At 39.9% G+C, this 72,089-nt stretch overlaps 3 protein-coding genes across 4 annotated transcripts; 1 reads left to right on the forward strand and 2 right to left on the reverse strand.

The window, feature by feature from the left end:
- Positions 1-7,437: 7,437 nt before the first annotated feature.
- Positions 7,438-28,468, forward strand: LOC118809001 (voltage-dependent anion-selective channel protein 2-like). The gene is made up of 9 exons (XM_036571911.1): positions 7,438-7,542; positions 17,591-17,662; positions 18,524-18,573; positions 18,793-18,945; positions 19,865-19,917; positions 19,997-20,224; positions 21,637-21,787; positions 25,926-25,983; positions 26,691-28,468. The coding sequence occupies exons 2-9, from the start codon at positions 17,596-17,598 to the stop codon at positions 26,780-26,782; spliced, it is 852 nt and encodes a 283-aa protein (XP_036427804.1). The 5' UTR covers positions 7,438-7,542; positions 17,591-17,595; the 3' UTR covers positions 26,783-28,468.
- A 1,631-nt stretch (positions 28,469-30,099) lies between these two features.
- On the reverse strand, positions 30,100-44,952 carry LOC118809002 (catechol O-methyltransferase domain-containing protein 1-like). 2 transcript variants are annotated; one of them, XM_036571913.1, is made up of 7 exons: positions 44,843-44,952; positions 41,042-41,172; positions 38,945-39,050; positions 36,732-36,850; positions 32,869-32,923; positions 31,920-32,053; positions 30,100-30,895 (listed from the first exon to the last, which is right to left on the reverse strand). In XM_036571913.1, the coding sequence occupies exons 2-7, from the start codon at positions 41,144-41,146 to the stop codon at positions 30,743-30,745; spliced, it is 672 nt and encodes a 223-aa protein (XP_036427806.1). In that variant the 5' UTR covers positions 41,147-41,172; positions 44,843-44,952; the 3' UTR covers positions 30,100-30,742. The 2 variants fall into 2 exon arrangements, with proteins under 2 accessions (XP_036427806.1, XP_036427805.1); XM_036571912.1 differs by lacking the exon at positions 44,843-44,952 and adding an exon at positions 42,551-42,775.
- Positions 44,953-55,024: 10,072 nt separating this feature from the next.
- On the reverse strand, positions 55,025-59,027 carry LOC118808794 (zinc finger protein 503-like). The gene is made up of 2 exons (XM_036571671.1): positions 58,573-59,027; positions 55,025-56,919 (listed from the first exon to the last, which is right to left on the reverse strand). Exons 1-2 carry the CDS (start codon positions 58,813-58,815, stop codon positions 55,609-55,611), a joined length of 1,554 nt encoding a protein of 517 aa, XP_036427564.1. The 5' UTR covers positions 58,816-59,027; the 3' UTR covers positions 55,025-55,608.
- Between the last annotated feature and the right edge of the window lie 13,062 nt (positions 59,028-72,089).

Genomic DNA, 72,089 nt, shown 5'->3' on the forward strand with positions numbered 1-72,089 from the left:
AGAGGCAGAAAAACAGCTTCTAAGACTGAACTTTGGAGGTGTGTCTGCAGATTCTTTGAGGAGCTGAAAGTGAGGCTCCTGAAAAGAATGGAAGCTGGAATAAAGGGAAAGAGTGACTTACTGAACACTCAAACAGCAGAGAGTAGATTTGGCTGCTGAGTTTAATTTTCTATTAAACATTTTCTTTTTATTTATGCTGTAGAATGAATAGTTTGCACTTACTGGCTGTTTTAACTGGCAGTGAAATGAATTAAAGGTGCTCTCTGACTTTTACACAGTACTCTAAACTCTTCTTAGACGGCTAAAGCAGTTAGACGAGTGTCTGTTTCCAAATTAGAAAACAAATTGGAGCCTCCTGCTTGACTTCTTGCACAGACTTCTTCTCCGAGGCTCAGTATACAAAGACTTTATTTATGTTTTGTTATGTTTCTTTTGTTTTTTTTTTGCCAGAAAACACACTAAAACACACAGATAACAAATGTAGATGCTCAGTAGGGCAACGTTTAAGTCTCTGCTGCATGACGACGTCTGCAGTTTTGGGGTTTTCTAGATTCTGAAGATCATGTTGTCCAGATTAAAGGTACAATAAGCAGAATTTTCAATTTGTGCTTGGCAAAATATTATAATATCTGCATTTCATAGATTTGTAGGTAAGGGAAGCTGTATTAGCAGGGTTTTAGTCCAGTTTTGTTACTACAAACTAGGCTGGAACTTTGCTTTAACGTACTAACAGAGTCTTTGCCGACTGTTAAATCAGATTTAAGTGCAGAAATTCTGCATAGTGTGCAACATTATGGGCAGCAGAGTTCACATAAATAAAAGCTCAGGTGAAAAAATTTTGGGGGAAAAACTTATAAATTCAAATAAAACAAAAATTTATTTAAATTATATTGTCATATTTGAACTGAAATAGTATTAAATTGGTGGGATATGTTGTTGTTTTTCAAGCATTAGGTGTAAAATTTTTTATTTTTTTTTTTTCAATAAGATTTCAAGAGAGCACAGTCGTATGCAAAAGTGTGTGCACCTTTGGTCAAATATTGTTGTGTTTGTCTCTACAGAGAACACACTTCTGCACATTTTTAACGCATAATTAATGTTTATTTACTGAAAGTTTACTGACCTTTTTTACGTTATATTTAGTTTTTTTTCCCCCCAGTATGTTGAACTCAGCAGTTAAACAAAGATTGTGCACTAACATTTTCATGGAGATGCCATATTTAAGTGTGTTCTCTGCAGAGGATGTGTTACACTGTAAAAAGTTGCTCATCAGATCTACTTAAAAAAATTACCTCATGTGGTAACAAATAAATTAACTAGTTTTGTTCAACCTAAATAAATACTTTGAATGAATGATTCTTTCAATCAGAGTAATTTTTGAGTTGAATAAAATCTGTTCAATTTCTTGTTACTACATGAAGTATTTTTTTCAGGTTGATCTGATGAGCCACTTTTTACAGTGTAATTTCCAATTAGAAAATCAACAAAACATGGAATTTAATTTTTTGCGTATGAATGTAATCTTCAGTAATATAAAAAAGAAAAAATGCTAATGCTAGTTAAAAATGCTCTAAAATAAAAAAAGTAATAAAATAACTGGAAAAAAACTAAAAAAAAACAAAAACTTGAATTTCACTGGAAAATTAGTTAAAAATTTGTATAACATACACTACAAAAAAATGCCTCCTCAGTTCAACTTAAAAAAATTACTTAATGTAGTAAAAAGCAATTGGACTAGTTTTATTCAACTCAAAAAAAAATTTGAATTAACGATTCTCAATTAAAAAAAAAGTATTTTTGTAGGTTGAATAAAACTACTTGTTACCACATGATGTATTTATTTTAGGTTGAACTAATGAGCCGTTTTTTTTAGTGTATTTTTTCACTTAGAAAATTTAACATGAAATTTAATTTAATTTTTTGCATATGACCGTAATCTCCAGTGAATAAATGCTAAAAAACGTTCTACAGTTAAAAAATGCTCTACAATTAAAAAAAAAGTAATAAAAGAACTGTGAAGGAAAACCTAAAAGAAAAAATAATTTCACTGGTAAATTAGTTATAACATGTATAACATACACTGTAAAACTCAGTTCAGCCTAAAAAATTACTTCATGTAGTAACAAGCAATTGAACTGGTTTTATTCAACTCAAAAAAATTAGAATTTTTAAATTTGGGAATCGTTCATTTGAAGTATTTATGTAGGTTGAATAAAACTACTTGTTACCACATGATCTAATTTTTTTATGTTGAACATTTTTGAGACATTTTTTACAGGAAAACTACATTAAAAATTCAAGACTCTGTCATTACTGACAGCATAACTGACATTGAGCCGGCAGTAAATCTGAACATTTTACTTATTGTACCTTAAAAAAAAGAGAGATCGATCGATTGTTCCTCCCAAAGTGGTTCCGACCTCAGTGTTGTAAAATATTGTAAACCAACCTGTAGAAGCAATACGAGATAAACTCCTGTAGTTTCCACCCTCCTTGTCTGAGCTGAGTGGCGCGAGCCCTGATTCTTATTGCCATGTTTCTCATTAGCGCAGAACCGTTTTGCCATTTCTCTCTGCAGTATTAGACGACCGAACATAACATTTACATGGATATACGTTATATTTCAGATTCAGATGAGTTCTTTTATTTTTCCTGCTGTGTTTTGATCATCTGCCTTGCCGTTATTGTACTTGTCGCCAAAACGTGGGATGAAAATGGTCGAACAGTCGTCTTAACTTTCATTCCAGATGCCAATAACCTTTAGTAGCATGTTTCATCTCCTGTCCACAAGTTATTTTGTCAGATATGTTAATGATAACTCTTTTTGATGTGTATTTATGATGTTTAGGCGGATTCTTATACTGTACACTTTACGAACGTTTACAAATTTACAACTTAACAAAACTGTATTCTCCCCTAGAACAACCACTTCGGTGAAAATGTCATTTACACAACTTTCCTCCTCTGTCAAATGTATGTTTTGTCCATTTTTACTGTAAACTCGAGACGTACACCACCGTTCAGAAGTTTCGAATCATGTTTTTCAGTACTATAAAAGCACTGCAGTGGCAGATCATTACATAAATGGTTCTAATGTGATGTTCAGCACAAATTTGCACGACCATATAATTACATATCATTATCAGGAAGCTGTAAAACGTAAATAAATAATTAAAAAAGTAAATATAGAATGTGTCCAGAACGATGGAGGATATTCTAAAATGGGTGCATTGATAAAATTAAATTATAATAAAATTATATCCATAATAAAATCAATATTCATATGCATAATCCATGTCAAAAGTGATCACAATTCATCAAAGATAATTTATGACTATAATTAATAACTATAAATGGGTACCTACAGTATTTTTTAGCATGTAATAAGTTCTTGCTGTTGCCAAAAGTTCTTAAAATATTCATTAGACCATCTAAAACTACCCTTTGTTGTCTAAATTTGTCGAGACTATTTAAAAATGCATTGTATAAGTTGTTGTTCTGCGTAAAAATAACAAATTATTAATATGAAAAGTGGTTCTAAACTTTAGAACGGTGGTGTAAATGGTTGAAATGTTGTCTTAACTCTCATTTTTGATGCTAATGACCTTTTCAGTGCATAATTTGATGTTTAAATGTTAATAGCATCTTATGCTGTTATCTACACTCTTAAAAAGATGCTTTGAAGTTTCTTTAGTATAGAAAATGTTTCTATATGGAGCCATGAGCACTCAAAGAACCCTCTACATGACGTTCTTCAGATTGTTGGAAATAGTGCATGAATGAGCTATAGATGGTTCTATATAGCACCCAAAAGGGTTCTTCTGTTGTTTACAGTGTCAAGCTTGTATCAATAGATCTCTTTTGGATGCTGTATCGTTCCCGTTTCAAAAAGGTTCTATATAGAACCATTTTCTGTATTAAACTTATGAAGCACCATCATTTTTAAGAGTGTGTAAAAGTAGACGATGTGACCCACTTTAGTCCATGTTTATAGGTAACAGTGAGTCATACAGGGTCAGAAACCACATCACTAAGTCTATTAGAGACACTGAACAGCTCCACCTTGTGGCGAGTGTGTGAGACACGTGCTCCAGTGCTAAAACTAAAGAAGCAAACATCAGACACCAAACATGACCTGGCTGATTGACTATGTTTGATGTAAGAGGAAAACTGTGTTTATTTGATTTTTCATTGAATTGTTACTTTCAAAGGGGAAGTCCACCAAACTTTTCTGCAATTCAGTGTAAATTCAGAGTGATTCAGAGTGGGTTTGGTGTGAAATGGTTCTTTACAGTGGTGGTGATAGGAACCAGGGGTCGCCATGACTACAACACAAATATAGACATTTTATTTACTATCCAGAACCACCAGTGAACCTACACGAGTCTTCTGAGTCTATATGGAATGTTGATGATGGAAAATAGTGGAAAATCTGAAATAATAAGTTTTCTTTGGGGACTATTTTGCCTCACAGTGCCCTGCATGTATCCCTCCACCATGAATGGAGTTAAAAATGGCCAAAATCTTCTCAAAACTGTCATAAAACTGTCTCAGACATCAGGCAGTGAATTCATAACCATGTCATGTAGTAACTTTCTGTGAGGGAGCTTTTAGAGGCATTAGAGGACCCACGTCATGGAAACCTGAATTCTCCTTCCTTGTATGTGTGTAATATGTAAACAGTGTTAAAATGTCCACACGTACTGTTCCCTCCTCAGTCCGTACAGTCCATATATGGAAAACCAACACATTTACATATATCCACCTATTCAGCCTGTAGCAGTTTAGCTCACTCACTTATAAGGTTTCAGCCTGGCAGCCAATCAGAATAGAGCTCATTAACATGTACCAGTCTTAAAGTCACAGTAACAAGAGCATTTAGCATTCTAGGGGATAAAGAGAGGCTGAAAAATGGTTGTGTACAAATTGTTTATGCCTGTTTAAAAGTTTAAAAATGTAGTTTATGGGCCCTTTAAACACTTTAGACGTCTGGTTCCTATCACCACCACTGTAAACAATTCTGATAAGTTTCTCCAGAACATCGTTTCACACCAAACCACTCTGAACGACTCTGTTTACATCTTTTCCATTTAATTAAGCAGAAATTTTGTAAACTGGGTGGAATTCCCCTTTCAGACTGAACTAAGCTGGCTGCAGCGGTAGTTTCTCCTCCCTCTGTTCAGCCTGCGTCTTAACGCGTCCTGTTTTTTCTGTATCTCGGCGCTTCTCGGAGCCGAGCTGAGCCGCTGTATCAGTGGGAACGAGTGTGTGTTTGTGTTTGTTTCTGATTGACGTGTTGAGGAGGTTCTCCTGCAGCTCCACGCGGGGGTTCGGTGGAGGTCGGGTCTGGTTTTGCACAGATGTACAGAAATATGAGAGATGTAATTTATTTGTTTTGGGTTTGTAAATGTACAGGAATTTTATATGAAGTCTGTTTTTCATCCTCCTGACGCAGCTGCACTAGTTTTACTCATCCAGTCGACGTCATACAGGAGGAGGACGTGGAGAACAGACGGCTGGTTTGAACCAGTTTAGAGTTTCAGCTTCTTTTCCAAACACTCAGCGTCTCAGAGACCAGACTGAATCCATCACAGACCTCAGCAGTTTGAATCAAGAAGAGTTGATATTGAATTTGGACCCAGTAGAATTTAGGTTGAATTTGAATTCTGCAAATAATTTGAATTAAACAGAATTGAATTTGAATTTAACCAAAATTCAATTGAATTGGAATTCAGCACAAGTTTAGTTTGTTTCAAATCAACAGTAATTGATTTTAAATCCAGTAGAGTTTAACTTAAATTTGAATTCAGCAGGATTCAAGTTGAATTTGAATTTAGCAGAATGGAAGTTGAATTTGAATTTAAAGTTGAAATTGAATTCAGAGAATTAAAGTTGAATTTGAATTCAGCAGATTTAAAGTTGAATTTGAATCCAGCAGAAATAAAGTTAAATTTGAATTCAGCAGAATTGAAGTTGAAATTGAATTCGGCAGAATTGAAGTTGAAATTGAATTCGGCAGAATTGAAGTTGAAATTGAATTCAGCAGAATTGAAGTTGAAATTGAATTCAGCCAAAATGAAACTGAATTTTAATTCAGCTGCTGAATTTAAGGCCAGTTTGAGTTTAAGGTAAATTTGAATGCGTCAGATCAAAGTAAACTGGATTGAGCTGAATCTGTGTCCCCTCTGCTCTGAGCTCGTTCAGGTCTTTAATTCAGTTGAGCTCTAACAGGCCTGACGAGTGTCTCCTCTGGTCTAGACTGTGTGCGGAGTTTGGGATCTCGTGTGCGGCCGGTTCTGTGAAGGTTCGGTCTGTGATCAGGACGTCACTGAGAGCCGATCTGCTGGTTCCTCTCGTCTGTCTGTACATCAGCTTTATGTTTCCTCAGTGTGATTCATGTTTCTGACGTCACTAATAAAAATATCAGAAAATGAGTTTTTGTGAAAATTGATCAGCTCTGAACAAACTACATTATAACTGTGTGTGTGTGTTACACTCTGTTTTACTGTCACCACCCTGTTCACAGAGTTACAGTGAAGACATATATATATATATATATATATATATATATATATATATATATATATATATAAACAGACAGACAGATAGATAGAAAGACAGACAGACGGACAGATAGATATAGATGTTTTGAGCTGTAATATTAGACTCTTCCTCTGATCTAATAAATCATTTCTAACATAAATGATGATGGTCATGATAATTTTAATATTTCTGACTATGATTCATTGATTCTTGATCAATCAATTAATTCATTTTATTTTATTTACTATGGCAACTACTATGTTATACTGTTTCTAATAATATTAATAATAAATAATACATTTCTGTTTTGATTATTTTTTAAAAGAAATATACCTATAAAAGTTAAGTTATGACCATTTTTATTTATTTGTAATAATTTCATATATTTTAATATACACTTTTTAAACTACTACTACTACTAATTATGGCAAGTATAATAACATAATAATAATAATAATAATAATAATAATAATAACCATATTAATTTTTAAATCATTTTTAAATATTTTTATTTTAAAATAAACATAAGGGAGATGATAACAGCTTGTATTTATTTTTATTGCAGTAACACTCATGTTTTAATACTCAGTTAAAAAACTTATAAGATTATTAAGTTTTAAATATTGATGTTATATTTTGAAATATTTTGTATGGAAACAATAACAACAATATTTTCATGTGTATTATTATTAGTTGTAGCAGTAGAAGCAGTTTAATTATTCATATTTTTCCTATATTTGTTTAAATAATAATAATAATAATAAAAAAAAATAATAATAATAATAATAGTCTATTTCAGTGATTTTATCCTGATTTATTGATCTAATTTGACTGATGATCGTTTTCTATCAGGCATCTCTGCTCAGCCCTCAGCGTCACGTGCTGCCCTACAGTCATCATCAAGGCGCGCGCCCGGCTCCCTGCTCCGCGCGCATGCGTCTGTGTGTACGTGCGCGTGTGTGTCTCCTTCATATCACCCCGCGACCCTCGTGAGCCCAGGTAAGACCGCCGCATACAGAGAACAGAGCCGGTTACCTTTTAACGCAGATCACACACACTACACACACGCGCGCGCGCGCACTACAGATACACTCACACACACTCAACGCGTCGCTTCTCTTTAAGGCGTTTAAGGCGGAACGAAAATTCGAACAAGAAGCAGCTTCAGCCGCGCAGGAGCTCCGCGATCATCAGCCGAGCTCCACCTTAACCTTTAACACTGTTGATGCCTTTTAACGCCTCTGACCTCTGATCAGACCTGTAGACGCACTGTTGGAATCAGGGATGAACCGATATGGAGACGCCAGAACTCAGTGTTTGGTGTGTTCATATCTGCAGACGCCGATACACAAACATTAATACAGCATAAAGTATCATTACGGATCAATATAACATTCACACCGATCAGGCGTAACATTATGACCACCTCCCTGACGTGGTGGTGGTGTGTTAGTGTGCGTTGTGCTGGTACGAGTGGATCAGACACTGTGACCGCTCACTGTCCACTCTATTAGACACTCCTACCTTGTCGGTCCACCTTGTAGATGTAAAGTCAGAGACGATAGCTCATCTGCTGCTGCACAGTTTGTGTTGGTCATCCTCTAGTCCTTCATCAGTGGTCACAGGACGCTGCCCACAGGACACTGTTGGCTGGATATTTTTGGTTGGTGGACTATTCTCAGTCCAGCAGTGACACTGAGGTGTTTAAAAACTCCAGCAGCACTGCTGTGTCTGATCCACTCAGACCAGCACAACACACACTAACACACCACCACCACGTCAGTGTTACTGCAGTGCTGAGAATGACCCACCACCCAAATAGTACCTGCTCTGTGAGGGTCCATGAGGGTCCTGACCACTGAAGAACAGGGTAAAAGGGGGCTAACAAAGTATCAGAGAAACAGATGGACTACAGTCTGTAACTGTAGAACTACAAAGTGCACCTATATAGTAAGTGGAGCTGATAAAATGGACAATGAGCGTAGAAACAAGGAGGTGGTCAGAATGTTATGCCTGATTGGTGTATTTATATAGGGATACAGGTGCATCAGCTCAGTCTGTGTAGCTGAAACAGAAATTAGGTAATAATTAATCAGTTTATTAATACTATCACTGATACAGATGAAAGCAAGGGTCATCAATATCGACTGATCATACTGGCTGACCCACATATTGGTCGAGTCCTAATGCCAGCAGACCTCTGAAGCAGTCGGCCTCGTGCCCATATAGGGCTGAATGATTTGGGGAAAATATCTAGTTGTGACTTTTCTGAGTTGCCTTTGTGATTTAAATGCAGGTATTTTCTATAAATTAATTTCCAGGCCCGTTTTTTGGCTACCAGATACCAGAACATCCACTTTGTCTTGCTTTAGGCTCGAACACTGAGTGAGTCAGACTAGCAGTATGAGTCGTGGTTGTGATGTCACATTTACAGAACATGGTTTCAACAACAGCAGTTCAAGCTCTGTAATAATAGGTTAAATTTCCTCAATTAAAACTTAGGACATTGTTATATATACTGTACATCTGTAGTGTGTGTGTGTATGTGAGTGTATGTGGGTCAGTGACGTATAAGAATTAAGAATATCTACAAAAATAAGTCAATAGATTTAGAGTAATTTCAAAGTTTTTAAAACAGCAGTCATGACCAGACGGTCATACTGCATGATATTTTGACCCTTGAAGTAACAGAAAAATTACAATTAACTAAAGTTTATTGAATATTAGAGTGAGTAGGTCTGTGGGAGAGGCACTACATATATGATGTATATGTTTTTATTCATTTAAGTCTTATAAACTGAAAAAATGCAGTTGGACAAAAAAACTTAGGCATCACGTCATTGACCCACATTATATACACACACACACACACTTTCTAAGCTGCTTATCCTTCTGGGTCGCGGGGGGAGCTGTGGGCTATCCCAGCAGTCATTGGGTGGAAGGCAGGATACACCCTGGACAGGTCACCAAGAACACTCAAAGAACGCTTTGCATGACTAAAGAGTTCTTTGCATTGTAAAAGGGTAATCAGAATAATGGGGAATGTGCTGTAGATGGTTCTATAGAGAACCTTTTTGAAAAGGGTTTTGCACTAGCACCAAAAAAGGTCCTTCTACTGTTACAGGCTTGACATCATAACAGTAGCAGAACCCATTTTGGTCCTGTACAGAACCCTTTTCAAAAAGTTTATATATAGAACCATCTACAGCACATTCCCCATTATTCTGATTAACCTTTTACAATGCAAAGAACTCTTTAGTCATGCAAAGCGTTCTTTGAGTGTTCTTGGTTCTATATAAACCCCTGAACCCTTGAAGAACCATCATTTTAAAGAGTGTAGATGTTCTCTTGTGACAGGTGTTGAACACATTTTGGTCTCTTTCCACCACTTCAGTACGTTTTCCACTCTTTTGTTTTTGATAAATTCAAGCCAGTATTTATTTTCTAAACATGACACGTCACATTTGGATTAGTGTCCCAATATGTTTTGAAGTAAAATAGAGTTTAGGTGAAAGTTTTCTACTTTACTGTCGTCTGATTGGACCCAAATATCGAATAATAGCCATGATGTAGCTGAAATTATGTACTTTTGAATACGGCCAAACACTCTTTCCATAAAACATGACCAGATTAATAACAATTCTGAAAACACGCAGGATGATGGGATGTCACAAGGCTACTTTTGAGCACTGAATGATTTTGGTGCTTAGGCTGTGTTCAGACTGCAGGCAAATCAGATTTGTTTCTCACATCAGATCTTTTGAGGCGACTGTCCTCACTGAGTGCGTTTACATGTGCTTAATAATCCAATAACTGCAGAAAATCAGATTTTGTCAGTAATCCGATCAACACGTTTTGAGTAATCAGATAATGGGGAAACTCTGGGTCTATATGAGTCAGACAGGAATCGGATTTCTGCTTTATAACCAGCCAATAAACTCACAGAAGACATGACATAAAAATTGACGTAAAACGTAATGTAAAACTCAAACTTCCTGGCTTTTTATTTTTAACGTCGCTCCACTTTACCTGAAAATATGAACATCATCATCTAGAAGATGAAGAATATTCAAATCCTTCATTTCGTCAAGCATGTATTTGGTTTCAGTGTCGCTCGAAAAGTGTTTTGCTGCGTCTCACGGCGACGCTGCTCGCTTATTTCCAGTACCACCGTCTGTTTTCGCACATGCTCAGACTGAGAAATCCGAAAGAAATCAGAGTAAGAGTTTACAGCACTGAGAAATCTGATTACTGAGCTAAAATCCAGCCTCTTTATCAGATTTCTTAATCAGATTTCTAGACCTTACTCCAATCTAAGAAATCAAAATATGCTGTTTACAGGACCATTTGAATAATCAGATAACCGCAGAAATCAGATTATGATCGGATTATTGAGTGCATGTAAACACACTCACTGTTATTTGCACATGATCAGGTCAGATTTGTGTGTCCAGACATCACCAGTCTATCTGCATGGGTTGCCATGGTAACGACGTAGGCATCAGTAACTATGTAGCTACGCTGGTGATGCGGATTTCGAATGCGGATGCAGGAGAGATGGAGGAGCATCATCTCGCCCTCCAAACTCCTCAGAACTCTCTTCATCATCATGAATCTCTGGAGCTCCTCTTCAGTCCCAGCACTTCATCACTCTGGATTTGACATCGTGGTTGCTTGTCGTGTTGCGAGCGACAAAAAAGACACTTTGAAATCTGATTTGAGCGGCCAGAGCGTCCAGACTGAGACGCATCTGTAAAAATCCGGTTTCAAACCACTCAAATGTGGTTTGGATCTAAGCAAAAATCTGATTTCATGTGTTTTTGGCTGTTCAGACTCTCAAAAATCAATCAGATATAGGCTGGCGGTCTGAACAAGTCCTTAGTTCACATAAAGTGGATCTTGGACTCAAAAAGAAAATGGAGAACTGCTGCTTTGGGGAACCAAAAGTTCTCCTATGACCACTCCATAGAACCACGTTTGACCCTTTTGTTTGGAAGAGTGTGATACAGTGTGTTGCACAATGTAAAACACAGCTCAGTGTCAGTGTAGTGCTAGATTATCATAGTAAAGAACTGAAAGTGCTGAAAGTTGAAGTTTTTGCCATCTAACTGTGCTGAAAATGTACTGAACTTTCAGCACGTTGATCAGCTCTGGTCTCTAAAGCACACGAGTAAATGACATGGTTACTGCCCACCTCTGCTAAGCTGCTATCTATAGTTAGGGCGGTTTATTGTGTTTAATTAGTCTGGACGCCTATCCCGCCCTCCTGGGGGGAAGTAATCCGCCTCTCCAAGCTGTATGCAGGAGCTGAGGCAGATGGCACCAGTTGTGAAATACACTGCAGGCTACAAAAATATGGAAGCAAACAGCTAAAAATACGGTACATATTTAAGAACATCCCGCTGGTGTTGCAGTGCAGGGCCTTCCTCAAACTTCAGTCGAGCTGATGAACCTGCAGGAGCTTCTCAAAGGAGGAATAAAAAATCCTTTTAATTTGCTAGTCACAGTACTGTATTGTACTTTTTACTTTCGTTGCTGTTTTAACCCTTGAGTGGTGTTGGTGTGTTTGTGACTCAGTGGTCTGGTGACCCACTGCATTGTTGTTTGTTTAAATCAATACAGCTGGAACAATTTATGTAAAAATACCAGATGTTTTAAAATATCACAAGTGTCCAGCGTAGGATTCTACTGTAGCAGCTGTAGCCAGTCAGCAGCCAGTCCATGTTGTCCACTCCCCGTGGGTTCAGCCCAACACCACATATAAATATAATATAAATTCACAGAAAATGAGCAAAGACCAAGAATCTGAGGGTGAAATAATAATAAATTAATTTATTTTTATATTATTAGTTAATTTTTTTCCCAATGAGTTGCTTTTTTTGTATACAACGTTCATCATTATTAATATTATTATTAGATCTGAACCTAAATCCATTTACTTTCAAAGTAGGTTAATCTTGTTCTTGCGGGCACAAAATATACATGTACAAATTTTGTGCCATGAATACCTTTCAAGTGTCCACTAATTCCTGACCCTCTCTGCAGGATAACCGGGCCAGATTTGAGGGCTGATTTTCTCCTCCCAGACATTCGCAAAAGATCTTTCAATATCAGGGGATCTTAAACGATGATCTTCCCAGATTATCCAGTGCTGTGGGGCGTCTATAATCCTCTGATCTACTCCCAGTCTAGTCAGGGTCCAGATGCTGAATTGTAAATATTAAACGTTTTCAGTATTTACAGCTCAGTGTCCTGGAGAGTGGGGTGGATTCTCTGGTGTGAAACATGAAGCTGACATCATGCCTGAAAGACCGTCAACAAAAGAGAGCTGAGCCGAACAAGCTGAGCACGTTTGCTGTATACAAAGCAGCACCACCGACATACCAGCCTCACTGTCACCCGCCACGTCTGTTTAGAGGAGAAGTCACATTAGTTTGTGAGGGACTCCCGCGAGGTTCTGTGAATCGGAGCCCCTGGTCACGACTCTAGTTCATGTGTATAATCTGAAAGTGTGTGGTGTTCCGTTCAGGGCAGGTGGTGTTGTGTTGGGGACTTGGTGAAATGGTAAAAATGTCATAATGTGTTTGGTCTCTTACGTTTTCAACATCGGTTAGGATTTTGAAATCCTGTAGTTTCAGCCAGGCGTAAATGACCGAGGAATCTCGCCAACATTCTCCTCTCTAAATATAAAATGACCGGTGCTAATCTTGGGTGCAGCTAGGGCTGGGCGATAAAACGATAACGATAAGTATCGCGATATAACTTTTCCTCGATAGAGCGATAAGACAGGTTCGATAAATGTTCGATATAATACACCATTCTCACACTTCCACGTTTTAGCGAAAGCCCTGGTGGCGTTTTCTACTGCAAGGAAAGCGACACTACTCTGCTGTCGCCAGGAGAGGGCGCACTTCCGAGTTTTTCGACTTGATTAGAGAGGGAGGGGGCGACGAGTAAAAAAAGGGTCGCCAAATATACTTTAGCAACGGCTGAAACGCGGAGTTATACAGTCCCTGTCTGAGTGGAGCGACCGGCGATCTGCTCTCCTGTGACCGAGTGTGAGTGACGAGGTCAGTGGTGTAACTGTACTGTCCTACGGTGAACTCACCTCTTTACTAACATCCTAACAGCTTTAGCGGTGTTAAATCACGTCTGCAGCGCCGTGTTACAGCGCCAAACCGTCATATTTTAGCATTAGTGCATTCTCGAGCAACGGAAGTGAAAGAAAGAAGTGGGTTAATGTTCGAAAGTAAACTGAGGAAGCTGTGAGGCGTTGGAGAGCGCTGTCTTTCCAGGCTAGCTGTTTTTAGCTGCTGGCTAACTTGAAGCAGCGCTCCGGCAAAACACGGTGAATTGATGATACTGTAGATCAAACAAGACACAAAATCACCGCTTTCAGTTTAAACATGCCTAAAAGGAGGACTCTGTGACTGGTGTGAGAGATTCACACTGCAGATAATGCTTTTACACAGCGAGCGTCAGATATACTGCGGTTCACCCCTTAAACTACTACGATAGCATAGAGAAACCCAGTCGTCTAGCTGGTGTCTGAATACTGTGATATGCTCTGACATGGATGTGGTAGGAGTGACCGCAGTGACCTCCCGAACCGAGCTGACGTTGTTGAGAAAGAGTTAACACTGTTGTTGGCCACTTGTTTAGCGTTTGTAGCGGGGTAGCCGAGCGCTCGTCACCAGACAGCTAAAATAATCTGTTTTCTTTCTTAGATTATGACTATTACAAAAATTGCAGCTGTGCTTTTCCAGCTGATAAAAACAGCTCAGAAACTTTCTCCCACTGTCCCGAGACAGATTAGTGAAATGTTCCACTGTTTGCCGAGTGTTTGTCATGATCGGACCATAAGTGATAGTTTAAAACCACAGTTAACCACCCAGGAGCAAAATCAGCCTTCAAACGTGAAAGAAATCATGATTTGACATTTATCGCGATATGTATCGATATCGAACGATATGAATTTTGTTTATCGTGATAACGTTTTTGGCCATATCGCCCAGCTCTAGGTGCAGCATATGTGAGCAATATCTTCTCCAGTCGTAGGCTGAAGTGGTTTGTCCCGCCTACATAGCTTTAACAAACTGTGTTCCCCTGCGGCCTCTCTGTGTTGGAGTTGGAGAAACTTACTGCGAGAAAGCTAACCACCAAGCGAAAGTTAACTACCAAGGTAAAGGCTACACCAAGTCAAAGCTAACCACCAAGCGAAAGCTAAACACCAAGTGAAAAGCTAAGCGAAAGCTAACCACCAAGTGGTTTGCTTTGCTTTGGTGGTTAGCTTTGCTTTGGTGGTTAGCTTTGCTTTGGTGGTTAGCTTTAGTTTGGTGGTTAGCTTTAGCTTTGGTGGTTAGGTGGTTAGCTTTAGTTTGGTGGTTAGCTTTTGCTTGGTGGGTAGGTTTGGCTTGGTGGTTAGCTTTGGCTTGGTGGGTAGCTTTGGCTTGGTGGTTGGCTTTCGCTTGGTGGGTAGGTTTGGCTTGGTGGTTAGCTTTCGCTTGGTGGGTAGGTTTGGCTTGGTGGTTAGCTTTGGCTTGGTGGGTAGGTTTGGCTTGGTGGTTAGCTTTCGCTTGGTGGGTAGGTTTCCCTTGGTGGTTAGGTTTGGCTTGGTGGTTAGCTTTCGCTTGGTGGGTAGGTTTGGCTTGGTGGTTAGCTTTGGCTTGGTGGGTAGCTTTTCGCTTGACTTACTGCCACTCAGACAGGTCAGATGAGCATTTTTAAAACATGTTTTATTATATTTGTGTCTTTTTTTTATTCTAACTTTGCCAGATTTTTAATACAACCTGCAGTTTTAGTCTAATACAAACATTCTAATGATTCAGGCTGTGTTTCCTGGGGCTTTGAACTGAATGAACCAAGTTCAGTAACGTGTAGCTGTGGGTGTTGCGGGTTCTGCGTGGGGAGAGTGTGTGTGCTCAGTGTGTCTGCTGATCTCTGGATGACTGTTATTACTGGAGGTGTGTGTCAGGGAGGGGTTAGCCGGCTCGGCGGGTTTGACTGCTAAAATGGCTGCAGTCTTCTGCAGGTCGTCTCTGGAGCTGAAGTTCTGTTTTTCTGTCTCTGAGCTGAAAGAGAGGAATTCACTGTTTCCTCTTCTGCAGTCACTGAGTCAGTCACTCCTCCTCTGCTCTGCTGTAAGGAGGGAAAGGTTCTCCACATCATGGTTTCGCAATTATTACATACTTATTTTCCAGTCATTAGATTTCATGTTGTTTATACAGTGAAACTGCAAATGGCTCATAATGTGAGCTGAATGCATTTTGCAAATGAACGTAAATAAAAGAAACCTCTTATTTCCTCTGATTTTCCTGGTTCTAACGTTCTAGCTTTTGACTGTGTGCTATAGCACATTTACGGGCAATGTTTGTTTATTTCATAGCTAGTATACACTCTTAAAAAGATGGTTCTTCAAGGGTTCTTTAGTAAAGAAAATGATTCTATATATAACTATGGACACTCAAAGAACCCTTTTGCATGATTACCCGGTTCTTTACATCATCAGAGCGTTCTTTAGATTGATGGAAAACATGCATAAATGTGCTATAGATGGTTCTGTATAGGTCCTTTTTGAAAAGGGTTCTATATAGCACCCAAAAAGGTTCTTCTATTGTTACAAGCTAGACACCATAACAGTAGAACAACTCTTTTGGGCACTATATAGAACCATTTTCACAAAGGTTCTATATGGAACCATCTGAAGCACATCCTTCATCAGTCTAAAGAACCCTATCCTGATGCATAGAGCACTTTAATCATTCAAAGTTCTGTATAGAACCATTTTCTTTACTAAAGAACCCTTGAAGAACCGTCCTTTTTAAGAGTGCAGATAACATATACAATCAATGAGTGTATATATCATATATATCATATGTACAGTCAATGAGTGTATATATCATACGTATATACAGTCAATGAATATCTCATGTATACATTCAATGAGTATATCATACATATCATGTACAGTCAGTGAGTGTATATATCATACGTCATATATACAATTAATGACTATGTATCATATATAAGGTCAATTAATTTATATATCATATATCATATATACAGTCAGAGTGTATGTATAATATGTATATATACAGTCGAGTGTATATATAATACATTTCATATATAGTCTGAGTGTATATATCATACATGTCATATATAGTCAATGACTGTGTATCATATATAAGGTCAATGAATTTATATATCATCTATATATATAATCTATACAGTCAATGAGTGTATGATTCATATATATATATATATATATATATATATATATATATATATATATATATATATATACAGTCGATGAGTGTATATATCATACATATTTACACTCACTGACTGTATATATCATATATGTCATATAAACAGTCAGTGGTTCAGCTCCTCTGTGATTGTAGCCTCTCGTTCTCATTCATACATCTCGTGGGTTCTTGTTACAGTGGAGGTTCTCGAGGGGAACTGGAGTTCCACCAAACTGCTGCTTTTGTTAGTTTGCTGCTTGTTGATTTATCCATAGTTCTCCCTGAGCGTCTGTCGAGTGTGATTTGAAGGTTCTACAATGTGCTAGAAAAATTAGAGGCATTAATAATACGTCACATTAGTGCATTTCTAACAGGTCAGAGTTTTGTATGTATTTTTATGTATGCATTATACATATTTTTATATTTCTTATGCATTTATTTTTGCCTAAAGTATTTTAAATGACCTCTGAGTATGAAATGTGCTGCATGAATAATCCTGTCTTTAGTGATGGGAAACCGTGGGTCATTGTCTGTGGTCAGAATCACAGAGTAATAAAGAACGGGATGAGTTTATTCAGTCATTTCAGGAAATTGTGCAAAATTACAAACACGTCCTCCCAGAATGATCATATAGAGTCGCAGAACGAAGGAACAGGAAGTGCAGCTTCAGCTCGAGGTGCTGTTTTTCCTTTCTGTGCACAGTATTACTGGCTGTTAGTTTGGTTGCAGTAGTATTTGTAGTGTTTTGCAGGGAAACTCTGACTGTGTTTCTCTTTTTTTTTTTTCCGCCTCCTCTCCAGCTGAAATGGCTGTTCCTCCAGCGTACGCTGACCTCGGCAAATCTGCGAAGGATATTTTCAATAAGGGATACGGTACGGCTCTACACCTCAACACACACCCTCTACCTCACATTTACAAGCTGCTGTTGTCACTTTAATTCACTTTAAAGGGCCCATAATCCTCGTTTTCCATTTGTTATGATTCCACTTAGCACATCTGTGTGGTTTTATGTCCTAGAATCAGCCACAATTCATTTATACATGATTGTTTTCCAGCCTCGCTTTATCCCTTAGAGTTAACAGACATTTATGTGCCTTTTGATATATGTAAATGAGCTCTGCTTTGATTGGCTGCCCTGTATTGTTCTTCAGTCAAAAAGCAGTCCAGGCTGAAACCCTCTGAATGGGCAGAGCTAAAATGCCGCAGACTGAATGCATGGATATAAAAACGTGTAGACATTTGTTTTTGCATGACATCACGAAAACAACAAATACACAGGCTGCTTTTCAATTTAGTGTCCATATATGGACTTTATGTGCTGCAGAGTCAAGACTGTTGTCTGTGTTTTTATGGGGACCCAGCAGTCTGTGCTGATCTTCATACTCAGATTTGTGACATAATTAACCGCGATGGTGATGCAAAGGTTTGAACACCCCAGTCAAATGACGTTTTGTTGATTATCTAATTGAAATTAACACATCATCCCCAAATTTTAATGGTCCATAATTTTTGCACAGGCCACATTTTATTTCCAATATGTTAAAGTCTGCAAATAAACATTGATTGTGCATTAAAATGTGCAGAAGTGTGTCTCTGTAGAGGATGTGTAACTTATGTATACTCAGAAAATCAACATGGAATTGGAGCAAGGGTGCCAAAACTTTTGCATATGAGCCTCAGTGTGTCCGATAATGTTTCAAATTCTGTTTTAAAATGTGCTCTGTTTATGGAAGGCTTTGGGGTGGTGAAGCTCGATGTGAAGACCAAGTCAGCGAATGGAGTGGTGGGTATTGACAGCGTGTTTCTATAGATGGTCTTGTTTTATTATAATTACAGTGGTTTGTTGGAGAAAACAGTTCAGTCCAATGCTTTCATTAATTTTATGAACATTAATGTAAACATTGTGTGAAGTACTTTGAGCTGGATTTTTATGCATGAAGGGGGGCATGTAAATAAAGTTGAGATGTCTCTGATTTAAACCTGAACGTCTGCTTTAAATCAGGAGTTCAAGACGTCCGGCTCGTCTAACATAGACACCACCAAAGTGAATGCTAACCTGGAGACCAAGTACAAATGGGACGAGTACGGCCTCACCTTCACCGAGAAATGGAACACGGACAACACACTCGGCACTGAGATCACCGTGGAGGACCAGGTACATACACACACACACACACACACACACTTTACATATATATATACACCAATCAGGCATAACATTCTGACCACCTCCTTGTTTCTACACTCATTGTCCATTTTATCAGCTCCACTTACTATATAGGTGCACTTTGTAGTTCTACAGTTACAGACTGTAGTCCATCTGTTTCTCTGATACTTTGTTAGCCCCTTTTTACCCTGTTCTTCAGTGGTCAGGACCCCCATGGACCCTCACAGAGCAGGTACTATTTGGGTGGTGGGTCATTCTCAGCACTGCAGTAACACTGACGTGGTGGAGGTGGTGTGTTAGTGTGTGTTGTGCTGGTCTGAGTGGATCAGACACAGCAGTGCTGCTGGAGTTTTTAAACACTGTGTCCACTCACTGTCCACTCTATTAGACACTCCTACCTTGTCAGTCCACCTTGTAGATGTAAAGTCAGAGACAATAGCTCATCTGCTGCTGCACAGTTTGTGTTGGTCATCCTCTAGTCCTTCATCAGTGGTCACAGGACGCTGCCCACAGGACGCTGCCCACAGGACGCTGCCCACAGGACGCTGTTGGCTGGATGTTTTTGGTTGGTGGACTATTCTCAGTCCAGCAGTGACACTGAGGTGTTTAAAAACTCCAGCAGCACTGCTGTGTCTGATCCACTCGTACCAGCACAACACTCACTAACACACCACCACCACGTCAGTGTTAAAATGGACAATGAGCATAGAAACAAGAAGGTGGTAATAATGTTATGCCTGATCGGTGTATTTATATATTTCGTGTATGTATATATTTTTTTATTATTTTTGTTCTGCAAATCTCTAATTTGCTCGGCTGCATTGTAAATGAGGGTCACCCTCAGTGTACTTCCAAGTCATCGATTGATTGATTGATTGATTGATTGATTGATTGATTGCCCTTACAGATCACTAAAGGACTGAAGTTGACCTTTGACACGACGTTCTCTCCAAACACAGGGTAAGGCCGGTTCTTAACTGCAGTCCTGACAGCAGTTGAAGGTCAGCTGTGATGGTGTAACCCTGTTTCTCTCCGACAGAAAGAAGAGTGGGAAGGTGAAGACGGCCTATAAGCGGGAGTTCCTCAACGTGGGCTGCGATGTTGACTTTGACTTCGCCGGTCCCACCATCCATGCGGCCGCTGTTCTGGGCTACGAGGGCTGGCTCGCCGGTTACCAGATGACCTTTGAAAGCGCCAAGTCCAAAATGAGCCGCAACAACTTCTCCATCGGCTACAAGACCGGCGACTTTCAGCTGCACACCAACGTGTGAGTTTCTGCAGGCAGGCTGTAAAAACAAATACTAGTATTTATGGCTGGGTGATGAAATCAACCATTTGATGCCAATTTGAGTTACAGTCGTATTTAAAAGTTCGGCCGCTGCTGGTCAAATGAACGGTTTTGTTGATTTTCTAAGTGAAAATAAGTTAAAACAATCTTCTTTTGTCAATTTCTTCAGTTCATTGCTGATATTTCACAAAACAAAAGAGATTGCTGTGTTTTTTAATATGTAGACACACAAAAACAAGAAAAAAACCCAAAACATCCTCGGTAGACAAAACACAGACAAGGGAAAGAGGGGAAAAAGCACAAAAAACCAAAACACTCTGCTGTCAACTGGTGACACATGTCAAGATTGCCTTATACCACTGCATGACTCCAGATACGTGGCGCTCTTGTCAGAAGGAAAACCTCGTATCTCCAAAATGGTAACTTTACAGGAGAAGGAAAAAACCTACTTTACTTTTAGTGTAAGTCAATGGAACCAGACATTTTTCCAAGTCATTCTGGGCCGTTTCTTTTGGTCCATCACTCATGAAATTTACACAGAATGTAAAGAACAACAGGCTTTTTCAAAGTATGTCAAAAACTGAAAAGCGACAAAAATGGAGATACAAGGTTTTCCTCCGACTGCAGTGATACATAAAAGAAGGACCCCTTACAGTAGTTTAGTACTACAGAGCAGTAAAGTAGTAAAGAAAGGACGGTTCACTCTGGAAGGTCTAGATCAGGGGTCAGCAGCCCAAATGTAAAGAAGAGCCATTTTGTCCAACAACATTTTATGTTTATGTATCTATATAGTAAGTGGAGCTGATAAAATGGACAATGAGTGTAGAAACAAGGAGGTGGTCATAATGTTATGCCTGATTGGTGTGAAAGTACAGCTTTCACGTCAGTTCAATTACTTTGTTTATCCCACAGGGGGCGCTAGCAGAAAGTAGAAACTGAGGATTGCTGGTTTAGGAGAGCAGCTCCTCAGATCAGCCCAAATGACCTGTTTGCTAAAACTAGGCAGGTTGAATTACTGAATGGACTATTTCTTTATTTTAAATAATGACTGCAGTAATAATGGACAGGAGGAAAAGGAAGAGAGGATAACAGGGAGAAGAAAAAACTAAATCTTGGGTAATATGGTAATGTTTATGATTGGGTTGGTTTGTACAGGCATCAAATTATTTAATTTAATTAAATAAATAAAAAAAATAATTTTGCTTTACATTTTACCTTTTACCCTGTTTATTTAATAGGGACAGTTCACACTAATCAGAGTTATTATCTCATGATGGAAACATTCTGGATTGCATTCTGCATTTTCATCTACTGCCCAAATATAATAATAATAATAATAATAATAATAATAATGAGGGTCTGTTTCTCTGTCTGTGTATCTGTGTGTGCAGTAATGATGGCTCTGAGTTCGGAGGCTCTGTCTATCAGAAGGTGAACGATAATTTGGAGACGGCGGTTAATCTGGCCTGGACTGCCGGCAACAACAGCACACGCTTCGGCATCGCAGCCAAATACCAGCTGGACCCCAGCGCCTCCATCAGCGTGAGTAATATACACACTTCAGCATTTTAATGTTGGCTTTTAATCTGGTTAACATTAAAGGAAAGTTCAAATGCCTTTTTTTTCTCAATAAACATTTACAGTATACAGTACGAAGTCACCTCCTGTAGGTTTTCACAGGGCATTTTCACAAACACTAACATAGCGCTAATGTAGAGTCACACTGTTCTCTATCAGCAGTTATTTTCATCGTATGGTAAAACCCGATGAAGAGCAGTAGTATAATCTCATAACTCTCCTAGGACTGTTTTACCGCTCTACACTCGTTTAATTGTTGTGGGTAGTGATGCGCTTTCCTTCAGGTGGACGAACACATGTAACTTGAATTAATCCAGCCGGTATTAGGGGTGGGAATCTCTAGGCACCTCACGATTCGATTCGATTATGACTCAGAGGCTGCGATGCGATTATAAAACGATTATCGATGCATCTTTTTTTCTACACGGGATTTCTGTTTCCTCACTGTTAAAGGACTTGGAACTTTTAAAGCAAAGTCAGAGAGCTTGTAGAGAGGAGAATTACCACTCTGCAACGTCTTCCAGTTTTCTCAAACACCAGAGGGCGCTCTCGAGTGAGTCCAAAATGGATGGGTTGATATGGAGCATTTGAGCAAAATCATAGTTTATAAATGATTAAACATCTTTAATGTAAAAGAATTCATTCATTTCCTGAACACAGAACAGCATAAAACATTTTAGCACTGCTGTTTTATATTTAAGAGCTTTTAAACTCGAGTTATAGGAGTTTAAAACAGAGCCTCATGTATGTCCATGACGTCAGTGACCGCGAACAGCCAATGAGCTGCTCTGCTCGCCAACCAGTCATCACGCTCTAGTAGTAAAGCCCGCCTCCTGCTGCCCAAAACCTGTTTGCTGTAGAATAAAGGAAACACAAAGGTGAGTTTTCTTTGCTTTTTAGTGAAATCCATCCTTCTACTGTCTAAAATTAAAGGAAAGTTCTGGTTCAGTGATTAGAAACTATTTTAACTTTTCGTTTTTAGCCGTTGAGCTCCATTCACTCCCATTCATTGAGGACTCACTCGTGGGCGCCCTCTGCTGTTTAGCAGTCCTGTTTTTGATGTAACAGGGGAAATAGGAAGCGGCCAGACTCCTTATAAACCAGTTCTGGCAAAGTATTTGTAATGATCCATTATGAATTTACTTCTAATTATTAATAAATCAAATGGAAGTGATGTAGAAAGTGAACTGGAAGGCTCTCATTCGCTGCTCTTGTCTGGAGCACATGAGACGCTGCTGCCACTCATCTGTGATAAAATGCGCAGTTACGGTGAAATAAGATCCAGTGGTGATGGATGTCCACGCAGCACATGTTACAGCCGTCGTACCCGTTTTCTTCAGTGATTCTACAGCTTCGGTTTTGGTCTCGTGGTAGAGAGTTGGGGGAGGGGAGGGTGTCGCTGTGTCAGTAAAATATCTTTGAGACTGGACGCTGTATCTCGGCTCCAAAGTGGGCAACATAGCGCGAAAGCCCTGGTTCTCAAAGACTGAGTACAGACGCAAATCCTTGGCAATAAAAGTTGCGATAGAGTTTGTAATTCGCTTCGTTCTTTCAGAGCTGGGTGGAAGCTCTGACATTGCTTGACCGATGGTCCGCTGGTTGGCAGCAACTACAACCGGGCAGAAAATGGAGTTCAGTTAGTAGCTAACAAAAAAGCAAAGAGAAAGATTTAATACAAACATTGATAATTTGGAGACGAATTTATAATCACTCCAGCTGGTTTCCTGATACGTTTAATCTGCAACGAGAAACACTAAACACATGAAACTGAAGTCAGCTATTCACCAGCTTCTTGTTTGTATTCTCCCGTTCCACCTTAAATGGTGCAGCAGTTACATTCTCATTTAAGGTGGAACGGGAAATTCAAACTAGAAGCTGGCGAATGAGAAGCGACTTCAGCCTCGTAAAAAGTAGAACATTTGAGAAACATTTTACAGGAAACTGTTCCACGGAAAAACTGTTTTGCGGAAAAGTTTCCTGCTGGAGATGTGAGAAAAGAGGCTATAGCTGAGCTAAAGATTAAAGCAGAGCAAAGTAAGTCTTTGTTTTTGTTTGTTATAATTTTTATCCTAAACTAGGACATTAGCATGTACTGAGACATGTTTACAGCCAAGATGGTAAATTGGACTTAAAATGTTGTGGCTCCCAAGGTGTTTTGATTTTTCTTGAAAAGACAAAATGACTCTTATTAACATTTGGGTTGCGACCCCTGGACTAGCTTTTAATGTAGTTTGCTGCCACAGACTTTGTAAAGTTCTGCCTTTTGCATTCCGTCAACGTTACGTTATCAATTAAAATTTAGAAACTCAATTTGACATTTGTCAATTGATTCAGAATCGTCCACATCTGCATCGCGATGCATCTAAGAATCGATTTTGTTCCCACCCCTAGCCGGGATATATTAGCTATCAAGCTAAGTCAAATAATGATTTTATGCCGAATTATGAGTATAAACGAATTGTGCTTGTTTTTCATAATTCACACAACAACCCAGGAATGTCATCTAACTACATACTCTTAGACCTTTGGGTGTACAAAACCAATTTAAACCTGGAACTGGAAGCTGGGCAGTATATCAATTTCTCTTGGTAAATTATGCCACAATATGTCACAAGAAGCTTTTCTGAGCGTATTGTGTGAATCAAAAGTACTTAAACACTTTGCAACTTAATGTTTGACTAAAGGGAGCATCATTAGTCCTGTTTAACTGAATCTGCAGCGCAGTGTGTGAAATGAATACAAATCATTATACAAGAGTTTTTACTGAGCTGGGAGAATCTGCCTTGGGTTCCAGAGCAGCAGTGAGCAGGAACTCACTACAGGAAACACCACAGCTCAGCTCGCTGGGCCACTCAGCCACTTTAAACTTCTACTCTCTCACCACCTCCACTACTGATTTTCACCATTATTGTCTTATTTTCATTATTTTATTCTTTTTTTCCCCATTTATTTATTTGTTTATTTAATATTATTCATATTCTTATTCTTGTTTTAATTATTTTATTATTATTTCAGTTATTTTAATTATAGTTCCCTTTTTATTCTTTCTTTTTGATTTTATTAACTTTTACATTTTAGTTACGCTTTAATATTTTAATTAAAATTAATGTTTAATATTTTCTTACCTTTTTTATGTATTCCTATTATAAATCTTTTACTTTTTTTTTATACTTGGCTGATTTGAGTCATTTTTATTATTTACTTTTATTAATCGATTTGTTCTTACACATTATTAATTCGGTAACATTGTAAATGAGGGTCACCCTCAATGTTCTCCAAGGTTAAATAAAGGCTGATTGATATGCTTTGTATTTAATCCTGTTTTTAAAATGTGGCACTACTTTATCTTTTCAAATTGATCAGGTATCAGAAAAAAACATATATTGTGGCATATCATGTATCGTGAAACCTTGGAAGTATCATGATGTTACTTTATTTGCCATATCGCCCACCTCTACTATGCCCTTAAAAAGCCTATGGGACGTAGGTTTTGCTACATATCATTAATTTAGAAGCATTAATTAATTAAATTTTCCCAGCACTTTTAAAAAAGATGGTTCTTCAAGGGTTCTTTAGTAAAGAAAATGGTCCTATATAGAACCTTGAACACTCAAAGAACCCTTTGCATGAGTAAATGGTTCTCTGCACCGTGAAATGGTTCTTCGGATTGGCGAATGTGCTGTATATGGTTTATATAGAACCTTTTTGAAAAGGGTTCTGTGTAGCACCAAAAGGGTTCTTCTGTTATGACAAACTTGACATCGTGCTATATAATGAATGATGAGCCAGCACGTTTTGTCGAGGTAACATTGAAAACAGAGAATATCTTGGTTCTAGCTAACATCAGCTAGAATAGTTAGCCTAGTTACAGCAGTACTTCCTCTGCCTCACATTTAAAGCTTGTTTGTATGAAAGTATAATATAATATTCTTACTTAGTCTTAAAAAGGTTACCTGAATACTCGACTGCTGGAGCACATTCATAGTAGTAACATGATATAGTATGAAGCCCCCCAGTAAGAAGGGGGCTGGATAAAGTTCACTGTACGCAGCAGATTCTCCTCCCTGTATCGTCACTAACAGAGCTGTGTTTGCTCTTTTAGGCTAAAGTGAACAACTCCAGTCTGGTGGGAGTGGGCTACACGCAGACCCTCAGGCCAGGTATGTGTTTCCATCTACTGCCTTTCGTTCTTTATTCAGCAGCTTAAAAATAATTCAGAATCACTTCTGTTTCATTACAGTTTGTCTTGTATGTATAAACTGTATAAACATATAATCGCTGTTGTTGGAAGAAAACCCTGTATCTCCAAAATAGTAACTTTTACAGGAGAAGGAAAAAACCTGCTTTACTTTTAATGTAAGTCAGTGGAACCAGAGTCATTTCCCCAAGTCCTTTTGTTTTTATTTAATTATTTATTATCACCCACCCCTAATTCTTCAGTGATACGAAGCTGAAGTCAGATATTCACCAGATTCTTGTTCGAATTTAGCGAGCTACCGAGATGTCAGCACTACTAGAGATTTTTGCTTGTAATGAAGAAAAGGACCTTAATACACCTTAATAAACGACAATAAACTAAAGATAATACGATGGTTATTATAATTTATAACAGAGAAATTTCTCACATTTGTGTGTTTCTTTGGTCTCTTGTTCTCCATCTTGTTTTTTCTCATAACTCTCTGTTTGGAGGGTCATGTAGCCCCAACACTTCACCCCACCCCTCTATCTCAACAAGAATCAGGACACCCTACCCCTAGATGTGAACACGCAAAACGGAGGGGTAGGGCTGAGTGGTAGAAATGGGTGAAATGGGCCTTAATCACTTTCTCAGTTTCTCACTTTTGTTTCATTGTGTTTGCGTTTGTAGGGGTGAAGCTGACTCTCTCTGCTCTGGTGGACGGAAAAAGCATCAACTCTGGAGGACACAAACTGGGCCTGGGGCTGGAGCTGGAAGCATAAACCAGCCTCCCTCCACACTCCTCCCTCCCTCCCTCTCTCTCGCTCTCTCCCCCTCTCCTCCTTCTTATCTCTCTCTCTCACTCTGAGGAGAGGATGGGTTTAATATGGATAAATCCGGGTCCTCTGTGTGTGTTTAGTTTGTGCAGCCGATGTGAAAAGGCCGTCAGTGATCCACCGCACGCTCAGTTACACTCTCAAATCAGACGTGTTGAGAACACCACACTGTCCCGTTCAGCTGAGTACTGTTGTGTTATCTCACTTAAAGAGCCCATATCATAGAAAACTGAATTTTCCTCGTAAAAAGAAGTTTGATTCAGTCTGTAAACACAGTTTCAAAACATTGTTCACTCCAAAGTCCATATAGCTAAGCTGCAAAAAAATACTGTTTACATGCAACGAATAATCCGATAACTGCAGAAAATCAGATTTTGCCAGTAATACGATCAACGCCTTTACATGCGCTTGAGTAATCACATAACAGGGAAACTCCAGGTCTACATAAGTCAGACAGTAATCAGATTTTTGCTCTACAACCAGCCAATAAACTCTCAGAAGAACACGTTACGTAAACGTAACATAAAACTCAAACTTCACCCTGCAGTTTTTTATCACATCGCACCACTTTACGTGAAAATATGAACATACATCATCTAGAACATGAAGAATATTTTAGTCTTTCATTTCGTTTTCTGTTTTCACACATGCTCAGACTGAGAAATCCGAAAGAAATCAGAGTTTACAGCACTGAGAAATCTGATTACTGAGCTAAAATCCAGCTCTCAGATTTCTTATTTGGATTTCTAGACCTTATTATGATCTAAGAAAACAGGGTATGCTCTTTACATGACCATTTGAATAATCAGACAACTGCAGAATCTGATTATGATCAGATTATTGAGTGCATGTAAACACAGTTACAGACGTCTCCTAATTCAGCCTACAGCAGTTTAGCCCCGCCCACTCACACTGAAGTTATAAGGAGTGTTTCAGCCCTGGACTGCTCTTTAAATGAGGCACAGTACATGGCAGCCTATCAGAATCAACCTCATTTACATATATCAGTCTAAAGCCGGCTGTATACTTAATGTATCAAATGAAAACAGCTTTTTGAAGCAAAACGCTGTTGGAAAAAGAGATTATGACTGATTTTAAGAAAAATACCAAAACGAACGTTATAAAAGGACCTGGCGGAGGTGATGTGGTGGGGGCGGGGTTTAAAATATGAGGAAAATGTAGGATATGGGCCCTTTAATGTAGATTTGTAACACAAACCCTGTCTATTGATTCAGTCTGCCTTTAATTTGCTGTTCTTCTAACCTGAAATAAACCGTGTTGTAACAGCGATTCCAGTGTTATTGACGCATCAGCTTTGAGAGTGAGCACACCTTGTTGCCCCTGACGACGCGATGCCCCATCAGTCTGTGCTTATTTATTTGCTGTTGTTCTGCTGAGATCCGTCTCTCTCCAGACGTGAGCGTCTGCTTTCTCCTGCGATTCCTCTCCCACCCACGGCAGGTCACACTCGCTCTCTGTGACTCTGTGCTGAAGAGCAGGTCTGATGAATGTAGAGCTCCTGTAAAACCTCACCTGATCGCTGTAGAGAACAACCTCCTCTCTGCTTTTAAAGGAAGATAATAGCACCTTGATTGATTTGCACATTAAAGCTGGTTTCCTGCGGACGCATCATGTGACTCGCTGTCTTAGTTCCTTCTCCTGCAGCTGAATCCTGGGAGTGCTAAAGGGGAATTTCACCAATTTTGCAAAATTTCTGCATAATTAAATGGTTAAAATGTAAACAGAGTCATTCGGAGTGGTTTGATGTGAAATGCTCCGTTTTAGAGGAACAGTTGTTCACAGTGGTGGTGATGGGAACCAGACGTCTGGAGAGTTTAATGCCCTCAGAGACCCTCCTTGGTACCGAGCTTCACGTTCATGCTAAGTTTTTTTTGTTTGTTTTACAATAATATTGAAGACATCAAAGTTGTGAAATAACACATGGAATTTCAGTGCTGCAGCAAACTGGTCTGTTTTCTGAGTCTTGACCACATTTTAAGAAGCTAAAAATATTGATAACTATTCATATTGGCTGATAGAATAACATATCAGAAATGATACATTTATAAAGGGTAGTTTTAATTTCATAGTGCTTTACTGACTGATATACTTCAACAAACTCTCAGCTTAACTAATAAATATTGTAGCAGTTTTATAGCTTTTGTAGGGATACCTACACAGTACAGAGCCTTTATGATCTCATTCTAAATCCAGAGGCATTAATATGGAGTTGGTCCCCCTTTGCAGCTCTAACAGCTTCCACTCTTCTGAGAAGCTTTCTGTTGGAGTGTCTGTGGGAATTTCTGCCCATTCATCCAGAAGAGCATTTGTGAGGTCAGACACTGATGTTGGACGAGAGGGTCTGACTCACAATCTCCGTTCTAGTTCATCCCAAAGGTGTTTTGATGGGGTTGAGGTCAGGGCTCTGTGAGGGCCAGTCAAGTTTTTCCACACCAAACTCACCCAGTCCGGCCTTTATGGAGCTGCTTTGGTCACTGGGGCTCAGTCATGCTGGAACAGGAAAGGTTCTTCCCCAAACTGTTCCCACAAAGTTGGAAGAGTACAACTGTCCAAAATGTCTTGGTGCTGAAGTATTAATATTTCCCTGCACTGGAACTGAGGGCTCTAGACCAACCCCTGAAAAACAGCCCCATATCATCATCCCTCCTCCACCAAACTCTACAGCTGGCACAGTGCAGTCAGGCAGGTAACATTCTCCTGGCCCCCTCCTGGACGCTTCCATTTCACAAACTAACTTGTGGCAGAGGCAGAATCCTATGACAGCGCCATGTTTAAAGACTGAGCTCAGTACGACCCTCTACTGCCAGTGTTGGTCTATGGAGACTGCAAGGCTATGTGCTTGATTTTATACACCTGTTAGCAGTGAGTGTTGGTGAAACACCTGAACTCAATAATTAAGAGGAGTGTCCAAATACTTTTATCTATATAGTCTATGTCAACACGGAATTTGACTGGGGGGTTCAAACGTTTGCCTATCGCTGTATTGTGTATTTTAACGATGATGGTGTTTTGTGTTTTCTAGATTCTATAAATGCTCAGAAGTCTGTGCTTTATAATACATTCAGCTTCAAAACAGCACCGACGCTTTATCTGCGGGACTTTTTCCCACATCGATGAAGATGTGGAAGATTAATATTGATCGGCTGATTTGATTAGCCAGCTCTTATATCGGTCGGACCCTAATGCACCAAGACAGTTGCAGATATTGATATAAGTTTGGAAAAAATGACGGAACAGGCAGCTCCTGTATGCAATACTTCATTTACTTCAGCAACTGTGATTTTTACTCATCACTTATTACTTATTTACCCTTTGCTACAGTACTAAAATCTGCAGAACAATCACATAAAACATAATTTAACAATGTAGAGACACAGTAATCTGCTGGTAATCACTGCACATCTTCCTATATCTGATTTAAACTATTACAGCTCTAACAAAAATGGACAAAAATACCCTGAAACAATGGTCAGTCAATAAAAGCTGCAATGCTAAATCACAGTTCAGCGGCTGTTGGCTGTGCTGTGAAAGGTCCCAGTGTAAAATGCTTAAGATCACTTGTCACTTAAATGGCACTTTATAGGCTAAACCAGTGGTGTTGATGTCCCGTCCTGTGAGCTGCATGTTCTGCACACTGTTCTGCGCCCTAATCTAACATATGGGACAAACGGATTCTTCATAATGAGCTTATGAGCTGAAATGGATTTATTTAAGTAAAAAAAACAGTAAAATATGCAGAACATGGGTTCCACAGGACTGAGAACCACTGAGCTAGACACTGCATCAGTGTTTATCTAAGACCAGTGTAAGGCTGCACCTGCTGCAGTGTTTTTACGTTAGCATTGGGCTAAACCTGCAGCAGTACCTCCAACACTGGCGCTAGTTTTACAGTTTGAATGCCAGTGTTAGCCCGTCTCCCACAGTTAGCATGCTCAGGGTCACCCGGACATCTGTGTGCAGCTTCTTGTTGAGCTTGTCGATGGCCTGGGTGTCCAGGTCGTCTTCCGCAGGGTTCACGACCCGCCCGCCCCACAGCACCTGCCGGCAGAGGCCAAGTCACAATATAGGAATAGATTTAAAAGCATAACATGTGATTTCTGACAGTGTATGATGTAGTTATTTAGGGCTGTCGGATGGGATCAGAAATCATATTCACATTTTTCTCCTTGGTTGTTTTGTCAAATACTGAAATATATTCCAATTTTAAATGGACTATTTTTCAAAATTAAATCACTACATCATTTCACTCCCTGTCCATTTTATCAGCTCCACTTACTATATAGGGTGCACTTTGTAGTTCTACAGTTACAGACTGTAGTCCATCTGTTTCTCTGATACTTTGTTAGCCCCCTTTTACCCTGTTCTTCAGTGGTCAGGACCCCCATGGACCCTCACAGAGCAGGTACTATTTGGGTGGTGGATCATTCTCAGCACTGCAGTAACACTGACGTGGTGGTGGTGTGTTAGTGTGTGTTGTGCTGGTACGAGTGGATCAGACACAGCAGTGCTGCGGGAGTTTTTAAACACCTCAGTGTCACTGCTGGACTGAGAATAGTCCACCAACCAAAAATATGAAGCCAACAGTGTCCTGTGGGCAGCGTCCTGTGACCACTGATGAAGGACTAGAGGATGACCAACACAAACTGTGCAGCAGCAGATGAGCTATCGTCTCTGACTTTACATCTACAAGGTGGACTGACAAGGTAGGAGTGTCTAATAGAGTCAGTGTTTAAAAACTCCAGCAGCACTGCTGTGTCTGATCCACTCGCACCAGCACGACACACACTAACACCACGTCAGTGTTACTGCAGTGCTGAGAATGAGTCCATGGGGGTCCTGACCACTGAAGAACAGGGTAAAAGGGGGCTTACAGTATGCAGAGAAACAGGTGGACTACAGTCTGTAACTGTAGAACTACAGAGTGAAACTATACGGTCAGCGGAGACGATAAAGTGGACATTTAGTGTCGGCTTCTCGAGGATTAATTTACTCACTGTGAGGCTGAAATCTGAGGAGAATCTCACATGTATCTGTTTAGATATCGTGTCGTGTGGTCACTCACGTTGTCGATGGCGATGATGCCTCCCTTCCTCAGCAGCTGGAGAGATTTCTCGTAGTAGTTGTCGTAGTTCTGCTTATCAGCGTCAATAAACACGAAGTCGAACGTCTCCGCCTCCCCCGCCGCCAGCAGCTCGTCTGCGAGAGACCAACATACATCCCACAGAAACTCAATCAATTCAGTGTCTTGTTTTCAAAAGCTCTGCTATGTAGGGCTGATTACAGTCATATGGAAATGTATGCGACAGCTGCTGGTCAAATTCTGTGTTGTTGATTTCCTAAGTGTGAATAAGTTTACACATCCTCTACAGAGACACTTCTGCACATTTTAAGCCGCGATTACTGTTTATTTACTGATTTTAACATAATGGAATAATATATAAATAAACAAAACAAAATGTGGCCATTATAAAAGTTTTACATTTTATATTCATGTTTTTTGTCCAGCATGTTAAACTTAAAAAACTAGAAATTGTCCACTAAAAATCAACAAAACCTGACATTTGACCAAATTAAAACTTCCATATGACTGTATTTTGCCAATTCATCAAGTATTCTTTACCAAAGAATCAAGGATTTTTTAATAAAAGCCAAACAATACAAATAAGCTTACAATAAAACAAAAACATGCTTAGCCTTTCAAGAAGTCAAAGATGCTTAAAAATATAAATAAGCTCATAATTTTACAATTTTTTTATGAAACAAATGAAAAATGCATATAAATGTGTCCATCAGGCCGTTTATTACTGTGAGAGATTCATAGAATAATGTAAAAATGTAAAACATGCTTTATCATTTCTGCACCATTTAGAAGGTAAATTATAATATTTTTAAATTGAGTTTAATCATTAATCAGTGATACGTGGTAGAATAAGTGTAATATTGGAGGCTGCATCTTTATCCGTTATTATCAGTGACTCTTATGATGCATAAGAATTGAGTTGAAATCTTACCCAGAGTTTTCAGCGCTGGCTGCAGACGCAGGTCTATTTTATGTTCAACTCCAGCCTACGACAGAAAACAAGGCAGATATTTATCTCCTTAAAGGAAAAGTTCACCAAAAAATCTAATTCATACATTCAGAGTAGATGTAGTGATTTCTGAGAACTAAAAAAATACCTGTCTCCAATTTTTAGCTCATTTTTATTCAATAAAATCATTGTGCTTGATGTATTAAAGGGCCTGTATAGTGGAAAACTGAATTTTTCCTCACTTTTTTGCAATTATACACTTTGATGTAGTGTGTAAACACTTGTAAAATCTGAAATCACACCATTCACTCCTCACTCCATACAGTCTATATGGAAACTAAGCTACAAAAACAGCCCGTTTTGAACTCACTGTCTCTGTGATGTCACAAAAACAAAACATTTACATACATACACCTATTCAGCCCAGAGCAGTTCGGCTCAGAGGTTAAAAGGAGTGTTTCAGGAATGAGGCACAGTACAGGTCGGCCAATGAGAACAGAGCTCTTTCGCATATATCAATCTTAAAGGCACAGCCTGTTTAATTCTAAATGATAAAGAAAGTTTGGAAAATAGTCGTGTAAAAACGAATTATGACTGTTTTTGGCACATAAAACATCACAGGGGGAAAAAAAATAAATAAAATACAAAAAAAATGTAGAATATGGGCCCTTTAAACTATCTGAACTATCACCTGTGGCATCTAGATACATACAAGGCACAACACAGGTAAAAAAATGTCCATATTTAATCTAGAATGGGCAGAAAATGTTCATGTCCACCAGCGCTGGCTTAGCACCAACATACTGTAAGAAGTCATTTTGGGGCGCTAAAGGAAAATAACATTCTTGTTTTTGAGAGTTGTGACATTTATGGCCCGGCACACGTGTGTCAGGCTCCAGTCCTCACAGGCCGAAACTCTGCACGCTGCCTCACTAAACACACCTGATTCAGCTCATCAGCTAATCAGCAAGACCATGAACTGAACTCAGAGCGTTAAGCCAGGCGTACACTGCGATTTTAGCCCGATTTGGTCTGAGCAGACTGAATTGCATGATTGGGACGATTTTTAGCTTCATCGGCCGTCGTTTGTCTTACAGTGTGAGAGGGGAAACGATGCCCGATTAACTGTCCAAACGAGCTCTGATTGAGCAGCTGAACGATCGGGTGGATTGTGGGCGCTTGTCTCACAGTCTGAGCCGCCTCACGAACCGATTTCTCAAAGTTGCACCCAAAACCACACACAATCACAACCACCGCTCCTACACGGAGGCAAAACAAGTCCACATTTGTGGCACCAGCATCTGTATATGGTGATTTTGCTCCGTTTGACTGAGTTGAATTGAAAGGTATAAATAAATACAGTGTTTTTTGTCTTCGTAGAGCCGCCTACTTCCTATGTAGTGCACTGTGTTCTGTCTTCTACACCAAAACAGTGCCCTGTTAGTCCAGTATGGAGCTGTGCACACAGGGCTGAATCTCAGAAGGCTGTTTATTAGACATGTGATGCACTTTATGGGTGCAGGAGCAGCTACTTTTAATATGTGGTGCACTATGTAGGGAGCAGGGAGCTGGTTGAGATACAGACAGTGTTTTGATCAGGACATTGTCGGCACAGCGTGTTGTTTTGAGTGAAACAGCTGTATTGTAGACAGAGCGTCTGTAGAGGCTGCGTTTGACGTGCAGTGTGACCCATGTCGCGTCATTTCAGTTGTACCGAGTGTTTTTGTACAGTGTGAGCACATAAACCGCAGGCTTTGGCCGAACACGATGAACGATTCAAACATACAGTGTGAGTCACCAAAGAACCAGATTTCTAACACGGCACAGTGTCTGTCTGGCTTTAGATGAGGGTAAACGCTGATCTCTGCAGCACTTCGGCCCAGAAGGTCCCCAGTTTGACGTGCCTACACTGTTAGAAATAAAGGTACATTTTTCGTTCATCAAGGTACAAACAGTGTAAATGATCCCTCAAAGCTCCAACAGTGGTTTTAAGGTCTGATTGTGAACCTTAAATAAGTTTCTCCAGGTGAAAAGTTCGTATTTGTACCTTTTCATAACCGAATGTTTTAAACAGAACAGTAAAATAAAAGCCTGGAGACGAGACGGGGTGTGTGGAGTCAGTACAGCTTAGAACATATCATTTCAGTGGATTATGGTTCAGTTATGTTCCCTGACTGAAGGGACTGAGATGGAGCCTTGAGGGTTCCACCCCAGGGACAGTTTAGTACCTTTATTTCTGAGAGTGAAGCCAGGCCTAGCACTAAAATAATGGTTCACCAGTAAAGAAATCCACTTCTAGACTGTCCTTCATGCTGAATATATAAAAACTGAAGCGTTTTCTCTGTAATACTATTCAGTTTTGCGCCATGATGCAGTGGATTTTTGAGCTACACTACAGTTCAAAAGTTTGGAACTGTGTCATTCTCATGTGGTCCCCCCTCTGGGAAGGCAGCTGATGGACTCTCCCATTTGGGATTGGCCTGCTGTGGCTCTGGCTCCGCCCCCTCGTCATCACTCTCAGCTGTGGCTCGTTTCACAAACTCATCAGCTTCATTCAAAAAGCTGCAGTTTTAGATAAGCTGTGTTTCTAAATTGCCAAGTAAGTAGAGTAATTTTTCGAGGAAACTACTGGAGAATCATTCGTGCTCCTTTGACACCTGGTCTGAGATGCTGGCAGATGGAAACACCTCCAGAACACCTGTTCAGATGTGAGTTGTTCAAATAAACTGTTTCGTTTGTGGTTCCTGAAATGTGTAATGATGGATCATCAAAAATCAGTGTGTTTTTAATGAAGGGCTATACTCACTATTAAACCATTAGATGACCAACAGTGAACATGCTACTCAAATTGTAATACACTCTTAAAAAGAAGGTTCTTCAAGTGTTCTTTAGTAAAGAAAATGGTCCTATGTAGAACCATGAACACTCAAAGAACCCTTTGCATGGTTAAAGGATTCTTTGCATTGTGATTGGTTCTTTAGATTGTAGAAACCTTTTCTTTGCAATTTTTTCCTTTTTCTTTGTTTCAATGTCAAAAAAAGACTAAAAACAACAAAAATGTAAGAATGAAAGAAAAAGGAAAAAAAAATACATTGAGGCCCAAGAATCAATATTTTATTCATCATTTTAACATCTATTAAAGGTGGATTGTACTAATTAATATGTTCTCCATTCTGGAGAACATTGACAAGCCATAAGCGACTCCTGTCCTCAGTAATAACTCTAAGTGGGTTGTGTAGCTGTAGATCAGGGGTGTCAAACTCAACCACTGAAGGGGCCATAATAAAAAAAAATCCGTGGGGCAGAGAAAAAAATGTTTATTAATTTTTTTATGTTGTGCTGTGACCCAAACTGGCCACTGTTTATTCAACATAAGCTGTGAAATACAGACACTTGTAGTAGAGCTTGAAATATTACATGAATACTTCAAATATTCCAAATGTAAACGTCACCAGGGACTCAGTCTTTTAAACCTACCTGTTTGCTGGAACTGGACACCTGACATCCTTTCTTTACTGCAAGGTCATTAATACTTGAGCTCAGTTTCTGAGCTGCTGAGCTGATGTTCAGTGTTTGTTTGTTGAGCTGCAGCTGAACTACATTTAGTGTGTTTGGTGATGTGACTGGTGTGGAATTGTGTAGAATTGAGGTGGAACTGCTGTCCCACACACTGTTGTTGGAGCACACATTACATTGCAGTGCATGCTGGGAAATGTAGTGCAGTGCATTGTGAAACGGACTAATATAATAGAAAATAGGATCGTGTTGTGGGCCTGATCTGGCCAGCGGGCCTTGTTTGACACATGGGCTGTAGACAAAGTGATCCGGAGCCGAGCTGAGCTCACCTCTTTCCAGAAAGGTCTGCCGATGTTGGGATACTCCTCACTGACGTCACACGCCACCACTTTACCATCCTCAGGCAGCGCCAGGGCGATGCTCAGAGCGTTATAGCCAGTATACACACCTGAACACACACACAGTTACTGACACCAATTAAAACAGCCTAAAAGACATTATCATAAACAGGCTTATCAGTCAGAATGATGTGTAGTTTTTAGCATGTAAAGTGATACATTAGTGAAAAATCAAATGTACACAGTTTGACCTCAAATCAATCAACCAAGACATGTTTGGAGAAGTTTGCTTCTGTAGTTTTAGCACTGGAGCTACGAGGCTATTGTCACTAACGAGTAACGAAAGCTTATACCCCACCAATTAGCATGGTGCTAACTGCACCACTCGCCTCAGACTGTGTGGAGACGTTCAGTAATCAATAAAAGACCTTGATTATGTGGTTAAGAATCACTGTTACCAATAAACATGGACTAAAGTATGGATGCAGTTCAGGCTTCAAGATTCTGCAGTTCTATTTCTAATGCTGCTTTTAGCTACAGTGCACAAAAAAGATGGTTCTTCAAGGGCTCTCTAGTAAAAACAACGGTTCTATACACCGATCAGGCATAACATTATGACCACCTCCTTGTTTCTACGCTCATTGTCCATTTTATCAGCTCCACTTACTATATAGGTGCACTTTGTAGTTCTACAGTTACAGACTGTAGTCCATCTGTTTCTCTGATACTTTGTTAGCCCCCTTTTACCCTGTTCTTCAGTGGTCAGGACCCCCATGGACCCTCACAGAGCAGGTACTATTTGGGTGGTGGATCATTCTCAGCACTGCAGTAACACTGACGTGGTGGTGGTGTGTTAGTGTGTGTTGTGCTGGTACGAGTGGATCAGACACAGCAGTGCTGCTGGACCAAGGAGGTGGCCATAATGTTATGCCTGATCGGTGTATAAAACCATGAACACTCAAAGAAGTATTTGCATAATTAAATGGTTCTTCAGATTGATGGAGTGCATTATGATGTAAAGCTTGCTACAACAGAAGAACCCTTTTTGGTGCTCTTCAAAAAGGTTCTATATAGGACCATATACAACTCGCTCACCATCAATCTGAAGAACCATTTCACCATGCAAAGAACTCTTTAAGCATGCAAATGATTCTTTGATCTATAGAACCTTTCTACATAAAGAACCCTTGATGAATTCTTTTTTTTTTCTCTTTAAAAAAAAAAGGTTCTTCAAGGGTTCTTTAGTAAAGAAAAATGGTTCTATATAGAACCACGAACACTCAAAGAACCCTTTGCATGATTTAGTGATTCTTTGCATTGTGAAATGGTTCTTCAGATTGATGGAGAATGTGTTGTATATGGTTCTATATAGAACTGTTCTGAAAAGTGTTCTATATAGCACCAAAAAGGGTTCTTCTATTGTTACAAGCTTAACACAACAATAGAAGAACACTTTTTGGTGCTTTTGGAGAGTTCTCTGTCAATCTGAAGAAACCTTTAACAAGCAGAGAACCCTTACATCATGTAAAGGGTTCTTTGTGTTCATGGTCCTATATAGAACCTTTTAATATATAGAATCAAGAACATTCAAAAAAAATCTGCATGCTTAAAGGGTTCTTTGCATGATGAAATGTTTCTTCAGATGGATCAAGCGTGTTGTAGCTGGTTCTATGTAGTACCAAAAACAGTTCTTCTGTTATGAGGTCAAGCTTGTTACAATAGAGGAACCCTTTTCAGAACAGTTTTATATAGAACCATACAACACATTCTCCATCAGTCAGAAGAACCATGCAAAGAACTGTTTAAGCATGAAGTTCTAAATGGAACCGTTCCCCTTACTAAAGAATAGTACGGTTAACCCCTTAAATGGCCAGGGCTGACCAGCGGGCCCAGAGTTTTAATACACACTTCTATAACCTAAGTATAGTGCATGATCTAGAAATGGTCTAGAAAAGGTGGTGTTTAAATAGAGGCCTATAAACAGTGCAGAATCAACATTTCTTAATTTTTACGCATTAACATTTTTTTCAGCATTTTAAAACTTTCTGTAGTTTATTTTGGTTTAAATGAGGGGAAAAACTGGTCTTAAACTAAAGAAGCAAACTTAAGACACCAAATCTGTCTCGACTGATCGAGTTTGTTTGTGTAAGAGGAGAGAAACTGTGCAGGTGTGATTTTCACCAGGCTGTCCCTGTAAGTCCTACCGATCTCAATGGCCTTCTTGGCTTTTATTAGCCTCGCCAGGTTTGCCATGAACTGAGACTGTTCACATGCCACCATGATGGAGTTCCACTTGTGCTCCAGAGTTTTCTACAGATCACACACACACAGATCACACACACACACACACACACACACACAAAGCCAGGAAATTAACAATAGCCACGTTTACATGCAGCCTAATAATCCGTTAATAATCAGAATATTTACAGGTAATCCTGTAAATAATCCGTTAAATAGAAGAATAATATCCGTGTAAACGCCTGTATCTGATTACATTCCCTATCGGAAAGTTTAAGTCCGTTCTGATCATGTTCGTCACGTCATAGTGAGAGTTTATACCGTTCAACATGGCGGAGCAGAAACTGGTCAGAAACTAAGGTCCCGTTATTTCAAATAACATCTGACTGCACTAATTCGTATTAAGACCTATTATGTGCCAAGTACAAGGAATTATTCAGTATCTACTATGAATTATTTAGTATCTCTTATGAAGTATTTGGTATCTGCTAGATATTATTCAGCACTTACCATGAATTCTTAGTATCTGCTATGTATTATTTACTATCTCTTATAAATTATTCCGTATCCAGTATGAATTATTCAATGTCTAATTCACAATACTTACTGAACACTTAGTAGATACTAGGGGTGGGAATCTTTAGGCACCTCATGATTCGATTATGATTCAGGGGGCTGTGATGCGATTATAAAACGATTATCGATGCATCTCGATGCATTTTTTTTTTCTATACATCACCTCTATTTTCTCATTGAATGAGGACTTGGTAGTTTTAAAGCAAAGTATTTGTATTGATCCATAATCAATGGATCCAATATCTTTTATTAATAAATCAAATGGAAGTGATGTGGCAAGTGAACTGGAAGGCTCTCATTCACTGCTATTGCTTGGAGACGCTGCTGCCACTCATCTGTGATAAAATGCGCTGTTATGGTGAAATAAGGTCCAGTGGTGATGGATGACCACGCAGCGCGTTACAGCCGTCCTACCTGTTTTTAGTGACTTTATAACTTTGGTTTTGGTCTCGTTGTAGAGAAAGGGGTGGGGAAGATCGCTGTGTCAGTAAAATATCTTCGAGACAGGACGTGTGAAACATAGCACGAAAGCCCTGTTTCACAATGACTGAGAATTGGCGTGCGGACTGCAGGTCACCTAGCAATGATTCGTTATTAGCATTTATAAGCAGCGCAGTTGTTTTCCTGGCAAGTTAAATCTGCAACGAGAGACTGTCAAACAGTAAAAAGTCGCAAAGATGAAGTCGCTTCTCTTTAAAATTCCCTCGTTCCACCTTAAATGGTGCCGCATTTATATTCGGCGCTTCAGTCAGAATTTAAGGTGGAATAGGAAAATTCGAACAAGAAGCTGGAGAATGAGAAGCGACTTCAGCCTCGGAAAACAGTCGAATGTTGAGACATTTTACAAGAAACTGCTCTAGTTTTGAGGAAAAGTTTTCTGGTGAAGATGGGAGGAAAGCGGCTAAAGCTAAAGCTTAAAGCAGAGCAGAGTAAATCTGCGCTCTCGTTTATATTGTTTAGCCTAAACTAGGACATCACACACTGAGACATACTGGACATTAAATGTTGTGGCTCCCAAGCTGGTTTGATTTTTGTTGAAAGGACAAAATGGCTCTTCTTATCATTTGTGTTGTGACTCCTGATCTAACCTGGCTTTAATGCAGAGGGAGCCGGTCGGATTTCTCACTCATCCAGTTGTGTTTTTGTTATGTGCCGCCACAGACTGTCCGGCCGCTGCACTTACCCACTTCCAGTTCCGCCTTTTGTGTTCCGCCAACATTACGCTATAAATTAAATATTTAGAAAATCGATTTTTGACATTTGTGAATCGATTCAGAATCGTTCACGTCCGCATCGCGATGCATCTAAGAATCGATTTTTTTCCCGCACCACTTTAACTGAATAATTAAAGTGTTCAGTAAGTACTGTGAATTACTGAGTGAGTACTTTTACTGAATTTTGTAATAATGTGAGCAGAGTGAGGATTGGAAAGGCCCAATAAATAATCTGTAATAACTGATAATGTAAATGAAAAGGTTAATTACGAGGCGGAGCTTCTTCAGAGCTGGGTGCTCCCTCATGGAGTGGCTGAGGAGGTACTGCATCACAGGATCATCCTTTCTTCCAACATGGCTCTTAAAGGTGTTCATCCTGTACCGCCTGCTTCGGCTGTTACCTTTTGAGGAAAGAAAGAATGAATGAAATTATAAGCTCATGAATTAATATAATGTTTGACAATCACTGTTATTTTTCAAAGAAATAATGAAAAATACCAGAAAGGGAGTGAAATGTGTGGCCTTTAGCTTTATTCCCAGTGTAGAGCTTCTATCAGGTGATCATAAGTGTACGAGACAAAAGCCCTACTTAGTTTTTCACTGGAGTTTCCCTTCAGCATGAACATACCACACAGTATCACATGTTATTCTCATTATGAGACTGTTGTAAGAGCACATTTCAGAATATCTCCCCTTTCGTAATGTGATCCTATGGAGTGAAATTATCTTAAAGCACTGACAGATACTTCTAAAAATCCCTTACAGAAAAACAAAACATATACACACACACACACTCACTGTCCATTTTATCAGCTCCACTGACCGTATAGTTTCACTCTATAGTTCTACAGTTACAGACTGTAGTCCGTCTGTTTCTCTGATACTTTGTTAGCCCCCTTTTACCCTGTTCTTCAGTGGTCAGGACCCCCCATGGACCCTCACAGAGCAGGTACTATTTGGGTGGTGGATCATTCTCAGCACTGCAGTAACACTGACGTGGTGGTGGTGTGTTAGTGTGTGTTGTGCTGGTCTGAGTGGATCAGACACAGCAGCGCTGCTGGAGTTTTTAAACACCCCAGTGTCACTGCTGGACTGAGAATAGTCCACCCACCAAAAATATCCAGCCAACAGCGTCCTGTGGGCAGCGTCCTGTGACCACTGATGAAGGACTAGAGGATGACCAACACAAACTGTGCAGCAGCAGATGAGCTATCGTCTCTGACTTTACATCTACAAGGTGGACTGACAAGGTAGGAGTGTCTAATAGAGTGGACAGTGAGTGGACACAGTGTTTAAAAACTCCAGCAGCACTGCTGTGTCTGATCCACTCAGACCAGCACCACGTCAGTGTTACTGCAGTGCTGAGAATGACCCACCCAAACCGTACCTGCTCTGTGAGGGTCCATGGGGGTCCTGACCACTGGGTAAAAAGGGGCTAACAAAGTATCAGAGAAACAGATGGACTACAGTCTGTAACTGTAGAACTACAAAGTGCACCTATATAGTAAGTGGAGCTGATAAAATGGACAGTGAGCGTAGAGAAAAGGTAGGTGTACCTAATGAAGTGCTAAATGAGTGCCTATGACCTGTAATACTTCTATGAGCTGATCTCTAGTTTGATTTCTGTTGGACTAGTTTCATCATTGGCCAGTTTCTGACCACTGTTGACCAACTGCATCAACAGATGGTGCTACAACAGGTTGATGTGGACTCCGGACTCCAGCCATTCTTCCTGATTGTAATAACGATTAAAGACACAGGTCTTTGACCCTGACTCACCGATGTAATAACCCGTTATAAAGATCAGTCCTAGTGTCGCAGAGCCTATCAAGGCCTCTCTGGAAACGCTGTGAAACGACATTGATTCCGTCTAAACTCATGCAAAGTCGTGACCCTTGAAACCGGCAAGGAGCCGTGACTGAAGACACACGCGTTTCCCGTATTTACTCTAATATGGAGCACCGTCTAACACCTGCGTCTGTGTGGTCAGCGGTGTGACTGCCAGCTGTTTGTAAGCACAGTTCGCTTATATTACACACATTACGCTATCGTAAGGACCACAACTAGGAAATTCTACCAAAATAAAAGTCTCTGCTTAGGACCACAACAACCAAATTCCCCCGAAATAATTACCAAATTCTACAAAAATAAAGTCCCTTGTGTGGACCACAATAACCAAATTTTACCAAAATAAGTCCCTTATAAAGATCGCATAATTCTGCCAAAATAAAAGTCCCTTGCGATGAACACAACCAAATTTTGCCAAAATAAATCCCTACTGTAGAATACATTAATCAAATTCTGCCAAAAATAAGTCTCTCCTTAGAACCAACATAAACAAATTCTACCAACATAATTAAATTCTGCCTAAATAAGACCCTTGTGAGGACCACATCCCAATTTTACCAAAATAAGTTTCTTGTTAACATCACACTAACCAAATTCTACCTGAATAAAAGTCCCTTGTGAGGCCCACAGTAACTAAACTCTACCAAAATAAGTCCCTTTTGAACACCACAATAACCAAATTCTACCAAAATATAAGTCTCTCATTAGGACCGCAATAATCAAATTCTACCAAATTAAAAGTCCTTTGTGAGGACCACCCCCAATTTCACCAAAATATCTAAATTCTGCCAAAATAATTCACTTGCGAGGACCACAATAACCAAATTTTTAAATTACATTTTCGAGACTCCAAACAAATACAGTGAATCAAAATCTGGCCACAGATATTGAGACTGTCCTGGGCAAATATCGCTTAATGCACAATCCGCACACACACGGGCGCCGAGTAGTCATGAGATCAGTCTGTGAAATCGCTACTCGTGCCTTCAGCGTGATCCTTTACTATTCAGCCTACAGCGGCGAGGCGGGGGGGTTACACCACGGACAACAACGCACACTGTCCCCTACTAAAATAACACATTTTATAAAACGATGCAGAAGCTGAAATGTTGTTTACTGACTGCTTTTGGACGCGAATCCGCTCTTTTAAAGTGTTTTATCCACATCGCATTACTAATCATCCTCCCCCGTCCAACCGCTCAGTGGAACAGTCCGAGATGTAGCCAGGCAACAGCAGCTGGCTATTCCAGTTAGCGCGGATGTTTATCTTTGACAGCGCAGTAAAAACTGCTTTTACAGATAAAACTGATTTTCCTGCTCAAAGTGTTTGTTGTAAAATCACCATATGTATATTTAACGTTACATGTTACCCCGACTATATTAATGTTTGGGGTTATATTTCAGTAGTTTGCCCCCCCGAAGCTGGAACGAGGCTGACATACGTAGGTTATCCTGTTCGAACTTTCCGTTCCACCTTAAACTGTGCAGCAGTTCTGGCGGCATTTAAGGTGGAACGAAAATCCGAATGAGACGCTAGCCAGCCCAGTTTTTGGTTAATATGTGGCTGAAATGTCTAATTATTCAGCCTTTGAATGTTTTTAACACCAAGTGCTTTATTAAAAGCGTGAAACTGCACTCAAAGCACAAGCACAACCTTTCCGGCTTAGCTACATGTCCCGTTCCACCTTAAAAAGTGCAGTAGGTACGTTTAAGCACCTGAACTGGCTTCTTATTCGCCAAGCTTCTTGTTCGAATTGTCCCGTTCCACCTTAAAAGGTGCAGCAGTTACATTCTAGCGCCTGAGTTGGCTTCTTATTCGACAGCTTGCTCGAATTTTGCTGTTCCACATACATGTAACGCTAACTGCTCCACCATTTAAGGTGGAACGGAAAAATTCCAACATGAAGGGGTGACGAGGAAGCCAATTCCCGTCTCGTAACACTTTAAAAGCGCTACAAGTGCGATAAAAACTATTCTGACCAAAGAGGATTTGGAGAAGATGCGAAAACTGAATGTGTCACCATTACAGTAGTGTGTATTTCTGCACTAGGCTGTGCTGTTACTGCAGAGACAGCCTTAAAAAGGGCAGCAGAGCCACAGAGGAACAGATCTTCAGTTGAGTCCTGCAGTAATGTTTATGTCTCTGTTATGCAGTAATGTTAATGTACAGTAATGTCTCTGTTATGATGGTTTAATGTGCAGTAAAGTTAGAGAGGGACTCACTGTGCTGTGCTACCCGGTGCTGCTGCTGCTGCTCTGGTTCAGGTTGGTTCCTCCTCTCTGATTAAATGGTTCAGTCTGGTTTGGGGGACTTTCAGTTTATAACGCCTTCACTGCCAAGAAGCAGCAAAAACAGACAATGCAGCATTGAAAGCCATCAGACTGGAACAGACAGGAACTAAAACTCCAAAAAGGGCTTAAACATTCATTAATAATGAAGTAGTTATTAAACAGTGTCATTTGTTTATTATCCATCTATCTATCTTTTATTGTTATGTAAATTCCTACTAATAATAATAATTTGCAATGCATTTATGCAGTAAGTTCTGATTAGTTTATTTATTAATTTATTAATACAATTTTGCACTTTTTACTGATTATTATTTGCTTAAAAACTGTTATTTGCAGATAAATTACTATATACTACTGATACCACCAATATGACTAGTATTAATAACAATAAAAAAACATCATTCTCATGGCATTTATATACAATCTAATGAATATTTTATAATGAAAATAGTTTACAAATTTTATGAAATATTATGATTAATACCACCTTAATTAAAGAAGTTTTAAATGTTTTAATCAAAGCCATTTCTAACTCTTTACATCCAACATTGTTAGGAGTAGATATACAGCGGTTTGGAATGAAACTTCATATAAACCCTGTTTGATGTTCTGTAGTGTCAGTGTGTGGTGAATGATTAATGAAGCAGGTTTAGGTGATAAATGGTTGAGGCTGTGAGGCTCTAAACGCAGCTCCCTACACGAGAACGGAGCCAGTAAACAGGTTTCACAGCGACTGAGAGCAGAGAGGGAGACTGAGGTCACCAGCCATTACACAACTGCGTTTTATTTGACTTTTAAACAACAATATAAGCACACAAATCCAGCTGCAGTCCAGAGAGTCAGTTTGGATTGAGAATGTGGAGATTTTCTTTAGACCACACTCTTTAAAAAGAGGGTTCTTCAGGGGTTCTTCAGTACATTTAGAACCATTTCATGCTTAAATAGTTCTTTTGCATCGTGAAAGTGTGTTTCAAATCGACGACGAATGTGTTTATGGTTCCATATAGAACCTTTTTGAAAATCGTTCAATACAGCACCAAAATTTATTCTGCTATTGTCACAATTCCAAGATTGTAACAATAGAAGAACCCTTTTTCAGTGCTGTATAGAACCATTTCACCGTGCAAAGAACCATTCAAGCATGAAATGGTTCTTTATAGAACTCATGGTTCTAAATAGAACCATTCCCTTAACCAAAGAACCTTTTGAAGATCTTTTGTAAGAGTGCAGAGTGGCCTGTTTGAGGCGTTGGCTGTGGTGAAGGCCTGGCAGTCACTCAGGCTACAGTTTCTGTTTTAAAAGGTCCTAAATCTCCTGTGGCTCAGATAAGCTGGGCCACATGGCCTCCATCAGTGTTTACTCTGTAATTCCATCTGAAGTGTTCAGCTGTGATTGTGCTGGGAGAGGCAGGCCTGCTGTGTTTCACTGAACGTTCAAAATGATTTGACATTTTAACCCCTTAAAATCTCAGGCTTTTTACATACTAAGGCTTATTATTCAGTAACTACAGCGACTTCAACGCAAACTGGCTGAGCCCATTTCAGGTGTTGAGTGTGTTTAGTTGGCGAGTTGAACCTCTAATATATCAACACTACAATAATCTTACATGCAGTAAGTTGCTCTATTTACTCACTGCTCATTTGCTTATGTAACAATGTTGATGGAGTTGTGCTCTCCTTAGTATTTTCATAGGATAATATTCAAATTTTACTCAAGTATACATAAATCACTTCTGGAAAAGTTGGAATATTTTGCAAAAATGGTATTAAAAACAAGAATCTGTGATTAAGTGTCTTGAACCTGAATTTAACTGACAAGAGTACAAAGAACTTGATGACTTGATGTTTTGCCTGACCAACTTGACTATGTACGGAGCCCCTAAGGGGCCGTGGAAAAAAAAAAAAAGTTAGACATTGCGTTCACTCGCAAATGGTTCGCATCACGATGCAACAGTTTGCACTCGCTTGCAAAACCTGTGCTTTGCTTAACCTCAGACATGAAATATATAAAGATTGAAATATAAAGATGTGTTGCTTCTCAAAATCAAACATGATTCTGTTATTATTGAGCCCAAACTGAAGCTGAGGTCGAGGGTCCTCGTACAGTAAAGGCTTCATTTACAGAGACCTGCAGAGAACAACAGCTGAATAAACTCAGCACAGACTGGCGAAGCTGGGAAAGCAGCTTTTAACGTTAGCTATGCTAAAATCAACACTCTAATGTAGACGGTGTCGTTGGGCACCTCTGGTCCTGCGCTTGCTGGCTGTCTGACGAGCATATATTTTGCGAGGGAACACAACTTTTTTAACCACGGCCCCTTAGGGGCTCCATGATTGTTTTGTATATAATTTTTTAAAATTTAATTTAATGTCTGCAACACACTCCAAAAATATCGGGACAGGGCCAAAATAAGAGTATAAATTTTACAGAATATTCAAGTTAAGCTGTTGTGAAACATTCCCCAATAAGCAGGTGAACCAGTAACAGGTGAGGGTCTCATGATTTGGGTATAAATGGAGCAACTACTAAAGGCTCAGTCTATGCAAGCAAAGATGGGTCGTGGCTCACCACTTTGTGCCAACCAGCTCAAGAAGAACATTTCTAAATGAAATTTGAAGATTTAGGTCTTTCACCATCTGCTGTTATTTAGTCATAGCCATTGTTTAACCTGCTTTTCCTCTTTTCTGTCTCTTAATATTTGGAGTAGTTTTAGTAGCTGCTATGCTGTAAACTTGAATTACGTTTAAAAAAAACATGTAAACTCATTACCTTAAAAAAAAATAAGTTACTTGACAGTTTCAGGCTTAAATAACTTCATCTGAGTTAGTTACTTTCTAATTTTCAGTGATCCACACTCTGCAGTAAGTGAAGCTCGAACAGCTCGGTAAGTAAACCGTTTCAGCTGAGCTGGCAGAGCAGGTACTGTTTGGGTGGTGGGTCATTCTCAGCACTGCAGTAACACTGACGTGGTGGTGGTGTGTTAGTGTGTTGTGCTGGTATGAGTGGATCAGACACAGCAGTGCTGCTGGAGTTTTTAAACACCTCAGTGTCACTGCTGGACTGAGAATAGTCCACCAACCAAAAATATCCAGCCAACAGCGTCCTGTGGGCAGCGTCCTGTGACCACTGATGAAGGACTAGAGGATGACCAACACAAACTGTGCAGCAGCAGATGAGCTATCGTCTCTGACTTTACATCTACAAGGTGGACCGACAAGGTAGGAGTGTCTAATAGAGTGGACAGTGAGTGGACACAGTGTTTAAAAACTCCAGCAGCACTGCTGTGTCTGATCCACTCAGACCAGCACAACACACACTAACCCACCACCACCACGTCAGTGTTACTGCAGTGCTGAGAATGATCCACCACCCAAATAGTACCTGCTCTGTGAGGGTCCATGGGGGTCCTGACAGGGTAAAAGGGGGCTAACAAAGTACCAGAGAAACAGATGGACTACAGTCTGTAACTGTAGAACTACAAAGTGCACCTATATAGTAAGTGGAGCTGATAAAATGGAAAATGAGCGGAGAAACAAGGAGGTGGTCATAATGTTATGCCTGATCGCTGTGTGACTCACTGTTATCTATAAACATAAATTCTACTAAGGCAGTTGAATGTAGTGTGTAATGACACACTTTAACCAGCAGATGGAGCCACACACAGACCTATTCACAGATATCAGACACATGATGGACTGTCTGTGAAATCTTATGTCAGTGACCAGACAGAATTTAGGCTTGTTGATTCTGCTGCTGTTTTAGTTGTGCTGACGTACTTTAGTCCATGTTTATAGATCACAGTGAGTCATACAGTGTCAGAAACCACACGATCAGGTCTATTAGAGACACTGAACACCTCCACACAGTCTGTGGCCAGTGTGTGATTTTTAGCATGCAGTTAGCACCATGCTAAGTAATGTTAGTTGGGGTATAAACGTTCTGAAATTCTGAAAATTTGTCATTCATATGCTATTTGCGTATGTAAATACACAAGGGGTGTTAAATCGGTGTCTGTTTAATGGGAATGCCACACATTTTTCAGTGTCTCACTACCCAGATAGCAGCATATATCAGTCCACTGGCTTGATAAGGTCAGCACCCCGCTGACTGTTTGCCGCTGCTGGTCCACCCTCGGACCACCCAGAGTACAGGTGCTAACTAAATGCACAGAAACTTTTATTTTAGAAATAAACTGACAAATATTAAACAACTGAGAAAAAAAAATAATGACTTGGCCTGATACAAAATGATTTATATAGAAAATGTTGTATAGCTAAAGAAAGGAAGGAAGGAAAAATAAGTAAATTGGACTGTAAGTGGAAAATGAGCGATGCTAAGAGGAATTTTGTGTAATACTCTTGCTTAACTGCCAGTGGGCTGCCTGGAAAACGCTGAGCAAAACGCCAGTGGAGCTCTGCCATCAGCGGGCCAGCAGTGACCCACTGTCCTCTTGCTATCAGGGTAATTAAATTATTGTGATGTAATCAGGGTCGTTCAGAGTGGTTTGGTGTGAAACGCTCTGTTCTAGAGAAACTCAGTCAGAACTGTTCACAGTGGTGGTAATAGGAACCAGACGTCCACCTCTAAAAGCTCCCTCACAAAGTTACTACATGAAATGGTTATGAATTCACTGCCTGATGACTGAGACACTGTTGATGGTTTTAAGTGAACACAGTGGATGTAAATGTCATGTTAATATTAATATTAATGGCACGCTGACCTCTACTTGGATTTCCCGTTAAACACCAACTGAGAAACCAGAGTAATAAAGCTGAGTTGGGAATGTGTGAACAGGCCTCTGCTGTGCTGTTGGACATACTGGATAAATACTGACCTGGATTGGCTGTTAATGGTTTGATATCCAGCATTGTGCAATTTATTGCCCCACTTTGTGCAGGCCCAGGAAAATAGCTTTCACTTTCTAAACAGATTTTAGTTTGTTCTCGTTCTTTCAAGAGTGAGAAAATTATCAATGAAATCATTTTTGGACTTTTATTTCATGAGAAATCAGAGAGAAAGTCGAATTTCCAGTGAATGGCCTATTGAAAACCAATTTACTGCTCTGTTGCTACTTTTATGACGGAAGGATCAGCAAATATTAAGACATGTTCGATAATATTCTGGCCTCATTTCTTTTATTTTTAATCTGTTTTGCAGAGCTAGTGTAGAAAAGCAAAAGAACACTCAAGGCTGTGTATCATCGTCCATCATCATCATCATCATCGTCATCAACCCTGTACTTTCAATGAGCTCCATGTTTCGCAGTAAGTAGGTTCACTTTATTCAACAAAGCAATAACCTCCTTTTCAACAGAGCTGTTTTCTTTAGACGGGTGTCTTTAGCCACCACACCTTGTTGTTGTTGTTGTTGTTGTTGTTGTTGTTGTTGTCTAATATTTTTGGCTTTAGCTTTGGTCATAGCTTGAAAAGTCTCTTAGTTCATTCAGCTCATAGACGTGGATGCCGATCTGAAGGGGGCAAAGTCAGAGTGACTGATGTTGGAGTGACCCTGATCTGAAATCAGAGTTAAATCACTCAGATAAGTGGATAAATAACTTTGTTCATAACTCAAACGGAGCTGGAGATAAAGTGTATGCTGTCCTGGTCTACCAGTGGGCACTGGACTGGCCAATAAACCAGTTAATGGGGATAAATCAACTTTGGACACTTTGGAATTTGCTCTGGGGGAATAATTAGCTGCTGACTAAACCCTCAATCTAATCTGACAAGATATGGAAAGCATATATTGTAGGGTCATTTTACCACTGCGGAGGTAAAACGATGCCCCACAAGCATGAAAATTAGTTTAAAATAAGAACCACAGAAGGTTGATGATGCTTTGTTTTGTCTTAAATTAACCAACAAAAACTATAATTATTCTTCTGTTGAAAATTGTAATTTATTTATTTTTTTCCCCATGTTGTGCTTAAACAGCAGCAGCGACTCCACGGGTACTGAAGTATTATTTTTATGTGAAACGACAATTTTGTTTCATTTAATTTGCAAAAATACAAAAATATTGTCTGTTCTACACTTTTGAAGATGGTTATTCAAGGGTTCTTTAGTAAAGCCAGTGGTTCTAAATAGAATCACAAGTTTGATATAAGCATATATATCAAACTAAAAAATCAAGTAATGAATTAAATAAAGTAATAAATTAATAAACTGGGCCGTGAACGCGGCGTTTAATGTTTTATTGTTCGCAGTTCCTTCACCAAATTATAGTTCCTTAACGAGCAGCTTGTTGCTACGTCAGAGTAATGAGCTCCGCCCACTCGCTGCACAGCCGGCAGTTCGTTCTCCAGCTCCTTACACTAAATTCCCAAACTGTCGTCACCACTGAGCAGCTTTTCAGTCGGCAGCTGAGACAGAAGAGCAGCTAAACAACCTGGAATCAGCCAGAAATGAACCCAACACCATTCGCCAAACGTGTAGTCTGATCTTCAGAGTCTGACCAAATCAGACTGAGCCATAAAACTGCCGCAATATCAGGTTTAGCTCAGTTTTGTCAGTTTTTGCCAGATCAGTATTAATGTTGTTTTGTTCCAGCCAGTCTGTAAAGCATCTTACAGCCCATTTAGTTTGGCGAATGGTGTTGGGTTCATTTCTGGCTGATTCCAGGTTGTTTAGCTGTTCTTCTGTCACAGCTGCCGACTGAAAAGCTGCTCAGTGGTGATGACAGTTTGGGAATTTAGTGTCGTCTCATCTTCAGAGTCTGACCAAATCGGCCGTCGGTCAAATGTGATCTTAAAAGTGTCCGTTTTCTGTTTGTGGCAAAGTAAGAAGTAAAAGATTCAAATGTCTTGAGCGTCTCCTACAGTTGTCAAAGTCGTTGCTTAGCAACGGCGTCTCAGCGGAGTGATAGTGTTTGTGGAAAAAAAAAACGTGATGTTATGGTGAAATAACAGCAGAGTTAGAACGACTCTCAACCAATCAGCTCGTGTGGCCGAAACTAACTGTTTTATAAATTTTGTTTGTACCTCATTTTCAATAATCAAATGACCCAGTTGCACATAAATGTTCCTATTACAGCTGAATGAGTTCACACTGCAAAAAATTATATCGTAGGAAGTGAAAACATCTTAAATGTAGTCAATACATCTAATATTACTTAGTAGCCATGTTTACATGCAGCCTAATAATCCGACTAATAGCTCAGTCGAATACCTCCATGTAAACACCTCAGTCGGAATAGTCTAGACTGATTGAGGTTATTAGAATACAGTTACTATCCGACTGATCGAGGTGGGTAATCCTGTAAATAATCTGTTAAATAGAAGAATAATATCCGTGTAAACGCCTGTATCTGATTACATTCCCAGTTGGAAAGTTTAAGTCCGTTCTGATCATGTTCGTCACGTCATAGTGAGAGTTTATACCGTTCAACATGGCGGAGCAGAAACTGGTCTGCAGAGGAGACGAAGTTTCTGCTCTGATCTTTAAAAGACGGCGGTGGGACGGACGTCCAGCTTATGTGTCTCAGAACACGACGTCTTCCTCTCGGCCTTCTTTAATAAGGACATGTGAAGGACGTTTTCCTGAGTCTGACATCATTTTAAAGTGATTAAAAACACAAGCACGGCTCACTGCTGCTCGTCTCACTCTGACTGGACTCACGTGATGCTGGTTGTCATGGTAACATCTACACTAAGCGGTTCTCTACGCATGTGCGTAATTTTTGGATCGGATTGCTTGTAGTGAGCATGTAAACAGATTTTCATCAGTTTGTTGAGTAGAGTGAGAATAAACAGCTCACTCTTAATCTATAATTGGAATGTATTCAATCGGATTTGGTGAAAATCTTTGCATGTAAACACACAGTAGCCACGTTTACATGCAGCCTGATAATCCGTTAATAATCCGACTAATAGCTCAATCGGAATAGAACACGTCCATGTAAACACCTCAATCGGAATAGACTAGTCCGATTGAGGCCATTCGGAATACAATTTCTATCCGATTGAACGAGGTGGGTAAACTTCTAAATAATCCGTTAAATAGAAGAATAATAGCCATGTAAACGCCTGAATCCGATTACATTCCAATCGGAACGTGTAAGTATGTTCTGCGCATGTGCGTCGCGTCATGGCGAAAGTTTATACCGTTCAGCATGGCGGAGCAGAAACGGGTCTGCAGAGGAGACGAAGTTTATGCTCTGATCTTTAAAAGACGGCGGTGGGACGGACGTCCAGCTTATGAGTCTCAGAACACGACGTCTTCCTCTCGCCGCTTCCTTTATAAGCACATGTGAAGGACGTTTTCCTGAGTCTGACATCATTTTAAAGCAATTAAAACACAAGCGCGCCAACTGGAAACTCATTTCACACGGACTGGACCTCACGTGATGTTCGCTGTCATGGTAACGTTTACTCTAAACGCTACTCCACGCATGCGCGTCATTTTGCATCGGATTACTTGTAGTGAGCATGTAAACGAAGATTTTCCATCAAATCGTTGAATAGAGTGCATATAAACACCTCAGTCTGAATCTGTAATCGGATTGTATTCAATCGGATTGGCAAAAATCCTTGCATGTAAACACAGCCAGTGAGTGTCAAATCCTCACCCAGTGATCCACCTCCCCGCCTGCAGAGGTCGCTCTCACCTCAGTTCTAGTCTGCTTACTGCAAGCCTGAATGCTGTTTTGTAATCTACTCCCCTCTTTATATCCTGTATGATCCCATGTTTTTTGTGAAGTCTTATTAGAGAGTTTGTCAGGTCTGAGCCGTGTTGTTTCTTGTTATGCCCTGTTGGCTTTTGACCCTCGTCTGTGTTTTTCGGGTTTTGAGGTTTGGACGTGATATCGGATTTGATTGCATTAAACAGATTTTTTCCCCTTTTTATCTGGACTGTCTTTGGCCTATGACCTTTGAAATTACCCAGTTTAAAAAAAAATAAAGATTCCTCACAATTGGATCCTCTTGTTTATTTTCTTCTGCGTTACATTGAGAAGAATATTGTAAGACTGCAAGATTATTTCACTCATGTTTACACATTTTTGACTTGAAAGTGTCTGTCTTGTTCCAATGACAGCTCATTTTACTTGTTTTAAGCATAATTTTGCACATTTCAAGAAATAATCTTCAATATTTCTCAAAAATCAGTGTAATAAGACCCTTTCAGTAGATAAATTTACTGAAACAAGTAAAAATGTTTAGACACGGGAGGAATAATCTCAACACTCCTTAAAACAGTCTCATAATGAGAAATATGCAATATATTATCTACATTTAAGACGTTTTCGCTTACTAAGATGTAATTTTTTGCAGTGTGTTGTTGGTTTTATGAGTGGCTGTGGTGGGTAAATTAATAATGAGGGTAATAAAAACAAACACCAAACAGCTTCTGCATTCACACTCATTCATTCACACATTTTAGTCATTTATTTTCTGACCTTTGGGGCTTTTAGGGGGCAGCGTGACATTGTACTCGTATGAATTTCACATTTCTGAACTTCATTAAGAATAAAACCTTTATCGTTGTTGTTGGAAGAAAACCTCGTATCTCCAAAATGGTAACTTTACAGGAGAAGAAAAAAACCTACTTTACTTTTCATGTAAATCAATGGAACCAGACTTTTTCTCAAGTCATTTTGGGTCGTTTCTTTTGGTCCATTCATCATGAAATTTACCTACAAAGTAAAGAGTAACAGGCATTTTTTAAATTGTCAAAAACTGAAAAATGGACAACAGCGATATAATATTATGCAAAAGTTATGACCAAACATCCCGGTCATTTTCCATGTTTTCTAAGTAAAAATAAGTGAACACACCCTCTACACTCACTTCTGCACATTTTAATGAATTTCACATAATCAGAAGGGGGCCTGTGCAACAGTAAAGGCACATTTCAGATATTTTCTGTTCCCAATATGTTACATGCAGCAGATAAATTAAAAATTGTGCTCTAAAATTTGCAGAAAAATCCCACATTTAGGTGTATTAACCTTGTGTGATTAAGAAAACATGGTTATATCGGGTACATTCAAAACTTAGCATTTGACTGTGTATGTAACTATTAAAACTTGATATTACTGCATGTATTTTCATCTACATACATTCATACATTCCAATATATTTCCTTCAGTTCTCTGAAGACTAGAGGATGTGTTGGCTTATATTCGCTTAGAAAATCAACTAAATTTAATTTGATCGGGAGTGTCAAAACTTTTACATACAACTGTATATGTTGGATTAGAGCTCCTGTTACCAAAACACTTCTCAGAGTTATTATTTGGTCTGTTACATGTAATTTCACATCCTTTTATAGTATGAAATGGGATCTCAATTAGGATAAATATTATATAGAAAGAGATTATATATAAAACACTCCACTACAATGTAGTCATCAACTCTCCCTTTTAATATTATCATGAGTAAAACAGAGCACATGAGAATTTTAATGGCCAAAGACATTTTCCCTGAGTTCCACAGTACAAATCTCTCTCCATCAGACGCAGATGCTCCGTTTTTTTGAATTTCTGAAGATGAATTTGTACAGAGACTGTAGGCCGCGAGGCGTCTGGGTCCAAACCTACACGAGTCCCTGTTTATCGCTTCACATTTAATTCAAATAAAGCACTTGGAGTCTGTCTGAAAAGCCGTTTTTGTTGTTGTTTTTCTCACTTCAAGCTAATGTAAATAAATTAGATCCGGTCCTGAGATGGACAGCGCAGCATAGAAAAGAAATCTGAGTGTTTTACTGGTAGCTCAGACCGGTCGCAGTGGTCAGTCTTTGTCCGTACAGTCCATAGGGGGTGTAATAAGACCCCGTGGCTCCTGGTGCTGGAAGGGGGCTTTTGGAATAAGGATGATAGCGGCTAAGTCCCAGCGCGTGATGTGGGGTCCTGAGTGCCAATGCCCCTGCAGGACCCCCGGTCGGGGGTATGTGCATATGACAGGCCATAGCAGCGGCTAACGAGGACGACCCTGGATATCCCGCCAAAGACTTGTCCATGCCGACAAAAGCGGTGTGAGTCCGCAGGTGGCTCAGCAGCTCCTCCGAAGAGGAGAAGCGCTTGTCGCAGGGTCCGTTTGCCGAAACCCAGTTGCACACATGTGGCTGAGGGTCGTTGGGGAGCATAAAGCCATACGGGTATAGCGGGTGACCGGGTACGGCGGCGGAAGAAGGGATGCCAGGCAGTGGATGAGAGGGATAAAGCAGAGGGTATTTTAGAGCAGCAGTGGAATCGTGTGAGCCACTAGCGCAGTGATAGCTAAGGCAATACGGGTCGCGGCACAGACCGGCTGAGATGATGGATGGTGGAGAAGCTCCAGCCAGTGGGCTCGTCCCAGTCTTACTGCTTAGCGAGCTAGCGGCAGCCAGATGTGCACTCATCAGCTGACTACCAGGCTTGGTTGGGTCCAAGGTCACTCCATGGGACAGGAAATGCTGAGGGTAGCTGGCATACGCCCCTGCCAAGCCCCCGGGGAATGATACTCCAGCAGGGGCCAGAGGGAAGACGGTGTGGCCCGGCCGGTAGGGTGAAACCGGGGCCACGAGCCCTGATCCAAGAGTGGATGGTGGTGAAGAAACGACGGTGGCATCAGACGTGGCAGGTTTCGGTGTTTCCTGCTGTTGGCTCGCCTCTCCGTTCGCCTCTGAATTGCTGCTCGAGCTCACTGTCCCAGACCCCTCGCTGGGAGAGGTTTTATTACCCTCCACCTCCTTTTTCTCCTCCTTATCTCCTGCTTTAGAATCTGTGAGCTGAGGAGATGAAGGGTTACACGAGCTTGGGCTGCTTGTCCCTGGAGTGAACGGCCTGCAGGGGGCGCTCGGCACCCGAAAACCGCATTTGTCTCCGCTTGAAGGCGAACCTTTCTTCTCTGGTGACTTTGAGTAGGGCTTAAAACTGGATTTGTCTTCGGCTCCGATGTCGCTGATCTTCAGCGGTGTAGATTTGGACTCCTTGGACTGGTTCTGGAGCTTAGACGAGGACGGAGCGTCCGGCTTCCCGATCTGAGAACACGTCTGCGCCAGAAGGGCCAGTGGGCTCTTTTTGGCGTCCAGCTGTGAAAACAAGAGAGCTTTTTAGTCACGTTTGGGAGATGCGGCCTACACTTTTCACAGACAGAGATGAGGCCCAACCGTGGACAAAGCAGGATTGTTAATGGTGAAACACCACAGCGGGTTTAATCCTCAGCCACAAGAACTGCACTAAGAGAGGTTTAGCTCAGGTTTAAGCCCCAATTGGGTAAAGAGGTTTTGCTTAGTCAAAAAATAGATCCAGTATATTTCAGCATAGAAATACAGGCACTTTAAACCAAGCTAATATCTGTGGCTGCAGGTGAAGAGTTTCTATGGACTATTCTGATGTCCGCCAGAAGGTGTCCCACTTTCACCGTTAGCTGAATTCACCCTGAACGGCACCGACACCTGCTTTTCAGTTCCTAGTGGAGATTTTGTTTAGCTAAAAAGATTTTAGTGCATTTCACATCAAGTTGAGGGATAAAATAGAACTAAGAGACTTTCACTAACTTCACTATTAACCTCAAACACCTACACTCTTAACAAAAGATGGTTCTTCAAGGGTTCTTTAGTAAAGGGAATGGTTCCATTTGGAACCACGACTTCTATATAGAACCATTTCAAGCTTAAATGGTGAAATGGTTCTATATAGCACCCAAAAAGGGTTCTTCTACTGTTGCAAGCTTGACATTGTAACAGTAGAAGAACGCTTTTTGATGCTACATAGAACAATATACTACACATTCTCCATCATTCTGAACAACCATTTAAGCATGAAATGGTTCTGTATAGAACTTAGGGGTCTAAACAGAAGAACGTTTGAAGAGCCATCTTTTTTAGGTGTGTAAGTGGGCTCACATATCCTTTTAAGGATCCTCACAGACATCATTGAGGAAACATATTTCAGCACAGAAACACACTTAAATGAAGTCGAGTCGTGTGAGATCAACTATTTGTGTCTCACTTTTCCTGACAAAAGCCACCCGAAGGTGAACCAAGCCTGAAGTGGCTTTGGAGTTCTAGGAGATCTTGCGAGATGAGATGAAGTTAACACGCATTTTTTATTATTATTATTATTATTATTATTATTATTATTTCTCACACTTTAAAGTGGAATTCCTCTTTTTTTTTTTTTTTTTGTTTTTTTTTCCCCTCTGAAATTTTTCCATAACTCAGTGTGTGAGATGTAAACAGAGTGATTTCAGAGTGGTTTGGTGTGAAAAGGTTCAGATGTCTTTACAGTGGTGGTGATAGGAACCAGGGGTCGCCATGACTACAACACAAATATAGACATTTTATTCACTATCCAGAACCACCAGTGAACCTACACGAGTCTTCTGGGTTTATATGCAATGTTGATGATGGAAAATAGTGGAAAATCTGAAATAATAGCTTTTCATTAGGGACTATACTGCCTTAGAACACAATAGCTACATGTATCCCTCCACCATAAATGTATTAAAAAATATTTTAGGCCAAAACCTGATCTTAAAACTATCATAAAACAGCGTCTCAGTCATCAGGCAGTGAATTCATAACCATTTCATGTAGTAACTTTCTGTGAGGGAGCTTTTAGAGGTGGACGTCTGGTTCCTATCACCACCACTGTGAACAGTTCTGACTCAGTAAGTTTCTCTAGAGCAGAGCGTTTCACACCAAACCACTCTGAAGACCAAGAAAACGGAGCCCACGTACCTCTATAGGGCTGGTGGGAGTGGAGGACAGGGGGTGCAGGTAGTCCGGGTGCTGCCCCCCCACGTGCCCCCGGGCAGTCAGCATGCTGATTAGCCGGATGGGTAAGCGGTGCCGCTGCCTGTCTGGATCCCCCGGAGCTGAGAGCTGTTTCTGGGCTTTCCTGATCTCCTCTAGACCGTCCTTCCACACCGAGCTCGCCGAGCAGAGTCCCAGAGCAGCAGAGTCCGGAGGCAGGGCGAGCATGACCCCGCAGCCATGAAAATAATCAAAAATAAAATCTAAAAAAATAAATTAAAAATGTTTCGCGTTAACTTCAGTCTGAAAAACGGAGGGCAATAACTTTTAAAATGTTATTGTTATTTTTAGGGATGATGTTCTCTGGGGTTGGATGTTATACAGCTCGAAAAAAAAGCGTTTTCCTTCCTGAAACCGGACAGCTCAGACTCGCGCTGCTCTGCTGCTGCTCTGTCAGCGTCCTCACGAGCTCCGGGATTAAAGCGCCGCCGTCGTCCAATCAGAACGCGGGAGCGGATGACGTAGACAATGTGCGTTTTATTACTTTTTTTTTTTTTTTTTTAAAAAACATTTTATTGTATCAAGAAGATTTTCAAAGCAGTATAGTAAAAAAAAGAGAAGTATTCTTAAAAAAACGAAAATAACGACTGAGTGACGTGGCTATTTATTTATTTATTTATTGATTCATTTATTCATTTATTTATTTATTGTCGAGTCGATTTACACATTTTAAGTTCATAACTTTAAAAAATCAGTAAAATAAAAAAAGTAACTTGGGCACTTATGATTTAAGTAGAAAAATATTAAAAATGCAACACTTGTGTTTTTGTAATATTTTGTAGTTGCATAAACACAAAGATGGTTCTTCAAGGGCTTTTATTAAAGAGAGCGGTTCTCTTCAGGACCATGAGTCCTATGTAGAACCATTTGCATGCTTAAATGGTTCTTTGCATGGTAAAATTGTTCTTCGGATTGATAGATAATGTGTTGTTTATGGTTCTATGTGGCACCAAAAAGGGTTCTTCTGTTAATATTCATGATGTTAAGCTTGTAAGAACAGAAGAACCCTTTTTAGTGCTTCATAGAACCACTTCATCATGCAAAGAATCATTTAAGCATGCAAAGGGTTCCAAACAAAACTCATATAAATAGAACCATTTCATTTACTAAAGAACCCTTGAAGAACCATTTTTGCCACCCTTTCCTTGTTATGATAGTTGGGGTTAAATTGGGAAGATGTTGTTGTACAGAATAACGTCACATTACTATTTATTAAGACATCACTCTGTACTCGTTTTACATCTGTTGAAAATATATAAAGGGATGTTTGTAGAAATTTGACACTAATAATCAATTAAATAGTTGAATTGTAACTTAAAACATAACAATTACAGTCCTGTGCCAACGTTTAGTCAAATTCCATGTTGTTGGTTTGCTGAGTGTAAATAAGTAACACATCCTCTACAGACAACACACTTCTGCACCTTTTAATACCGCGTTTTCGTTTATTTGCTAAGAAAACAAATAACGTATGTGCCATTACTTTTGCACAGGCCGCATTCTATGTTTTATTTTTTCCCACAAATTTGTTAAATGCACAAAATAAGCAGTAACTGTGTGTTAAAATGTGCAGAAGTCTGTCTCTGTAGAGGACGTGTTCACTTATTTACACTTGGAACATCAACAACAACATGTAATTTGACCGGGGGTGCCTAAACTTTTGCACATTTGTACATAAAAGGCACATTAGGATCAGATAATGACAGAATTCAATAATAATCCACCTCCCGAACCTAAACAACCAGATAAATTAGATATTTGACTAATCAAGTGTATTAATGTACAATAAAGGATAAGTAACTACCCACTGAGAGTCTCTGCGTTTTGGTGTTGCAGTCTGATGCCGAGGGCCAATGAGATTTAGTTTAACTCTGACATGGAGATATTTTGGTAAAAAGCGGTGAAGTATTAATCTCTACAAACAGAATCTTCCTCGCTGACTGTTCATTACTCCTCTGCCGTGGCTCTGTATTTAAGACCGGCCTTCTTATCTCAGTCTGGTTTGAGTTTCTCTGGTAGACTCAGATGATCTAAGAGTTTTAGACACTGAAAGCACATTTGGTTGGTGTGAACAGTGTAACATATGTGTGCGATGTTGTGATTGATGAGCGGGTTCCTTTTTTTAGTCTGCGCTTGTCAGCTCCTGCCCCAGCGTGTGAGTTATTAGGGTAGAAAAAGGGGGAGAAGGGCGGCCATAAATCCAGCACTCCAGGCACAAACTCCCTTTATTGTGTGCGTGATGGATGGCCCTCCACACACCGCCAGCACGCGGTTTTATCAGGCTGCTCGGGGGGGCCAAGAGCAGTCAATGTCCCTAACTGACCGACTGACTGATTGACTCTCTCACTAACTGACTGTCTGGTTCACTGATTCACAGACTGACTGATCTATTGAGATACTGACTGACTTACTGACGCACTAACTGTTTGACCCAATCACTGACTAACTTGCTGACTGACTGAATCACCGACTGATTCACTGACTGACTGACTGACTTACTGAGATACTGACAAACTTGCTGACTGAATCACTGATTAACTTTCTAGCTGGCTGACTGATCGAATCACCGACTGACTTACTGACTGACTAACTTGCTGACTGAAAAGAATCATTGACAGATTGACTGAACCATTGACTGACTGATTCACAGACTGACTAACTTGCTGAATACTGACTTAGCGACTCACTGATTGATCCAGTCACTGACTGACTGACTCACTGACTGACCGATTCACTCACTGACCAATTCGCTGACCCATTCAGTCATTCATTCAGTGATTGGCTCCCTCACTCCATAACTGACTGATCACAGACAGACAGACAGACTGACTGAATCACTGACAGTTACTCGTTCACATACAGGCTGATTCATTGACTCAAATACTGGCTGAATCACTGACAGACTGACATTCACGTACTGGCTGATTCGCTGACTCAATTATTGACTGAGTCACTGGCAGACGAACTCAAATACTGGCTGACTCACTGATTCAATTACTGGCTCAATCAGTGATTGACTAGCAGATTGACTGAGGCACTGATTGAGTGACTGTAAATAATTTATGGTAAATATTGAATCATTTATAGTAGTTACCAAATAATGTGTAGTAGTTACTAAATAATTAATTAACAGTAGTCACTGAATAAAATGCTGAATAATTCATAGTAGATACTTAATAATAATAATAATAATAATAATAATAATAATAATAATAATAATAGAAATAATAATAATAGAAATAGCACCTTTCACAAACCCAAGGACGCTTTACAAAGAGAAGGGGGGTGGAAAGTTAATAATAAGCCTTAAGATTAATAATTGCCAGCCGAATAAATAGTCCTGTAGTTTAAGGGACTCGAATGAAATAAATCCAAACCTCACTTCAAATCACTGTCTACCCTTTTCAGTTCCCACAGTCTAGTCCTCAGTCTAGAACTCTGCTGTCCTTTTGTTCTCTGTGGCCCCTCACTTCACCTTAACCTCGTCCGTGAGTGCAGTAGCACTTTACGTCCTTCCTGCAGGAGTGAGGAGTCCACCAGCTACACCAGCTACACCTGCTTATTAACCGCTGAGTGTAATCAGTGTGTTTGATTACAGCAGGAAAAGCACCCTGCAGGGTCAGTGGTCCCCACCGCTGCCTCACTGGACTTCAAACCTGCAGCCTCGGAGACTTTTAGATTAATTAGCTGGAGCAGGTGCTGTGTATTAGGGCTGAACTCGGGAAGGTAGGTCTCCCAGAGCTGCTGGACACGGGCCAACCGCTGGAAATCAGCCAGCATGCATCTAAAGAGAACTGAATTATTAGCAAACACAAAAAGACTATTTTGCGCTTCCATCTCAGGGGCGACGCAGAAAAGGACCTTTATTGTGTGGGCTGTTGTTTGGTCAGGGAGCTTTTTACTGGAGCATTGTGCAGCCAACGGGAAGTGTGAGCTCACCTGGTGTGTGTCTATTAAAGGCCTATTTTCCTTCCATTATTTAGGTCATAATGTCTTAACCACCTTTCATGGAGGGCTCTGGAGGCCTGGTCACCTCTGTAGACTCTTTATATTAGCGTTTAACAGTGACCTCCCTGCTCAGAGACATAGATGCATTTGTAATGGCTTCACACTGTAATACTCAGCCACTCTGCACATTATGAATGGCTGTAATGTGTCTGAACTGTAAAAGAGCCTTCATTATTCTGCACCGTGCTTAGAATATATTAACTATAATTAACAGTAATGACCCTGCAAGGCCTGCTAATCCTTCTGCTTTCGTTGTGCAGCGAGCTGAACGTAACTGCACTGAGAAACACTGTAAAGCGGGAGAGCAGCGGTCTTTAACTGCTGGACTGTGGTCCACCCAGAACAGTATTTCAGGGACACTTGAAAAAAAGATTAATGTATGTAATAAACAGTTCTATTGCAGCAACGCATGAATATGTAGCAGCGTGTCTTCTGCAGCAGTCCTGTGTTTTTATGTAAACAGCTAATCCACCAGCAGCTCATCAGTACAGAGACTACAAGGCGAGATATCAGGCCAAAAAGTGGACATTTTGACGTAATTGTGTAGATTTTTAATTTTATTTGCTGTTTCTGGTCTAAATGGTGAATGTGGCTTGTTTAAAAAGGAAAGTAAATGCTAAAAACAGTGTTTTATAAACGAAGGAGCAGAGAATGTTACATTTTTCTCCCCGTTGTAATCTCTGCTGCGATACAAATCACTTTGAATTAACCTACTGAGAAAATTCAGTTTGAATTTTTGAGGAAGAATAAAATAAATCTGAAGCTCATAAAAGATCCACCAGAACGCTAAAAATCAATTAATTTGTTTATTTATTTGTTTTATGAAGAGATTTTTATTAAAAATGTTTAAAATATCTTTTATAAAAGTAAAAAAAGATTTTTTTTTTCTTTTTCTTTTTTCCCTTTCAAAAAATATTCTGCACTGTTTGGTTTTTTGCTTATTTGGTGTTTTACATATACAAAAAAAATGCTCATTAGATATAAAAGTACATGTAGTGCATGTTTATTTTTTAGTGGCCTGGACTAAACTTTACATTTTGAGCATTTAAAGGTAACCGCTGTCACCATCCACGTATTGTTGCTATCTGAACGAAACACTATGTATCTCTGAAATGATAACTTTTCCGGGAGAAGGGAAAAAATGCTTGTCATGGAAGTGTAACGATGAGGGAGATGAAGCAGCAGGAAAATAACAAACCAAGCAGGAACATGAAGTCAAGATACTTGAACTGAAAGAAAATCATGAAGAAAAACAATAAACACCAGGAAAACCACAAAACGGGCAACAAAAATCTGAACGAACAAACCATGAACACCTGAGTCTAACAAGAGGGCTGGGCTACAGACAACACACAGGTGAGACAGATAACGAGGAGATGGGAACAAACAATAGCACATGGTTAAACACACGAGAGAAAGTAAATGAGGAGAAATGGACAGAGACGAGGGCAGGGCAATACAGGGTGCTTATTATTGTTTTTATCCTAATTTAAATTTATTTTCTTTTCAATTTCTTCTCTTTTCATTTCCACTCCATGCTACTTTTTTTACATTCAATTTTCTTTTGAATCATTTTTATATTTACTCATCTGTAAAGCAGGTTCAATGACCACTGTGTATGAAAGGTGCTATATAAACTCAGCTTGCCTCAGTATGTTCATCATGAATTATTATAATAATTCTAAGATTATCATGAATCTTAACACAGTGCACAGTGTAATTGGAGCGTTCAAACTGTGCAAAACTGTTAAAAACTGGAGATACCAGGTTTCTGCACAACTACAACATTTTAGTTTGTTTATCCGAATCTTTATAAGCAAGAAATTTGATGTAACTGGATCTGGGCATGTCTTGGCTCAGTATCCTTGCTGTGGAGAATGTAGGAGGCAGTCAAGCAGTGCCTGACTTTATGGACTCTCTTCAAACTTCTGTATTTGACACAGCAGAAGTCAGCAAAGTAGGGAAAACATTACAGTAGTGGCGGCGTTTACAAATGGGAAAGTGATCTGTAAACCATTAGCGATACTAGCTACTTAGGCTTTGTTCACACAGCAGGTAAAAGTGGCCAAATCTTTTTCTTCATATGCAACACAGATGTGTGTCTGTGTCAGAGCGAACAGATAAACTCACTGAATCTGACATTTTCAATTCCGATTTGAGACGCTTTCATATGTGGTACTGAAATCTGATGCGTATCCGATCTGCAGCAGTGCGACTCTGAACAGCCAGATTGGAATTCATGCGGCTGTTGCATCAATCCAGCTCCACGTTTGTTATAATTTTGTGCTGCTGAGACTCAAAGATTTAGGCTGATGTTTCTGCACAAAGTAATTGAGACATCAAAACCGCTGTTTGTTTGAAGAGATTTAGAACAAGATGGCCGAATGCGGCCGTAGGAGACCGAGGCTGCAGCGTCAAAGAAAAGCTAAAAGTCTAAAAGCAGAGTTTAAAGAATCCGAGGACGCGAACCAAAGAAGTGACCGCACCCTTTTTACAGCTCGAACACATTCTGGGTGATGAGCCCAGCTGTCAGTCAGAGAAGCTTCATGGTGGCTCCTGTGATGCTGGTGAAGATGAAGCTGATCCTCCGGGAGCGACTGGCGTTGGTTGGCGGTCGTGATTGTTTACCTCTGGATGAGCCGTGAAGCAGCGTGACGCTCTGTTCTTTTGCGCATGTGGTCAGTTTAGGAGCTGATCTGCTCAGAGTGATGTTACAGATCACATTTAAAAGACAATCTGAACAACCAAACAAAAGAATCGGATTTGGTGAGAGAATCAGATATGGGGCCACTTTTACCTGCTGTGTGAATTTAGCCCTAGATTTACTGATTAGATCTTATAATTGATACTACATATGTTTTCTGATGTTGTATAACATACATTCTCAGAAATAAAGGTGCTAAACTGTCACTGGGGCAGCTCCCCTCTTGTCACTGGGGTGGAACCCTCAAGGCTCCATCTCAGCACCTTTAGTCAGGGAACATAACTGAACCATAATCCAAGCTGTACTGACTCCACACACCCCGTCTCGTCTCCAGGCTTTTATTTACTGTTCTGTTTAAAACATTCGGTTATGAAAAGGTACAAATACGAACTTTTCACCTGGACAAACTTATTTAAGGTTCACAATCAGACCTTAAAACCACTGTTGGAGCTTTGAGGGAACATTTACACTGTTTGTACCTTGATGAACGAAAAATGTACCTGAACAGAACCTTTATTACTAACAGTGTCCTGTTACCTATAAAAATTGACAGAAGTGCATCACAGCAGCCGTAGTGAAGGCTGTACTTTTGTTCAAGCAAGCTTCGGACATCAAAACGTCTTGGCTGGTAAACTGAATTTACTGAACTATCGTAGTGCTTTTTACTGTACATATCACCTCGCAGCAGCTTTACGGAGGAAGAGGACTCAGCTAACTTGCCAAGAAAAAGGATATGTGAGGCAGTTCTTGTGAGTAGGTGTAATGCAAAGTTGGTGACTGATGAAATGTAGAGGGACAGTGCCAGAACAGAGCGAGACAGGGTGACGGTGCGTGAGAGCGGCTCTTGACTCCCTCCGCCACACAGAAAATGAGAGTTGCGGTTGGCAGGCGGCGGCTGATCCTCAATAGAACATGCCGTCGAGTGCGGTGACGGAGTGAGCCGTGCTGTCTCTGTGGGGAAGGCAGAGCAGCTCTGATGGGTCTGATGGTGCACTAATGTTCCTGCTGATGGGCGTTTGGGTCTGTGAATGTGAGAGTGAAGCTCCGAGCTCGGAGAATCTTTCAGTCCGAATGGCAGGACGTCTCGCTCACTGTGAAATCCAGCGACGGGCTGGAAAACAGCAGTCAGGGAACATTACAGCTAATACGTAGCACTCAGGTATTTAGCATCAGGTGCACTTCCACCATCGGAAGGGGGCGTTTAATGGCTGACGTTCTTGATAGCGCCACCTTTCATGATTTGTCTAGGCAGAACGCCTCTTTATCTCCCCTACGGCTCATTTTTAGCGCCATGGTTGTAATTTCTCTGGCAGCGCTAGCCCGATCAGGCCCATGCTCACAGCGCTGAACTCCCAGAACTGCTAAAGCGTGTGTGAAAGGTGTGGCATGATGTGTGAGGAACCGCAGAACTCTGAAAGCTTTTCCAGCGACGCCTCTTGTTCAGGGTGTCTCATTAATTAGCCAAAGCTGCGGCCCTCCGAACCTCAGGATGCTAATCAGGCCTGAGGATTACGGACTGATGGCCATGCTAGGTGGATCTGACTCTCAGGAACCAAAGTCTGCTCCAGACGACGCCTTTCTTCCTGACAGCTGCCACATTTTTGTCTTAAGAAGTTTCTGGAAACTGCTGATTACCCTGAGAGATCCATCCCTTCCACTAATAGTCTTATAGGGGATCATGAGGAATCAATGTTTGGGAACATTAAGTGCTGCTTGAAGGCAAACTGTGGCTGATTTTTGAAGCCATGGAGAAACGCCGGACGGAAAAAAGTTTCGTTGAGGTATTGCAGAAGTCACAGACCAGGTATCAGGTAACTTGGTGTGTAAATTGCTGCTTGTAGATGCCATGTACGTTTCATTTGAAAACTTAATTCTTCCTTTCATTTATTTAAGAAAAGCCAGCTGAGACATTTTCACGCTACAACTTAGTGGGGTCCGAAAGTCTGAGACCACACTGATCCTGTGGAATTTTTCATTTTATTCTCCAAAAGATCAGGCTTTTAGAATTAGAAAAAAAAATAAAACTAAGAAATGCCATAACAATCACAATTGCTTGCATGATGCTTAAACTTTTGTCAAATTTAAGGTCTTTGTACAAAAAGGTCAGGGGCCGGAAAAAACTTTCTTTAATGCAATTTTCAAAAAAAACTTCTCAAAGTTCTCAGATGTTCTCTTAAGATAATCGTAATTATTTTCTTAAGATCTTCATTGTTTTCTTATGTTGGCTACATTTACATTTTACCCTGTACCATAAATGATGCGAGATGCATTTTGGATTTCTATGAACTGTTTAGTTTTATTCGGTCAGAGGAGCAAATCAGAAAACCAAGTGTTTTTAAAAGCGCAAAAACAGCCAAAAAGAAAAAAATCCTCCTTTTGAAAACACAGTAATTTTGCGCTGACAGTGGAAAGCAGGAGACGAGGACAGGCAGGAGTAGATAAATTTACTTACAGCCCGAGACGAATGTGAGTCTGTGCTAAGGTTAAGAAAACATTTATTTTTTTTAAACATAAGAATAATTCTAAGAAATAGTGGTATTCTTGAAAATATTAAGAGAATTAGTTAAGAATTCTCTTATTCTCTTAAGTTGTTTAAAGAATTAATTTTTTTCGTTACTTTTTTTTTTTCTTAAGAATGAAATTAAGAGAAAGCATTTAAGATGATTTTCTTTCTTAAGACTCTTTCGTGAATCCGGCCCCGATTGCTTTTTGAGTCTTATTCCTTTCTTGGAAGCTCGTATTCAGTCTCTCAGATGGATTTGATCTGCTGATCAGAGGCTTTTGTACAAACTTGTGGAGTCCAGCTGCTGTCATTAAAGCAAAAAAGTGGACAGACTGAAACAAGCACTACATTTGTGATTTCAAAGATTCTACTTTTCACTCTAATTGTTATGCTGATAATGTCATTTGTACTTTATTGTCGTACGCAGAGTAAAACGGTCAGTTACACTATACGATGAAATTCTTACTTTGCTATTCCACAGTTCACACAAAGAAGACATAAATAAAGAGGAAGACACAAATAAGTAAACTTAGCTCATTCCTAGCAAAAAGGGTTCTATATAGTACCAAAAAGGGTTATTTGGCTTGTAACAATGGTGGAACCCTGTTTGGTGCTATGTAGAACAATTTTCAAAAAGGGTTCTATATAGAACCAACTACAACTTGGTTGTACCAACTTTGAGTGTTCATGGTTCTACATAGAATCATTTTCTTTAATAAAGAACCATCTTTTTAAAGAGTGTAGTTAAATTTACTTAACCCTTGTGTGGTGTTCAGGTCTGTGTGAGGGTGGACAACATGGACAGGCTGCTGACTGGCTACAGCTGCTAAAGGAGAACCCTACGCTGGACACTCGTGATATTTTAAACAACCCATACATTTTTATGACTGTATTGATTTAAATAACAACAATGTGGTGGGTTCAGCAGACCACTGAGTAACAAACACACCAACACCACACAAGGGTTAAGTATTATTGTACAAAGAGCAGGAAAGTGAAGATACATGTGCGCCATTATGCAAAGGTGCAGAGGGCAGCGGTCATTAAGTGCCCTAATAGAATAATAAAATAATAGAATGACAGCAACAAAGTTGGTACAGCACACGACATTTACATCGTTTAACAGTGATGCTCTTCTCCAGAGCGACTTACAAAAGCGCCTTGTTGTCCACTCAGAGATCCTAGCCAGCACAACAGGGAGCTCAAAAGATCTGGACAGTTTTGTTCAAGACGGTCAAATAAAAATGAACAGCTGTCAGTGTGCTGGACTTCTAAAGCAGGTCTGGACTGTCTGATGGGTAATTAAATGGTTTTAACCTCATTTGTGAATTAATCTAACTCAAGAATGAACCCAGCTAATTTCTGAATCAGTTTAAATGAGGTCATTTTTTAAGGGGGACGTCACCGAGGGCGAGTGGGAATAAATCAGTGAAGACATTCAACATTAAATGATTTCAAAAATGTTACTTTTCTATGATTTTACTTGCAATGAATGACGCTGAAACTATTTGGAGGAGCTGTTTTGCTGTTTGAACTGCAAAAAATAGCATCTTGTCAAGTGAAATTATCTTAATTCTAGTTGATTTATCTGGTATTTCTTATTTTGGAGATGGTTGTGCACTTATTATTTAACTTATATTTTATTAAGTAAAATGATCTCAGTATAGTGGCAGATAATTTTGCTGTTTTCAAGCCCATTTCTTACAACAAGCACAATTATCTGCCAATATGTGAGAAATTTACTCAATAAAATGTCTAGAAATGGGAAATAATCTTAAATTAAGCTCACAACAATCTCAACAGGAGGAATATTAGATATATCGACTTGATTTAAGATGATTTAAGATAATTTTACTTAACAAGAGACTTTTTTGCAGTGTGTTAGATCTGACCAACATGCACCCACTGATGGCCCCAATATTAACCCCTTAAAATCATTTATTACATCCTTATTATTTAATAACTACGTGGAATAAGATGTAACCTGAACCCTTAAAAAGGGGTTCTTTAGGAGTTCTTTGGTAAAAGCAACAGTTGTATGTAGAACAGTGGCGACTCAAAGAACCATTGGAATGCTTACGAGGTTCTTCTCTGTGATGGAGAACCTCTTGTATATGGTTCTTTAACCTTATCTAGATTTTCTTCTTTCCTTCCTTTTTCTTTTTCTTCTGTCCTTATTTTCTTTCTTTTTTCATCCATCCTTTTTCTTTTTTTTTTCATTCCTACCTACCTTCCTTCCTTCCCTCCTTTCTTTAATCTTTCCTTCCTTCTGTCCCCTTCCTTCCTTTTTTCCATCTTTCCTTCCTCCCCTTCTTTCTTCCTTTTGTCCTCTTCCTTCCATCTTTCCTTCCTTTCTTCCTTCCCTCCCTCCCTTCTTCCTTCCTTCCCTCCTTGCTTTCTTTTCCATTTTATTAATGTTAACTCTGTGATTATGATGTTGTTGCAGGCCGTTTTGCCGTGAGGATCTCGGGAGGTGTGGCCATGCAAAGTGGATCTCAGGAGGCGCCTTGTTCCCGGTAAGAAGAGACACGTTTGTGTGTATTTATTAGAGTAACTGTGTTTGAGGAGGTGTGTATTAGAAGAGTCCACCCTCCATGGATGTTGTGTCCTCCTACATTACGTCCTGCCCGTCTTTCAGGTTGGAGAAGTCGCCTTTATCTGCTGTGTTTTCTGCATCTTCATCTAAACCGACACCACAATAATTTCTTGCATCGCAAGCGCAGTATTTCACTCAGGAACTGCCAACCTAGTGTTGCCTGATGTCCGTGTGTACGTCTGCAAAATTCGAGCAGAACAACCTGTCTGCGTCCTGGTATTCGGGCATCTCTGCCTCCCCTCAAACAGCACCTCAAACAACAGCCAGTGAAGCTGAAATTAGGAGGAATCCTGTCTGTAATGTCTGTAATGACCAAACCGGGCTTAAAATGGGCTGAAATCACACAGGGGATACCTTACTGCTAAGAGTGTGACGAGGGGTGGACAATACGGCCAAAAATATTATATCATGATACGTTTTCACGATACACTACACATCACAATATTTAGTTTTTCTGAGATTTAATTAGCTGGAACAAACAAAATAAAACCTGTAGTGAGACATAAAAAACTGCACTATTAAAAAGATGGTTCTTTAATGGTTCTTTAGTAAAGAAAATGGTTCTATCTAGAACCACAAACACTCACAGAACCCTTTGCATGCTGTATGCATACTGTATAGGGTTCTATATAGCACCTTACAGCTCCATACAGCACCGAAAAGGGTTCTACTGCTGTTACAAGCTTGACATCTTAACAATAGAGGAAGCCTTTTTGATGCTACATAGAACACCTAAGGTGGATATATAGAACCCAGAATACAGTGTGCATGCAGAGGGTTCTGTGAGTGTTCATGGTTCTATATAGAACCATTTTTATTATTATTTTTTTTTATATTATGAAGGAACCCTTAAAGAACCACCTTTTTTTTTGCACTACAATACTGATCTACTACTACTACTACTACTACTACTAATAATAATAATAATAATAATAATAACTTACAACTACAATTATTTTTATTTATTCATTTTTATTTATTCACTTTTATTTGTTTTACTGCTTTAAATCCAATTTAGCAGGCCTAATTTTGCAGTCTCTGTAATGATACCTGTAGTTGGTCAGTGTTCTTTAAGTGGACGATACCCACAATATGTTCAGAAAAGCGAATTGAGACATAATTGATCACAGTAATGATAAAATGTCATTTTCACCACTTAAAATTCATCTGAAATCATGCAGGTGATGCCTGGCTTAAGGTTCGAGTTTGAGGCTCTGCTATGGACACTGCAGAACTGCGGTCCAGAGCTTTTACGTGGAGTAATCAACCATCTCACTCTCACACACGACTGTAATGCGCTCAATTACACACGCTAACGCCTCTGTGGGGGTTCCTCCGCTCGAGTGTGTCTGCAGGCTGAGCGGTGTGTGAAAGGAGATTAGTGTCAGACGGGAGACTGGTCTCGCCTCCATCTCTCGGAGTGAATGGTGTAGCCGCGCCTCGCCACCCAGATTAGGGATTACCTGCCGGGAAGCTTCCATCAGGATTAGGAGCAGAAAGAGAGCGACGCTCAGGTGTGGAGGAGTCAGACGCTCCTGATCGCAGACTGTGAAGCCAAACGACGCAGAGACAACCCCTCCGTGTCATTAGCTTCAACACCCCTGCCTGCGGTGTCACTGATCTGACGCCGT

The sequence above is a fragment of the Colossoma macropomum genome, unplaced genomic scaffold (assembly GCF_904425465.1).
Source record: "Colossoma macropomum unplaced genomic scaffold, Colossoma_macropomum, whole genome shotgun sequence".
NCBI classification, from domain to species: Eukaryota; Metazoa; Chordata; class Actinopteri; order Characiformes; family Serrasalmidae; genus Colossoma; species Colossoma macropomum.

Excerpts from the sequence above, each read along its gene's own strand:
- LOC118809001 (XM_036571911.1), top strand. The coding sequence starts at position 17,596 with ATGGCTGTTCCTCCAGCGTACGCTGACCTCGGCAAATCTGCGAAGGAT. Across the intron at positions 20,225-21,636 it reads TTTCAGCTGCACACCAACGT|TAATGATGGCTCTGAGTTCG; the intron begins GTGAGTTTCTGC and ends CTGTGTGTGCAG. Across the intron at positions 25,984-26,690 it reads CACGCAGACCCTCAGGCCAG|GGGTGAAGCTGACTCTCTCT; the intron begins GTATGTGTTTCC and ends TTGCGTTTGTAG.
- LOC118808794 (XM_036571671.1), bottom strand. The coding sequence starts at position 58,815 with ATGCTCGCCCTGCCTCCGGACTCTGCTGCTCTGGGACTCTGCTCGGCG. Across the intron at positions 56,920-58,572 it reads CTCCCACCAGCCCTATAGAG|CTGGACGCCAAAAAGAGCCC; the intron begins GTACGTGGGCTC and ends TTGTTTTCACAG.
- LOC118809002 (XM_036571912.1), bottom strand. The coding sequence starts at position 42,632 with ATGTCGTTTCACAGCGTTTCCAGAGAGGCCTTGATAGGCTCTGCGACA. Across the intron at positions 32,924-36,731 it reads GCAGACCTTTCTGGAAAGAG|GCTGGAGTTGAACATAAAAT; the intron begins GTGAGCTCAGCT and ends TTTCTGTCGTAG. Across the intron at positions 32,054-32,868 it reads GCCAGCGCTGAAAACTCTGG|ACGAGCTGCTGGCGGCGGGG; the intron begins GTAAGATTTCAA and ends GGTCTCTCGCAG.